General features: G+C 41.5%; 1 protein-coding gene across 4 annotated transcripts; it reads left to right on the forward strand.

The window, feature by feature from the left end:
* The first annotated feature begins 551 nt into the window (after positions 1-551).
* SMARCA1 (SWI/SNF related, matrix associated, actin dependent regulator of chromatin, subfamily a, member 1) lies at positions 552-36,876 on the forward strand. Of its 4 annotated transcripts, none has more exons than XM_055727332.1 (24): positions 552-1,026; positions 4,697-4,783; positions 7,310-7,476; positions 8,406-8,506; positions 8,629-8,729; positions 9,016-9,195; positions 11,368-11,523; positions 11,778-11,909; positions 12,658-12,726; positions 13,468-13,577; positions 14,280-14,506; positions 15,069-15,190; positions 15,582-15,734; positions 17,152-17,284; positions 18,269-18,417; positions 19,034-19,153; positions 20,277-20,387; positions 20,589-20,702; positions 23,111-23,233; positions 24,794-24,926; positions 25,845-25,963; positions 26,162-26,374; positions 31,597-31,707; positions 32,389-36,876. In XM_055727332.1, the coding sequence occupies exons 1-24, from the start codon at positions 904-906 to the stop codon at positions 32,458-32,460; spliced, it is 3,126 nt and encodes a 1,041-aa protein (XP_055583307.1). In that variant the 5' UTR covers positions 552-903; the 3' UTR covers positions 32,461-36,876. The 4 variants fall into 4 exon arrangements, with proteins under 4 accessions (XP_055583307.1, XP_055583306.1, XP_055583305.1 ...); XM_055727330.1 differs by having other exon boundaries at positions 823-993; XM_055727331.1 differs by lacking the exon at positions 31,597-31,707 and having other exon boundaries at positions 822-1,026.
* The last annotated feature ends 34,541 nt before the right edge of the window (positions 36,877-71,417 follow it).

Raw genomic sequence — 71,417 nt, forward strand, 5'->3', positions numbered from 1 at the left:
TTAGCACAATTTTCAGCATGGAACACACAAACGCTGCTGAATTCGAAATGGCTTAAGAAAAAGATTAACTTTTCCCGTAAGCTACTCTTGCTTTGGGAGCTCCACTGGTACCTCTTAGCCCTGCAGACGTTAAGGGATGATTTTCTCTAATGCAGCCTGGGGCATTTAGGAAAACACACTTGCTATGTGCAACAGGGTTTGGAACGAATGAAGAAAAATTAACTGCTAGTAAGTTTTCTGCCCCATACCATTCTGTTTTACTGTTTCGCTCCTGAAGCACCTTATCCTTTTGTCAGCACCCATGGTTTTACACAACAGGTCTGGAGTCCATGCTCTCTACATGGCTGTGCCGGGGCCGCAGGGACTCCTCGCTGGGAAGAGGTGGGAAGGAGAGCACAGCTACTCCTTGCACTGGAGGTACAGGCTGGCAGCCCTCTGGAGATCGTAAAGGTGGCAGGTACAACACGGCAAGGGCCTCAGCCACGGCTGCACCAGTTCATGCCGCTCCAAGCCCACGTTGTCCTGAACGGCGAGTGCGTGTGAGGCCCTGAGGCAGCGCTTCGCCACAGCGCCCTTGGGCTTAGGGATGTGGCAGCCCTGCCTGCCGCCTTCACCGTGAGCTGGGGTGTCACCCAAGCGGACTTGGGTCCGGAATTGGTCCCGGGAAGCTCCTCAGAGGCCCCACCGGCTCGACCCGGGAGACATCGCTCCACTGCCCGGCCTAAGCCGGCCCAGCGCTGCCCCGCTTCAGCCCGCGCCCCGCCACCGCTCGGCGGGAAACGCGCGGCCGCGGCCCTCCCCGCGGAAATATCGCGAGATCGGCGCGGGGCGGGGCCGCGCCGTGTTTGGGGCGGTGGGGCCGCCCCTGCCCCCCCGGCGGCTCAGGCACCCGCCGCGCACAAAATGGACACTGGCGGTGCCCCCCGTGCGGATGGCGAGCTGCCCTCCACCTCCGCCGCGGCCGCCTCCGCGCAGGAGCCTGGTGCTGAGGAGGTACCGCTCCGGGGGCGGGACGGGCAGGGCAGGGTGAGAGGGGGTCCTCTGGGGACGAGCGCGCCTAGCTCTACTACCCCTCAGGCCGCGCCGCCCGGGCCCGAGGCCGCTGGCAGCACTGGTCCCTTGGTCGTGGGCCGTGAGGGCCCCGCCGGGCCAGAGCCGCGGTCTGGGCTGCGCGGCGGCCCTGCAGACTTCCCCCCCGGCCCCGCCGTACAGGCCGGCCCCCTGGTGCGTCCTTCAGCACCGCCGCGGCAGCTGCCGCCACCCGGGCGGCCCAGGGGTGCGCCGTCCCTCGCCGCGCGGGCCGGGGCAGGCCCTTCAGCTCCCGCAGCCGGCTGTGCCCCCCGCCCGCCCGTGGTGGCCCGCAGCGCCAGTGTCCGCCGCCCCGGTGTTCCCTTCCCTGCACCCGGGGCGGGGACGGGCGCTGCGCAGGGGCCCGGTGCGGTGGGGCTGCACCGCTCGCCGCCGGCCCTCCCGCGGCGGGGCTGCAGCCTTCCCGCTGCCCTCCTGTGCTGCCGCGGTGCAGAGCGAGCCCCTCAGGAGCGCACCTATGGCTGCCAGCCTCCTCCCTTCAGGTTTTTTGGAAAAAAGACTACAGACACAAGGAATGTAGAAAGTGACGTATTCGGGTATCCTTGGAAACTGAACAAGATTTAGTCTGAGGAATGAATCTTACAAAAACTTAGTAAGAATGATGTCGATGTGTTGTATATTTATGATATTCGAGAAAAACTTTAGAAACATCGATATTAGTGCAATCAATTTTGATTCCAATTCATGAAAGTCCAGTTTTGCCTGAAAAGAACGCTTGATTCTTTACATTACTTAGGTATGCAAACACCTGTGAGATGCAGTACGGTGTAATTCTGAGCTGTTCAGGAGAAAATGTTTTTGGATACAACTTTTTATGTGTGTCAATTGAGGAAAAGTTGATGCTAAATATTTATAGAGAAAGCCTGCCTGGAGAAATCATTTGAAAGCAGAGACTGGTTTTGTGTGTTACTGACATTGTGCTGCTGTGCCATGCTCATTGCTGTGTTTCTTAAAGGGAAAAAAAAATGTTGCTATTTGAGGTTTTTATTCAGACTGTGGAATTTCACTTTACATTGGCCCACGGGCCTGTTACATAGCTATACAGGTAGTTATACAATCTGCCCAATAATGGCATATAATAAAACTTACTGTGCTCTGTTCCTCTCTACTGTCTTACTTCACTATAAATAGTCTTTCTTGTAGTACCAAAATAGTGTCTTACTGCCTATTTGGAATCTATTTTCACTTTGTGCACGTGAGTTAAACACGAAGGGTGTCCTTCTAATTATTATTAATACATCTGTTAAAAGTTCTCAGTAGCAGAGGTTACAAGAGTAGGAAGTCAACTAAAGCAGCAGTAGTTCTTATTCCCAGTCATTTATTTAGATGTTCATGTGGTGTACCCAATTTAGGACTAAGTATTGCACTTACTAGATAGAAATACCTCTCAGCCTGAAGCTAGTAGTTCTGTTTAGGCTAATTAGTAGAGATTTCAAGGGGAAGTATTTTGGATCCTTGGAATGCTTGGCGTCTTCTGCTGCATGATCATATTTCTTGTAAGGTGTTTAAATGACACCAGTTTTCAGGGGACTCTCTTATCTAGGGTTTAATGGAAACCTTTTCTAGGGTAGAGGCAGACTGTTACCAGCTAGCTCCCTGACTTAAAAATGAAAGTACTTTTTTAGCTGTTTAATTAATTGTTTGCACCGAGGCTTCTGCTGATCCTGAACAAATTTGATCTGTATGCCACCATAAGTTTTCTGGGGAAATCTGAGTAACAACAGGACTCTGGCATTAGAACCATCTGCCTTGGGGCTTAGAAAGATAATACTGCTTATGCGCCTTACTTGGAAAGCTTGCAGTTGAAAGGGATTCTTGTAATATTTAGTTCTTCTGCTTTGTCCAGAAGAAACTTAGCAGGGGTAGATGGACAACTTTTTTCCAGTAACATGTATCTATGTAATACATTTCTAGAAGTGAGGAAGACATCTGAAATGGCCCCCTGTCAATTTTTTGTTTTCCTTTAAGGAGTATTCTGTCACTTTAGTACAAAGAATAACCCTGATATTGGCACTGTCAGCCTCTTACTGGAGGGTATGTTATATGGTAATATAATGGAGGTGTGAATATATACACATATATACAACCTGCTCTTTGGCGTACTGGTGTAACAGTCGTCTCCTAATGTTGCTTTCTGAGATGAACTGATTACCTATGTGACTGAGAAAGCTGTAAGTGAATAGAACATTTCTAATGTTCTAATTTGCAACATAATCATTTGGTCTTTTCAAGTGGAACTCATGCGTTTATTAAATCATTAAATTGTCAAACAACTTCATTATACACTTAGTAGTGTTCGCCTCTGCAGAGAATGATGCCTTTGGGCCAAAACTTGAAAAGATAATCTCTGACTTCAGAAAATTCTGCTGCCCTTTGCATGATCGTGCTTAAAGTTAGAAGAGTAAGTTGGCATATATGTTTATCAGTAACGTTTTTGAAATTTAGGTGTAATGTTGCTTGACAGACTTCTACATATTTAGTCCCATTTTGGTCTAGTTTTGCTACTTGACCTTGCATAGTTTAGGATAACTATTACTTAATTTTAATGTATTTGTAGTATGCTGATACTTAAAGTGCTTGTCAGATTAAGACTGCTTTGTTACATTTTATAGAGACATACAGTTTGGTGTAAGACTGCTTTATTACATTTTATACAGACGTACAGTTTGGTAGTTCCTTTTGGATTATTCGGTGCTTTTCAAAAACATTTTTATAATTGAATGCATCTCAAATATTTAATATTTTTTTATTTGCAGGAGGTATATAAAAAGTTATATTTCAAAGACTGAATTAGGGTGAAAAAAAATCCACTAAACATTTCTCCCATGATTCTCTTTTTAAAAAAGATATTTTGCCAATATCATGGTTTTTGCAAGGTTATTTTTTTTTTTTAAACATAGCAATGTGGCAGTTGAAGTTGTGGAAACCTGCTTTGAGCTTCCCAATTGAAGGCAGAAATGAGTCTCATAAACTACAAAAGTCAGCAGTTTCTTAAATTTCTTTTGTTTATAGTAAATAAGATAGTTCTTTGTTAAACTAAGCACATACCATGCAGTGATTGCAGCATGGATTGATTTGGTCATTTGTTGTCTGTTCCAAGGTATATGGCTAAATAAGCCCGTATTTCCAAAGGAACTCATGACTGTTAATCTGGAAGTGAAAACAAACAAAACTCAAGACGCAAGTGCTAGAAACTTAGGGTTAGGAATTAAACGTTTAGAAATCACATTTAATTTTTTAAATACCTTTTCAAGATACTAAATGTAATTACGCATTTAAAGCTAGATCTCTGTGAAAGATTAAACTTCATCCTCTTTCAGTATGTTCCTTTGATGCTTTCAACTTGGATCAGATTTGTAGAGATAAGCATGAGGATGAGACAGATCTTCAACTTTTGTTTTATTTCTTCATATCTCTGCTTTGGTTTCATCATGGATATCAGGTTCTGCTTTAAGTGAAATAATGTGATTAATGCAGTCACTTAATTTTGAAATAATTATTTTTTTAAAATAGCATGCTTATAGTGTATAGGTTTGTTCATATTGATCTTTTTTTGCTAAAAAAAAAAAAGCTGATAATTACAAAGTGTTTAAAATTTGCATTCCAGAAAAATGATCCCCCGTTTCAACTCAAACTTCCTCCAAAGGCAGCTAGACCTGAAAAGGAAGTTGACCCAGAATATGAAGAGAAGATGGTAAGTGTTTTCATGACAAAACATACTGCAGGTTTTTGACATTTGTTTGATTGAACTAGATCAACACAGTTACAAGGAGTTATTGCAGACTGGATGTGTCAGAAAAGAAAACCAAATCAAGATTAATTTAAGTGCCCAGTTCAATGTGGTTCCTCACAGTGGGCAACAGAGGATATTTAGTGAAGAGTATGAGAACGGAGGAAGGAGATAGTGATAGTTCTGTTAAATACTGTCCCACTCTTCTAAGTATCTTTGTCTGCATGACTTCTGGGGTTGGAGGCTGTGGTTTTTATGCTCAGTAGTTGTCAGTGGATATTTTTTTTTCCTCCCCATGGGTTTGTCTGCTTGCTTTTTTCCGCTCATGCAGGTTTAGTTATCCACACTCCTGTGGTAAGGAGTTTCTATTAAATTGCATTTTACGTTTAGAACTTTCCCCTTTTGGTTTTGAATCTGCTAGTTTTGTTTGACCTGTTGAGTGATGTTAAAGGCATCTGTAAGCTGCTACTTAAATGAGAGAAATACCAAAGCTGCCAATTTCTCATCATATAAAAACATAAAGGCTTTAAATGTTGGTATGTCCCATAATATATGTGCCATAACAGTGCAAAAGAGGATCTGTCCATGACACAAACGAAGGGAGCTTGTAGTGCTGGAGGGGAGATAACAGGGTAACTTCTATATTACAGAGAGGCAGAAACCAGGAGGGCATTACAAGACTTATTCTTGAATGATATGTGTAGTAAGTTCTTGGTTGAAGCTGGTATCTCTACCTTACTGTGTTTTTCTTAAAAGCTTTAATGTTCCGTGGATGCCTAATAATTACAGTAAATTCTGGAAGGATTGGACACTGTAGAAGACAGGGAAGACTTTTCACTGTTGGACATAGAAAAATTGATAACCTACTGGTATGAATACTTAATTTTCAGCAGACACACAAGTAAATCTGTTGACAATGAGTAAAGAACTAAACTTGATTTCACAGTAATACATGGTGAATTTATGTCTTTCCTGTATTAGAAAGTTAGGTCAGTTGTACTAAGAGGCAAAGGGAATAGGTCTCAAAAAATCTACCTTTCATCATCAATTGTGCAGTTGTGAGCTAGACCTTTACTATTTATCAAGGCATGGTGCTTACACCCAGCCAGTAACCTTGCAGGCAAAGAAAGTATATTGTAGCATTCAATATAGAACCTTAATAGTTATGGTTAGCTTGCCAAAACTGTCATGAATGATTAGTCGAATATAAATCCTCTGAATGGATTTGTTCTTATCCTGTATGGGCATAAACATCCATGTTTTTACTCCCCCTTTTAGAATTATTTTTTCTTCCTAAAATTTCCTTGTTATATATAGTTTATTTGGTTTTCAAGTTATTTACACCAAAGGTCCAGTAATGAATGCAAGGGAAAAATAATAGTGATTTTTTTTCCAGGAGATCTTTGTAAAGATGTTTATTTGCTGGTAAGTGCTTTAAAAGAAATGCGTTGCCCTCATGTGGCAACATCATGCATTGCATGTCAGGTTCATTTTTATTGCCCTTTTCTTTGGTTTGTGTTATTGCTGTTAGAGCGCTTCTACTTGCATAGAAGTTACCTGCAGAAAAGCTTTCTGTTGTTTGTACGCTTCTTAGAAAGGTTATGGTACAGAACTATAATTTCACTTTTGTAGTTTATATCAAGACATATAAATGAGATCACTTGAAAATTGCTTGAAGTGGTATAGTGTTACATGATGCTTAGAAATAGCACAGAAACTGATAACAATTGCATTCTGTCAGATAACACTTGAATTTTATCATATTTTTCTTAAAAATATGTAGCATGTTGTCTTTTAAATATAGAGGGCGTGTTTTGCTGTGTTTATATAGTGAAGTGCGTATGCCCCATTGATATGGCAAAACTGAAATGATTGAAATTTGAAATCTGACAGCAAAGTTCACAAACTTCAGTGAAAGCAGTGTTGGGCTGGTGCATCCATTATTTTAGTCATACTTTTAAAGCAAAGCTACCACATGGTTGTCTTGGATCAAATCCTGATAGGCTTGAAGCTGATGGAAGTTTTGCTGCTGGCTTTTGTAGGCAGTCCTTCAGACCATCCCTTCACAGTTGCTGGTGTGCAACACAGACTTAAGCAATCTATAAAGTAAACTGTTTTTGGGCTGTTTTACTAATCTTTGAGTTTTGAACAGGGATGAGTTGCTGGGATGAGGTTATCAAGTCCTGACCCGTCTTCCAGGATTGTTGTGGTATTCATGAAGGATCATTTGAACTACCACACTTTACAGCTGGGTTCTGTGAAGCAATTCATGCTTAGCTGTAAGCCAAAGCAGCTCGAGCTATTTCATGATGCTTGTATCCCCCTGAGTTGGCTAACAGTAGGCAGATGGTCTTGTCAATCTTTCCTCATATAAGTTCTCAAAGAGTTTCTGAATAGTTTTTCTTAATAAAAATACATTTATTATGAAGAAAAGTTACTGGGTTTTTTGTTTGTTTTGTTTTTTATTCTTTTCCCCACTTCGGAAACTAGAAAGCAGATAGAGCAAAAAGGTTTGAATTCCTTCTGAAGCAGACAGAACTTTTTGCACACTTCATTCAGCCTGCAGCACAAAAATCACCAACATCTCCATTGAAAGTCAAGCTGGGACGGCCACGGATGAAGAAAGATGAAAAACAGAGTTTGATTTCAGCTGGGGAGTATGTTTTATTTCCAACTTTTTGTACTTTCAAACAAATTATGCATTTTAACATACCTGTTTAGTTAGTAGGATAGAGATTGTACTTTAAGTCCAGAATTTTTCCTATTAATGGTGTATTATGCTGATCCATCAACTGACCTGGGATCACTAATGTGCTTTTAAAGTAAATTCCCCTATTCTTGCCACTTACCATGCTCTTGTCCGTATGGTGGAGTGATTTTGGAGCACATGAATTGAATTCCTGTTGCATGATGCTGAACTAAAGATGCACTCCACAAATACACCTGATGTGCCCCAGCTGCTAGTGGCCATGTCAGTGGGACCAGAGTGGTGCTAGACAAAGTTACAACAGGGCAACGTGCATGTAGTGTGGACAAAGTTACAACAGGGCAACGTGCATGTAGTGTGGGTGCTGGATACTTGGCACCAGTTGTTTCTCTCTACCAATCTCTCTATATTAGTAATGCAGGTGTAGTATTCATGTTGTTTCTGATCTTGTAATAGCAAGAAACTAGTTTTTGGAACATTTACAAAATAATGTTTTCTATTTAATTTATAAAATTAAATTATTTTTAAAATTGAGAAGTGATTTTTCTCAGTGGTATAGTTTCCAAGTAATTGATTCTAAGGCTACCACTGATGTGTGTGTTGTATTTCTGTGTTGCTCATTAAAGTACCTTAGAGAATTCATGATACTTGTTAGAGTATAGTTACGGCTCTGGAGGAGAGGGCTTCATATCAGTCTTTCTAATTAAAGCTGGAATGAACCGTAAGGTATAACTTGTTAACAGGATATCATTTTGATCAGGGTGCTAGAACACATACATTGTAGATCAATGATTGTTTCTTTATAATTTGTCTCTTTTGATTTTATAGTCAGTGTTTTGAAATGACTCCATATAAACATGACTTTTTTTTTTTCTTTAGTTATCGTCACAGGCGCACAGAACAAGAAGAAGATGAAGAGCTGTTGTCAGAGAGTCGAAAAACATCTAATGTGTGTATTCGATTTGAGGAATCTCCTTCATGTAAGTATTGTGTTGACAGTTTTCAGATTGCTTTGATAAAATGAAAATCTGAGCAGATTGCAATTAAAATTTTTCTACTTAGAATTAGTATTTTTCTACTTAGAGGAATCTTACATTTACAGATGTGAAAGGAGGAACACTAAGAGATTATCAGGTTAGAGGTTTGAACTGGATGATCTCATTGTATGAAAATGGTGTTAATGGCATTCTGGCAGATGAAATGGTAAGCTGTAATCTTTTGGAATTTTTGTGGCAATTATTGAGTAAAATCAACATTAAAGTGCCTATAATATTTAATGTGGATGCAGTAATGTGCATCATTCTACAACAGTTAGATTTTTTGCAACTGGGATTGTAATGCAAGGGAAGAAATTGTATTGCAAACATTTGTAGTGTAGTCTGCTTTAAACAACTTAAGTGATAGAATGATACAGTAGGAAAATTGAAACTATTTCTGTATGGTACTTCATTTCAGCAGGTTTCTTTCCCTCCCCTCTCTGTCAATGCAGGGTCTTGGTAAGACTCTGCAAACAATAGCGTTATTAGGCTATCTGAAGCATTACCGAAACATTCCCGGACCGCACATGGTCCTGGTTCCAAAATCAACTTTGCACAATTGGATGAATGAATTCAAACGCTGGGTTCCATCGTTACGTGCTGTTTGCCTTATTGGAGATAAAGATGCGAGAGTAAGTGCTCTACATTTCAAAGATGTACATGTTATTTGCCAAAAACTAGCATTTGGGTATGTGGAATTCACCCTAACCTGCTTCCTTAATTATAGTATTTTTTGGTAATCTTTAACTATATTGGCATTGAAAAATGCAAAATATTATGGTTATAACTGAGGACAGAATGCAAATCAGTAGGTGATCAAAGTACATCTGTCTGACCTTTTTTCTGTTGTCTTCCTCTTTGATTTTTTTTTTTCTCTTCTGTATTTGCATTGTGACAGTGTTTATTCCTTTTCCTTTATTGCTCTCAGTTTGTTATCTCTTTCTTCAGCTTTTTTAGGTGACTTCTACTCTTTGTGTCTCATGTCCATGCCTTGCCTTCTAACTAGGATTCTGTTGTAGAGCTTTTAATCTTTTGTAGTGAAGGCCTTAAAATAGGTACAGGGTATTTTCCTAACTTGAAAGGGATCAGTGGGCTGGACATTTCTGTGAATTCTGTGGTTTCTTGTATGGATTGCATGGCTGCCTGTTGTTGCTTCAGGGAAGGGAGGGCTCTACAGAGGGATTTGGACAGGCTGGATCAATGGGTTGCCAAGGCCAGTTGTGTGAGGTTCAACCGGGCTCCGGCCCGTGGGGCACAACAGCCCCAGGCAGCGCTGCAGGCTGGGGCAGGGGGCTGGGAAGGTGCCCAGCGGGAAAGGGGCTGGGGGGGCTGGCTGGGCCGGCTGGGCAGGAGCCAGCCCTGTGCCCAGGTGGCCAAGGGGACCAACAGCAGTCTGGCTGGTATCTGAAATAGTGTGGCCAGCAGGACCAGGGCAGCGATTGTCCTCCTGTCCTCAGCACCAGTGAGGCTGCACCTTGAATCCTGTGTTCTGTTTTGAGCCCCTCGCCACAAGAGGGATGTGGCGATGCTGGAGTGTGTTGGGATGGGCAATGGAGCTGGTGATGGGTCTGGAGCACAAGTCATAAGGAGGAGTGGCTGGGATAACTGGGAGTGTTTTCACAGGTGATATAGGATAAGAGAAAATGGCCTCAAGTTGTGCCAGGGGAGGTTTAGATTGGATACTAGGAAAAAATCCTTCACTGGAAGGATTGTTGAGCATTGGAACAGGCTGCCCAGGAAAGTGGTTGAGTCACTGTCCTTGGAGGTATTCGAAAGATGTGTAGACACGGTGCATAGGGACATGGTTTAGTGGTGGACTTGGCAGTGTTATGTTAATGGTTGGACTTGATCTTGAGGGTCTTTTCCAGCCGAAATGGCTCTGTGATTCTGAGACAAACTGCTGCTTCTGCCAGCGAGTTGACAGTTCCTTCCAGTGCTGTAGTGTTGGATTCTACCGTACAGCTCTTTGCAGATTCTTTTCATTTAAAGTCTGATAGTATTTATACCCCAATGTGTTTATTGCTAGCTCAATGAAATGAAATTAAGATTGTGATGAAAGGAAGCATGCACCTTCACTTTGTACTTTCTTGGCTGTCAGAGTCTTAGGTTTGTATTATCATAACTTCATTTCCTCATTTTCTAATTAATCTCTCCATTCTGTGGTGGCTAAAGCGCCTCTGAGCTTACAATTGCATTTGTGAATCAGTATTGTACAGAAGGCTCCTTTATTAGGTAGCTCTTCTATCAGTTCTAGTGTTGGGGTGATCTGTGTACCCTACTAAGTCAGTTCTTGGAGATCTGCATGTGCAGCTTTTCCATGTGGTGATATGCTTTCATGTGAAAGGTTTTATAAATGTAGATATATATCACTTACAAAATAGAGATGGGACAGAGGAGCAAGATCTTCAGGAAAGAGAGAAGATGGGAGTGGACTATGTGAGTTGTTTTGAAACACTTTTTTGTGGATTGTGTCTTGGTATTAGTTTGGAGAGTTTTTTGCCCTATTGGTAGTATGTACTGTATCTAAATTACAGAAAATCTATGCTGAAGAATAAGTAGTTAAGTTTGAACAGGAGAAAATTTGTGTTTTGCTTAACTGCAGCTGATAATCTGCCTGTGCCTAAAGAAAAAAGGAATGAAGGCTTTTGTTACAGTAACTTTCAGTTATGGAAAAGATGTTTGAGTCATCTTTTGTGTGTGCAAGCTTAGTGCATCACTAATGTTGGTGGAAATAGGTTTCACTGAATTCCATGTAAATTTTTCATACTTAACAAATGTTTATTAACTCAGTTGTTCTGCTTTAGGCTGCTTTTATCCGTGATGTTATGATGCCTGGTGAATGGGATGTTTGTGTTACTTCATATGAAATGGTAATCAAAGAGAAATCAGTCTTCAAAAAATTTAACTGGAGGTACCTGGTAATTGATGAAGCCCACAGAATAAAGAATGAGAAGTCTAAGGTAAACTCAAAATTACTTGATACTTTGAAGGTAGTTTGACACAAAAGATTCCATCTGATTTTTAGCAGATTTTAAGTGTTAGGTGTGGTGTTTTTATTAAATATAAGCCATAAGCTTTTGGGTGGTAAATACAAATTTCATAAGTAGCTCACTGTCTTGAAATTTAGCTAACATTGTTTGAAGTTTCAGAAACAGATGAAAATTCATTATGTTTAAATGTACATGATGATGATAACTCTTTGTTGTATTTCTAGCTGTCAGAGATTGTACGTGAGTTCAAGACAACAAATCGATTGCTGCTTACGGGAACTCCTTTACAGAATAACCTCCATGAACTGTGGGCATTACTCAATTTTCTTTTACCAGATGTCTTCAATTCTGCGGATGTAAGTTGAGGTTTGGAGGTACAGTTTTGTTCTTCTTACTTTGATTTCCAGGCTTCTATCTGCAGAAGAGAAGAATGATGAGCCTAATAAATGTATGATGTGGAAGACCTGGATTCAGTAGAAGCTCTTTGGCTTACCTAACTGTAGACTACTTTTTTTGCTCTACTTAGCTAAAACTGTGCATTCTTTTAGTGCAGATAAAGCCTCAGGCCAGTAATAGCAAATGTAATACTTTAAATGGTTCGAGAATTATGCAAAGAGGAACAAAATTTGGAAAGCAGTGCTGAATGAGACTTCTAAATAGGTGTAAACCTTTTTTCATTTAGAATTTGAGTCATCTTTCTCCTCTTGCACTGTTAATGTTTCCTTGTACTTGTGTTGCTTTCTTCTGTTGTTTTTGTTCTGTTGTGCCTGTCAATTACTTAAGGATTTGGGTTTCTTTTTTTACCTTCTTGCCCTATCATTACACAAACACTAAGGGGAAGAACTTGGATACTGCAGTGATGAGCATGAAAAAACATTGTGAATTAAGCAGAGTAATAGTATTTTGTCTGTGCAATTAGTGACTTGAATCTTATAATGTGGTGGGAAGCTGGCACAGAATTGCAGGAAGATTTTTCTTTCACTTGTAAGAGTAATTTGTCTCGAGATTTATGCCACTCTCAGCTGGAGTGAAACAGTCAATATGTGTCTGTTAAAACTACAGATGATAAACTGTTTGTACCAATTGTGCTGTTTCTCACCACAGGATTTTGACTCATGGTTCGACACTAAAAATTGTCTTGGTGATCAGAAACTTGTAGAAAGACTTCATGCTGTAAGTAATTAAATCTGTAATCACGTATCATCGTTAGCATACACAGTGTAAAAAGGGAAAACAGATTATTTCCCCGTTCATCTCATAGCTGAGAAGATGAATGTGAAGGTATTTAGTTACAGAAAGGCTTAGCAGAATTTTCATGAATTATATATTGGAACTTACTGTTACAGATAATGCTTTTTATAACACTACTGTTGGAAGTGGACAAAATATTTACCTAAAATGTGAAAATGAAGAGTTGGGAAATCTTTTTGAAACAATCTGTTACCGTGAATGGTATACTGATAGACTGGTCATGCTAATCTGAATGAAGTTGTGCCTTTACCTTTGCTTTAGTGTTCATGAGATAGAAGCCATTTTTCATCATACACTTAACAAAACAAATCAGAAGGAAGCACAGCATACATTGCTTAATCTATGAAATGGTGGTGTGTTTTGTACATGCTACTAGTGGAAATGAAATGGACTTTATGTTAAAAGACAATAAATAGATTTATAAGCTTATGGGTTTGCCCTTTGCTTAGGATGACAACTGGGATGAATATGGAAATATTTATGTAGTATTTATGTGTGAACTTAGCCTGTTAGTGGACAACTTAATTTGTCCTGACGAGTCACCATGACAGCAGTAGATATTGATTAGTTCTGAATAAATAATTGATAATTTAATCAGTTAATTTTGGATTTGAGGGAATCAATTCTATAAATTTATCTGTGGAAAAACTTACATTTGTTTAGGTTTTGAAGCCATTTTTATTACGTCGCATAAAAGCTGAAGTAGAAAAGAGTTTGCCTCCAAAGAAGGAAGTAAAAATTTATCTTGGGCTCAGCAAAATGCAGAGGGAATGGTGAGTTCTTTACATCAAAGTAAGATTCTTTTCTGATAAAGAACACCTCAGCTCTTCACACTGATTTTTCTTAAGCCCCCACCCCAGGCCTCGGTAGTTGCATGTTAAGACAGTCAGATGGAGAAACCTGTTAGCCTATTTATAGCTGTCTTTGGGGCTTTTTTAAAGATACGCAAGTTAGAGCTCAGCCAGGGTCATGGAAAGGGTTGAGAGGAAGAAAGCAGAAACTTCTTTTCCTTCCTTAATTCTATCTGAAAGAACAAATGTCTGCGAAGTTTCCTCCTTTGATCCAAGTATGTATGCATCAGTAAAAGTCTGAGCCGAAATTTAGAATAAAACCTTCAGGAGCCACATGCCCAGAAGAGATGTGAGAAAGGGAGCCAGGCCAGTGTAGCAGATTCAGTAAAATAAATGATATCTTTAATCCACTTTGTAGTCTTAAAATGGCAGTGTAAGATAACTCAGTAAATGATAGATCATTGTTACTCACGGGCAAATTGTCTTCCATGTTCTGGAATAGATTTGTAAATCCTTATTAACAGTCAGACATTTTTGCCAAATTTCGGAGTAATATAGTTTATTATTATGTAAACAAAGCAAACTCCTACATCCAGAAATAAGTAATAAGGATGTTGCAGGTTTTCATTCACGTTAAGTATAAAATAAAACCAGAGTTGTTCAAAATTGCCTGTAAAACTTCAGGTATACAAGGATCCTGATGAAAGATATCGATATCCTGAATTCAGCTGGGAAAATGGATAAGATGCGTCTGCTGAATATTCTGATGCAGCTTCGGAAATGCTGTAACCATCCGTACTTATTTGATGGTGCTGAGCCAGGCCCTCCCTACACCACTGACACGCATCTCATCACTAACAGTGGTAAAATGTTAGTTCTGGATAAACTGCTAGCAAAGCTCAGAGAGCAAGGTGAGTACCCTTGACGAACAGTAGTGATCTGAATGCCCGTTACCAGTAAAACTACCTTTCAAATGTTGCATAGATTCATTCTTGTCTTTCCTCCAGTAGTGAATGCGTTCGTTGCTTTGAGCGAGGCTTTTCTTGAAAATCATTTTTCTGTAGATCTGAACACATGGAGGGAAGGAAGTCTTACAGGAATGATGAGGAAGACTAGTAATATGGAGAAGTAGAAAGAAAGGAAGAGCAGAGCCTCCCTTCCTACTGTCCTTAAGAAAATTTCTAATGAGAGGATTAGTTTGTCTGTGCACATCAGTCATCAGCTAATTAACTTACTATGGTTTTAAGTGTCCTGTTTTTACAGCTGTTTTTCTTCTGTATAAATTGTCGAATAACTTGTCTTGAGGAATAAATTAATACTAGAAAAGCCACTTCAGAAGACTTATCTGAGCAAGTTAGGCATAGTACAGGATATTTCACATGAATTCTTACTCATGCTCTATGGTAGGTTCTGTGATAAGATTAATGTGAAAACATAAAGCCAACGACAAAACCTTCTGTGCTGATCTATCAGGTTCCAGAGTTCTACTTTTTAGTCAGATGACTCGCTTACTGGATATTTTGGAAGACTATTGCATGTGGCGTGGATATGAGTACTGCCGACTTGATGGACAGACACCACATGAAGAAAGAGAGGTGAGAAAGTTGTGTATAAACAAGAAACGTCTTTGTTTTACATACTAGATTAAGTTATTATTTACACGTATACAAAAGCAGTTACATAATTGTATAGAGTAAAGCAAAAATGTCACACGTTAGAAAGGCTGCTATGGGTATATGCTTTTCTTAACCAAAGTCCACGGTGAAGTAGGTTTCATTTGTTCCTCAACTAAATGAAAAATTAATATTTTTGTGGACTCGGAATGAGTGTTCACACCTGTGCAAACCTACAGTTTCTTACTTGTATAGGAAAATAGGTTTTGGTATAAAAATTCTGTAAACTACAAAGAAATTTTGTTGAAAAGCCACCAACATATTGGAAGCTTGTTGAAAATTCTGATACTTTAATGACACTTTTTTCTCTTAGGAAGCAATAGACACATTTAATGCTCCTAATAGCAGTAAATTCATTTTCATGCTGAGTACCAGAGCTGGAGGTCTTGGAATTAATTTGGCAACTGCCGATGTGGTTATTCTCTATGATTCAGATTGGAATCCTCAAGTAGATCTGCAAGCCATGGTGAGCTAACTCCCTAATACACATTAGTTTGTTATAGTTGTCGTTGTATAAGTGTTTGCAGAACTTGCATTTTTGTTGGTTGTCTTTACTTTTTGTATTAAATACCAAGAAACTAAGGAATTGAATAAAAAGAACATGAATGAAGTTGTGGGAGAAATTGTAGATTTTTCTCTGTGAATATCTGTTTTAATTATATTCGCAGTTGACTAAAATTGCTTCTGCCAAAATACTGTATCAATGTTGTTTATCCATATAATTATTGTCAATTCTGTCCTTTCTGGAATAACTGTAAAGGAATAACAGAGGGTTGTTTCCAAAATAATAGCAAAGAATTAAAAGCATACAGTTTGTGTTCCTCCCATTTGGGGAACTTATTTTGCAGCCCACCTTGTTTCTGCTTTATTTGGTGCTGTCGTGTGGATGGGAAAAAACCCTTATCTTGGGTTAAACATATTAAAATCTTTGAGTGCTGAATATCACAAAATTAAGTCTATAATTTATTTCATATGGAATAGAAATCGCATGATCCTTCTTGCATGATTGGGCGGTTGGGTCTTTGTTCTGTGGGTTGTGGTGTTTTTTGTTGGTGTTTTTTCATGTACTTAAACACATCAGGTATTTACTGCGAATATTTACCTTTCAATATGCATGCTGACTACCAATGGTAGATTGAGTTCCTGGAAACTGATGTGTGATTTGTGAGCTTTAGTAGGATTTTTCAGGAAGAAACTAGGATTATGCAGGAGAGAAAAAGATTTATTGACACGTGTTTAAAGGACAGTCAGAAAATCCTGGTACCAACAGTTTGAAGGCTAGTTGTTTAAACTTTTTTTATTTAAGAGGACAAATTAAGAGTGTTACTCATGCTTTCCAGAGAGAATAAAGGCAAGTTTTATTACAGATAAGTGTAGTATGTTAGTCATGTAACCTTATTTGCTGTGTATTGTGCCTGTACTGTGTGTGCTGCGTGTTGATGCTTTAATATAGCTAGCGTGGGACAACTACAGCATTGAAGTTGTGGCTGCATGGACTTTGCCCATGGAATTAGTATGCTCAAGCCAGGGATGCCAGAGTTTCAATACTTACGTCAAAAGACAGAATTATTTTGAAAGCAGTGCAGATGTGTCTATGTATGTACTGGTGTATCTCCACTTCCCAGTTGCAGTCTAGACAGACATTGATATCTTCATTTACAATGAGGTAGATGCATTTATTACTGTAGAACGACCCAAACTTAAAAAGGTGTAATAGCCAGATAGAAGTAAATATTACCATAACAGTTGAACATCTTTGTATACTCTTGAATAAGCGAGGAACCAAGAAATATATGCTAGTTTCGGTCTGCTGTTTCTACAAGCTAACTGTCTATTGCTTGTGAGTTTTTGTTGCTGAACACTCATTGATTTATGTTTGTTAGGATCGTGCGCATCGTATTGGTCAAAAGAAACCAGTACGGGTGTTTCGACTAATCACTGATAATACTGTTGAAGAGAGGATTGTAGAAAGAGCTGAAATAAAACTGAGACTGGACTCTATAGTTATACAACAAGGTATCAACTGCTATATATGTTTGTCTGCAACAGAATTGTTCAGTCCCTTAAACTATGGGTTAAATAACTTTACAAATGTCCAGTATGAGAGAAAGCAGGCCTTGTATGTAATAGCAGTACACTAAATCAGCCTAAGAAACTATAATGTATAAGTTATTCACTTGTTCAGCTGAAAATCTTTGAAAAATTTTTGATTTCCTAAATAATGTGGGCATGGACTTATACTAAGACTTTAAATGAGGAAAGAAAACTATAGCTGAATAGATGTTACTTGGGTTTTGTGATATGTTAGAAAGGGAAAAAATAAAAAATACATGTTCCATGACAGATTAAAAACAATAATATAGATGTGCTTCTTACTGTATATGAATTTACTCAACATTAAAACTGCTTTGTGTGTCTTTCTGTAGAAGCTCTTGGAAGAATAGTTAGTCCAAACCTAAGGCTCTCAAGCCAAGTTTTGAGGGTTGTTTGTATTTCCAAAAGGGTGGGCTACTGAAAGGTCAGTGGTCAAAATTTTGATGATCTGTGAAGAGATAAGATAGGACAAGTGAAATTTTGGGACAGAAATTAGAATTTTGGGAAAAATATCCAGAGATTTGGGTTGGAATTAGTGGTGAGTGTTAAAAATCTTAAGTACTTCTTGATGGTTATTATAGAACACTTTGTCATTTTTCATCTTGAAATAAGATTTTGATCTTGAAAAGTTCAACTAACTGTAAGAATAAGATGTTAAACATAAAATTTGGATTTGAAGCATTTGAATGTGAAACATTCTTTGTTTATGGCTTGACCCAAAGCTTTTTTTATTTTCCCTGAAGTTCCTGATTTCTGTTTATTTTCAGCTCAAGTGAAAAGTAATTTTTTTTGTATGGTTCTGTTTTTCTTTTCATGTTCTGCCAGTGAACTAAAAAAATCCACTGTTTGCATGTCCCTGCTAGAACTCTTGTATTATAACTTTCAGTGTGTTTTTTCTAATTTTAGGAAGGCTCATAGACCAGCAGTCTAATAAACTGGCAAAAGATGAAATGCTGCAGATGATCCGGCATGGAGCCACACATGTTTTTGCTTCCAAAGATAGTGAGCTGACAGAAGAAGATATAACCACTATTTTAGAAAGAGGCGAAAAGAAGGTTAGAGAAAGTTTCATATGGAATTCGAAGTGTCAAACGTTAAACATGTATGCACAGAATAGAAATTAAATCTGATTATGTAAATATTTTTATGCCCAATTATTACTTAACTATTTGTAAATATTTCAAAACTTTCATAAGTTTTGAAGGGGTAGAATTAGTGAATTATATTTATTTTCAAAGTTCAGACTGTGTGCACAATATCTTAGGCATTGTTTATTTTGTGGGCTTTTAAAAAGATGTAATTTTTATGCTAATAAGTCTAATAGATACAAAACTTTTATGGAACTTCATTAGGGAATAGGTAGCTCTGAAAAATGAACTACCATTTCAGCTTTAAAGAGTTGGGCATAAATTTAATTTAAATTTAAAAGATAAATCATACAGTTGTCGGGCTACATCCCAACGTAATAACTTTAGTTTAATGAAAAGTTATGGATTCGGACTGTTCAAAATTGGAAAGCACTGTGGGCATCTTTTCTTACAAGAAAAATATAAGTAAAGGTTTAAAGCAGAAAGAGACATTGAGAGTGCTTTAATACTGAGGACAGCTGATTTTTTTCAGAAAAGATAAAACAGATTGAGTGAGCCTGAAAGTATCTTCCTGTTTTTTTAGACAGCTGAAATGAATGAACGATTGCAGAAAATGGGGGAGAGCTCCTTAAGAAATTTCACTATGGACACAGAGATGAGCTTATACAACTTTGAAGGTGAAGATTATAGAGAAAAACAAAAGGTAATTTTTCTTGGTCTTTAAGACTTTAGTTTAGAGGTGCAAGCATAAAGGCCATTCTAAAAGTTGTGGCTGTCAAGGTTGGTCTACAGAAGTAAGGAGCTACTGAAAAACTCACGTAGAACTGCAGAAGCATAAATACTCTGAATTTTTTTAAAATTAGCTTTCAGTCCCACCATCAGTATTATTTTACTGCCGCATAACTGGCAGGAAAAAACAGGCCTGATAATGATTTTATATATGGAACTTGGACTTAAGTCTTTAATCCTCACGACTAGAACTTCCACTGCAAAAATGTGAACTGTTGGTAGATTGACTTACCTAATTACAGAAGGATCATCCAAGCAAAGAGGTATTACTCAGGGTCTTTACACAGAAGTAACATTGTATCTGGTGTGTATGGGACTATAGTCAAGATATCCCTAAGATCTTACCCAGAATCAGATATGTAAACTCTTTGTTAACTGAATGCCCTTCTAACCCAGGTCTCTTATCATTTTTGTAGAAACATTTTGAAAAATAAAATACTTAATGAGAATAGTGGGGTATGTGCATATATGCATAAGATTATTTTTCCATGCTGATAATTTCTTTACAAGAAGCCAGCTAAATACCCCATAGTCTTGAAATATGCTCTAGTAACTTCTTAATTCCAGTAGTTTAGCTAAGATTAATTTGCTACTAATGGATTGTTTTTTGCCAGTGTTTTAGCCTCTTTAGAGGTTATTCATTGTGATATTTAGAGGAGAACAATTCGTTACGTATCACAAGATATTAGAGAATTCAGAATCCAAGTTCGCAGTCCTTCCATTGTGTTTTGGTAGATGGAATCGTAACCTTACTCAGGTGTCTGAAGTAAGTAGAATACGGTAAAAGGATCTGTCTGTACCACTGCGCTGCTTTACTTATGTATTATCTTTTATGTGTTTAAATACATGTTATAATCAGCTATAATTTATAGCTTGTTTTTGAGCTCTGTTGGAGTATTCATATTGTTGAACAGAACCATTCAATCTGCTCTGCAAAAATACATTCCTGTTCTGCAGTGCCACATTAGTCATTATTTTTGCAACTTTAGGAAAGCATACAGTTCCTTTAATATCTCTTTATCCTGTTGTGCGTGTAGTTGAGCATGATGGAATGGATAGAGCCTCCGAAACGAGAACGCAAAGCTAATTATGCAGTTGATGCTTATTTCAGAGAAGCCCTACGTGTCAGTGAACCAAAAGTCCCAAAGGTAAGAAAGAAGCTGGCAAATATGGAGGGTCTCTTATGTTCTTTTGCTCTTCTCTCCCATGTTGCAACCCCTGCTCTCACCCTATACTGGTAATGAAATTTATTTATACAGTGATAGTTTGCCACCGCTGCTGAATTATGGCAGTTTAATGGCACAGAAATCAAGCTTACACAATGTTAATATACCTTTGTGTTTTTGAAGGCTCCAAGACCTCCAAAACAGCCAAATATTCAGGATTTCCAGTTTTTCCCACCACGGTTATTTGAACTTCTGGAAAAAGAAATTCTGTATTATCGTAAGACTATTGGATATAAGGTAATGGTTTTTATTTCCCCTCTGCAGATTTACCGCAACCTTGACAATAATAGCTAAATGAAGTAAATGAGAAGGCAACTAAAAAACTTACCATTCTGGTCTTAGTTTTTTTGCAAAGTGCTTCTCATTGTGAAGGAAATGGCTTACAGTCTCTATTCCCCTGTTTCTGTTCCACTGTGGAACAGAAAAAGTAGTTGTAATACCTTCCTTCATTTTAAAATTTCCTATCTGTGTAGCTTTGTGTTTTGTGGGGGATTCCTAGCAATAAAATAAGAGTGTAAAAAAGAAAGGCAGTTCTGATACCTTAGACCACACACCACACTTTCATTTTTGGGTATTACATGAAGTGAGAAAATAATTTTTAGTTAATATTAGATCACCTTCCAGGGAATGATTTTTTTTTTTTTGTTACAGCTTTTTTTCTATCTTGTGCAGAAAGTAACTTAAGGTAATATTGTAGTTGACTTTGTGTTGATATGAAGGTAAGTAAAGTGACATCAATTTTCCTTGCATTTTGCTGGGATATAAAATTTTTAAAGGTGTGAAGAAGTCTGAATGTATTACTACTACAAAAAGAAAACCAGACAACAGACTTTTTTTTTTTTTTTTTTTTTTTTTTCCCCCCCTGCTATGCCTTAGCTGAATTTCTCCCTCCTCCCTGCTGACGCTACTGGACAAGTGGTGAACACTGATACTGTTTTGATGTTGTTTTTCATTACTTGTGCCAGTATTGGCTGAGTAAATCAAACTGATTCCCTACTTCCAGACATGTAACTAACTTCAAAAAGCCCCATGTTTCATGGCAGGTTGCAGCAAGGAAACCACGTATAAAATGTGTTGGAGAATGTAAACTTGCCGTACAAAGCAATGGGTAGGAAATTTGTGTTGCAAAAGAGCAAAATACATTTTTGAGAAAAAACAGAAGGTGTCTTAGAATCTACTTTGAAGCAGAAAGAAATTTGTGGATGACAGGATAGAATTAAGAGAAGAATTAAAGGAAACGTAATTAGTTTAGGAGGAAAAAATTATTCAGTTAATACTCCAACAAATGAGGATGAGAGGATTGCTAATGTTGAAGGTATGCATGTTAAGAGAGGTGTTTCAGTCCTGTTAATGAAGTGTGTCAGACTGGATAGGTCGAACACGAATACTTGTTATACTAAAAACTTAGTATGACTGTTTACTGGTAATGAAAGTGATAAATGTGATGGTTCTGCTTTGAAATGAAAGTGTAACTTTCCATCTGAAGAGAGTTTATTTATCAAACTACAGTCTCATAAACAATATGAAAAGGTATCATATAGGTAGAGACCAAGCTTGGTGTCAGTTCTTCAGCCACCAAAGCCAAGGACATTTCTTAGTCAGGTGTTAAAAACAGCTCTTAACTTCCTTCCCCTCTTGCTGCAGAAATATATAAGGTCTACACAGTCTTTACTGGATACTGGTTTCTGACTTGTTTGCTGTTGTGATATGGTATTGCCATAAGCAGTTTAAAGGTCACAAATTGGTGTTAATGTGGAGAGGGACAGACAAAATGTTGTTAGGCCTTTTTACATGATGTTGTCTGTCTCATCCTTACTTTGGCAGTGTGCAGGTTTGAAGGTCACAAGTGCAGGTTTTATAGTAAACCTGGCAAAGCTTAGTGTTTTGCTGTAATTATGAAACATAAACCATTGGATGTAAGAGAAAATGAAAAATGCCACTGAAATCGGTGAACTGCGACAGCTTACGTTACGTGTGAGGCTCTGCCTCTCACGATATCCCTAAGTCGTTGTGTGTAGAAGTCGTGGGTACAGGGCATAACAAAATTACGTTTGACAAAGTCTGGTCCTATTTTGGAGAGGAAGGGTTTAAGCAGTAAGATTCAGATCTAGGTAAAACACATTTGTTAACTTGTGCAGATCACTGCTTTAATATTAGTTGGAAAAAATGTGTTTTACCATTTATTCTACTGTGTTTCTCACTGAAGTTTCGTAAAGAAACAGTGAATAGGACCCTTTTGGTACTTATAAGTGAAGATAAACTTTACATTCAGAGCTTGTGAAACAAGAAGGAATGAGCATAGTTAAATGACAGTGTTTGATACATCACCTTGTCTTGGAAGATAATATTTTCAATTTTGCAACAGTTTTGTAGATACTGATGAAAATGTTCTGGTAGTTATCTTTAAAATATTTTTATTGTGGTTGGTTTCTTCAGGGTAGCCAATGTGTGGTGGTGTGGGTTTTTTGTTTGGGCTTTTTTTTTTTTTTACTTCTGTGACAACAAATGATTAGTGGGTGTGGACTGCATCAGTCCTGTGAGATCTAACATGCTTATAAATTGTAAACCAAGGTTGATAGAAAAGTGTACAGTCTTTTTTTAATAACACTGCTGTACTGCTGCTTATTGATACCCCTGATTTTTAGGTCCCCAGGAATCCTGAGCTCCCAAATGCAGCTCAGGTACAAAAAGAAGAACAAAAGAAGATAGACGAGTCTATGCCTCTGAATAGTGAGGAAACTGAAGAGAAAGAAAAGCTTCTAACACAGGTAAAATGAAAACAGCTGAAGTATTTAATCACACTTTTTTTGTTATTAGTATGAGATATAAATACTAATAATGATAAACATGCACAGGAAAGCTGCACTGATCTTACAGGAAGAAGAAAGCACAATATATGTGATGATTTTGCTTGGTTTGCTTTGAGGGACCTTTCCTGTCCTTGAACAAGTTGATATCTTAGTCACCTACTATTCCCTTGAATGTCTGCAATGTTTCTGAGGCGAGGACTTGTGTAGTAGATGCAATACGTGCAGAATCCAGTCAGTAGGTTTCTTGTATATGCATCTGCCTTGCATGTTTTATCAGTAAGGCTTTGTATATAGAGAGGACAAGCCTCTATTAACATATATGCTATTGACACAGTGTAAGACCTGTCGCATCCCTTCATTTTGTCCTAGTTGGGTTCTTAGGCATGTTCCTTTATACTGGGACTGAATCCCTGTCACTGGCTAGTTTCTTGACTTTTTGGACTATTATCCTGCTGAGTAGGCTTATTGGAAGCTAATTGTTTAAGAGGGATATGCCTCAAAAATGAACAGGATTCAGAAATTTTTGTGTAAAATAATTGGGTGTGGTGTACTTTGAGAAGGAATTTGCAAGGTCACAATGTGACTTAATTTCACCTGTTTGTAGCAGAGGAAGTACTCAAGCTGGTGCTGATATGCATGTTAGTCTGTTGTTAATGATTAAAAAGAAATATTTGTATTGTGTATATTAGACTTCTTGGAAGATGCTATCTAATTGTGGAATTGAGCTTAGCTGGAGAACTGACAAGAGTGCCTTTTAAATTTATGTCTGTGATGAAAGAAACTCAATGCACTAAATTGCTGTTCAGGCATATGATTTTTTTTCTTGTGTGTTCTTGATGTTTTCTTCTTTCCTTCTCTTTAAACTGTAATGTCTCATTCTTGGATGATTTTTTTGTGCATTGTATCTCACTTAACTGTTGTTCAGTTTGGATTAATTTCTTTGGTACATAACAACAAATTTTGTTTGACAGCACTATAGAGTTTCCATTTGATTGCATCTTTTTGGACTAGAGATCGTTTCTTGACATACTTACTTACGCTTCCATCCGGTGTCTGGTTCAAGGTTTGTAAATGTCTGAAGTAGGAGCTCTTGCTTTAGATACTGGTCCTACTCTAAGAACATGTAATGACACTTGCATTGGTGCACCCTCTACTCTTAAGACTTCTGTTGCTTGTATCTGCTGAGGGGTGGCTTACATGAAATTGCAGTGACTTACCATTGAGCTTGTTTCTTTGGAGAAACACCACATAAAGTTTTAAGAAGAAAGAAGAGTAAAAAGTTCTTACTAATGCATGTGGAGTCATGCACAAAAATAACTCATTAGACTTTTAATGATTCAGTAATAAAGCCTGGATAATACAAGCTTACGGAAATCCTGAAAGACCGTTAACCGCTGTAATTATGTGACATTGTCTTGTGTATGTATCATTTGCTCCAATTGGCAATGCCTCTGCAAAGTTTAGCAAAATGTTTTCCTTCTACCTAGTAATGCCTTCTTGATCTCTTGCTACTTACAGGGTTTTACGAACTGGAATAAAAGAGATTTTAATCAGTTTATTAAAGCTAATGAGAAATATGGTCGTGACGATATAGACAATATTGCTCGTGAGGTGGAGGGAAAGTCACCTGAGGAGGTCATTGAGTATTCAGGTTTGTGGTATTTTGAAGCATATTTCTTAATCACGTGGTATCACCGTAATTTTTGCTAAGTGTTCTTTTAAAATTACAAGATACAGAATTTGGATGTGTATAAGAATAATTTTTTAAAAAAGCACATGATGGTTCTTTTCAGAAGACTTCTTTTAAAAAGGTTGAATTTGCAGCATATAAATACACTTTCAGCTGCCTTTATAAAAAAAATTTACAACTTGGCAGAGTTAATTTACGTTGAACACATGGTCTTGTGGAATCGTGAAGCTGCCTTACAGTGGCAACATGATTCTTTATGCTGTAAGTATATGTGCTATTTTGGCTAGTATGCCGTATCTTTGTGTCTTGTATTTTCTCATTGCATCTTAATTTGCACGGAATTCTTCCTCTTTCATCCTTGAATTTAATTTTACTAAACACCTTCATAAAATTTAACTTTGCAGTGTGCTTTCTGTAGCTTAAAAGGAAAAGCTCCACAAGAGTTTCCTTCAAAATGTTGAACTAACTTTGGGATGACTAAAAGATGTCACTGGAGGAGCCACACATTACTAGCTTTTTTAACAGACCAAGTAGTCTCTGACCTTAGAGATAGCTGCTGAAATATGAATGTTTCGCTGCTAGACTAGCACTTCTGACCTGTTTCACCATTGTTACAAAAGTAATTTTTTCAGAGTTTTACATAACTACAGTTGTTATTAAACCTTTGTTTATAGTTAACTTTTAAAAACATTGAATAAAGGTTCTATGCAAGTTTATTTCTTGGCTAGCATAGTAGAAGGAAGAGTATTAGCAAATCTTTTAAGACTTAATGGAACCACAAACTGCAGTTTTTTTTCTTTGCTGGGGTTCCTCAGCTGAGTGAAGTAGTAAGAGTAGAGGAAAAGGCTTGACTTTACAAATTATGTTTTTTGGTTTTAGCTGTTTTCTGGGAACGTTGTAATGAACTACAGGACATTGAGAGGATTATGGCTCAAATTGAACGAGGAGAGGCAAGAATTCAGCGGAGGATCAGTATCAAGAAAGCCCTCGATGCCAAAGTAATTATTGCCGAGTTTTTGTTTTCTTCAGCAGACTTCTTCCAAATTCCTTCAGAAAAGAAATAGTTGGGGATGGGAGTTCTAGCTTTTTATATAGCATATGTAGGATATCATGTATCAGTAATCTACACTAATATGTAATAAGTCCTTGATGTAAGATTGTATGTTTAATAGCCCTTATTTTTGTTCTGCATTCAGATTGCAAGGTATAAAGCACCTTTTCACCAGTTGCGTATTCAGTATGGAACAAACAAAGGAAAGAATTACACAGAAGAGGAAGACAGGTTTTTGATATGCATGTTGCACAAGATGGGCTTTGACAAAGAAAATGTGTATGAGGAACTAAGGCAGTGTGTGCGCAATGCTCCTCAGTTCAGATTTGACTGGTTTATCAAATCTAGAACTGCAATGGTAGGTATCAGTTACATGGACTAAGTCATTGTGAAGTATCTTGTTCTGCCTTTTTAAGCACCGCCACATAAAATTTGGATTTGTGCCAGAATACTGGAATCTAAGAAACAAGTGCTGAAAAAATAACTTTAGTTTTTATTCTCATTTCTCATTCATAAAATAACCTTTTTCCTTAGTACAGCAAATAACGTAATAAATTGAAACAGATTAGAAAACCTGCCAAGCGGAAGTCCCATGTTACCCAAAGGGATTAATGTAGAGGTAGACTATCCTTACAAATACCCTTGTTACTTTTTATTGCAAATTGAAAGTTTTACCAAAAAAAGTCTCTTAAGATACAACTGCTTTTCAGAATTATTGGGCAATATAAAGACTGAAAACATCTGAGTTGTATACTAGAAAAAAAGATCTTTTCTTAATATTGGAACTTAATTTCTAAATGCACGAAGAGATGTAGTGATCCATGTAAGAATCATTAAAGCAGTTGGTTTAAAATGCACGTTGTAGTTGTGAATATTGTCACATGGAAGTACTTAATTTTTTTAATTATACTTTTCTGAAGCTTTTATTCATACCTGGAGAATATAATACAAGTTTGATAGCAAGTAAACTAGTACTCTGAGTTTTAGCTGTATTTTTTTTCTCTCCTTTGTTTGAAAAGCAGAGGCATTCTTTTTTTAATCATTAAGTGGGAAGTCATAACACTAACAGAAGCTTTGGCAGTTACAAATAATAAGCTGTGTAGGTACCGATCTCTGAATATGGGACTCTCTTGATGGTAAAAAGCTGTTAGCTCTGCCCTGGAATTTTTGCTGATATCTCCCCTGATTCAGTTCCTTTTCCTTAGGAGTAAAATTTGTAAGTTCTAAAAAAACCCAGGTGTGCATTTCCATGTGAACATACTTACATAGTGAAAATGTACTTCCAGACTTTTTCATAATACCGGAAATAACTTCATCTTACTCGCTTGCAATGAGTGAGAGCTGGAACGTGTTGGTTGTTTTTTTTTTTTTGTCTGGTTGGATACAAAACCATGTTGGTCATGGCTGATACGAGAGTAGAGCACAGTGTCCTTTATACAGGTGTCATAGATTCTCCCTGTTGTCTTCAAAGAAAATTTCTAATTAAATGTTATGCTGCAGTCTTGTAACTTAAATGTCATTTCATATACAAATCTGGATTTTTTTAGTAGATTAGCCTAGCAATTGTGGAACCACTGTGTGTTATTGTTTACTGCCTTCATTTCCTGGCCTCAGCATTTGTTTATAAAATGTTCTTTCAGAGTTCTGGGTACCGTACTAAGAACAAATAAAACATAAGATTAAATATTTAAAATGTGTATTTGAACAGGTGGGGATATTTGCTTTTCCTAGTGCTACTTATAACTATGCAATACAATTTCTACTTGATATTTTAGCGATTAAAGTGTTTGTGAATAGTGCAGCTGTTAACCCTTAATTGAAAAGAATTACAAGCTTTTCTTTTTAAAATGTCTGTTTGAAGAAATACTGGACTTAAAAATTATGTCCATAAAAGAGAAACCTCCAATATTTAGTCTATTGTGAAGTTTCTTTAAAGTTTTCTCTGGAGGAATCCGTTTAAGTAAATCATAGAAGTGGGTACTAGAAATTAAAAATGTAGCTCAACATTTACTATTCGTTGTCATATAGTTAAGTCAGGGGTAGAGTTAAATACTCAGTTGAAATCTTAGTGCAAATCCTTATGTTCAGCATAATTTTCTTTTCAAAGAGGATAGGAATCATTTGCTAAAATGTGAAAATACGTTCTGTGGTGTCTAATGCTGAAATTGAGGCACTGGGAATACAGTCAATCTTCTGGCCTACATTCTAAAAAAATCTATCTGTTTATTTCTTGGTTTTCTGCTATTACACAATTGAAAAAGAATAGTATGAAAATACAAAGCTAAAGTAATCTTTCACTTTCAATGTGCATTTAATTTTCTTAAATGTGTTAAACTGTCATGATATGTATGGTTTAATAGTTTATAGTGACCAGTCACTGATATATTTTAGGTATTCAGATATCCTGACGTTTGTGGAAGTGTTAATTTCTATGGGTCCATTTTGCACCAGCTTGGTAGTTTTTATGGAGAAATGTGCTGGAAAGTCACTTGACACCAAGAGTAATGAACCAAGTATAAATCAAAATGTTTAATAAGGGGTAAACAGTAAGTTCAGTGAAAGTGGATAAAACTTAGAATAGTGAAATGCGCATGTGATCATTCAAACTGATGTGGAACAAGATAGAAAGGGCAGCATAATTCTGGAAAGGACTAGGCTCTTTGAGAAGACTTTGTGTTCTGCTAACCACTAGATGTCTCTCGAATTCCATATAAATAGCTGATTTAGCTTCCATCTTCTTGTTTCGGTTTCTTCTTCTTGAAGGATTTCTCTTTGGAAAACAATAATTCTGCTTCACTTATTTATTCCAAAACCAGATGGTTTATCCAAAATGTAAGTTTTCAAAGAGATTGAGAGTGCCTAAAATTGTAGCTTTTTTTTTTTTTAACTAGGCACAGAGGCTTACATTTTTTAAGCTTAGTTGTTACTGTTCTTTTAGTTCTGTCCATGCAGGGAGAATGCAAAATATCATGGCAGTAGTGAATCATGTATCTCTCTTCTGAAGTCATAAATTGTGCATATTCTCTTTTACCTTTCTACACACCCTAGCTAGTATAAGACAAATGGCTCCTTTGTAAATACAGGAATATACAGGCCTGTTGACAAATCTTAGGACTAGTTTCATTCCCAAGTCAGCATCTCTGCCTTCAGTCATGCAGAAGGTGATGGTTCAGTGCTCCCATCTTATTTATTGCAATACGGGTCTTTATAGCTATGAAGGGGTGAGCAAAGCACATCTTATCTCTTTCCATCCTAAAGAGAAAAGTATCAGGCCACACTGAATAAAATCTCATCTCTAAAGTGCAAGGCATTTTAAACTCTAACTGTATTTTTCTAGTATAAAATGGAATGGATCAGTCCATATTGAAATTTCAGTAGCAGGATTTATCGTGCAGATTCTTTCTGATGGTAGGTGTAGAAGAAACCTGTGTGCATGTCACATCTTACTGTCAACTGCTTCTGTGATTCTCCGGAGAAAATTGGTTTTGAGTCCATCCTCTGTCCACAGCAGATGTTCAGGGGTAGTAGTCCATCTGGGAAGTCTAACCATGAACCTGTACCCTTTAATAAATGTATGTATTTATGCAAACATCTTTCTCCAGGAAGGCAGAGGATTTTTCTCAGTGCCTTAGGCAAATGGATCAAGGTTATTTCTTAGTCCTTTCTGCTTAACTGCTTGTCTTGGATTCAACAGAACCCAGCTTCTCTCAGTAAAAAAGATCTGTCTGATTATTGTTACGGAGCAGCTTGGCATTGGTCTTCACCTACAGTTCCTAAGAGTTTGAGTGCAATGCACACAAATGCAAATCATGTAAAATGCTTCTGACGTTGACAATTATCTTGCCACTTCTGTCTTTTACTTTTTATCTGCTCTTGTTTGTTGATTGTGTAGGTTTTTGGGGCAGACACTTTTTTGTTCTGTGTTTAGGGACACAGTATGTGGTTGGGATGGCTTGCACTGGAGTTTTCTCAGACTTACTACCTGTTTATCTAAAAATTGTGTGAGTGGAATTTGGTTTTTTTAATTGGTTTAAGTGAAAGTATTTTAGGTCCAGCAGGACTATTGCATTCCAGGGTGCAAGCATGGCGCCCTAATTTATGGTTGAATCAGAGTGTGTGGGGTTACTTTTACATGGTTGTGGTAGAAATGACTGATAATACTCTGCAAAACTACACGCATGAGATTGGAACACTTCCAGTAGAGAGCTGTCAAGAAAAATGTACTGATTTTTTTTCTTTTTGGTTTAAAAAAAAAGACCCATTTCACATGGTGGGCAGGATTCTCTATGTTTATTCTGAATTACGCTACCTTCACGCAAGGCCATGGAGCACCCTTTGTAGAGGAAGCTGTGGAAACTATAGAACTTAAGGAATGTGGTTAAACTTGAGGGTATTAACGTCTCAAAGATGAGTCATATACTTGAATGTTTCAGAACGTTCAGGATCAAGAAAGTGTGTAGGCTGCATCGTTATCCATCATGTGACATGATGGCTGAGGCAATATACAGGCTACAGATGCTCAGAAAATAGAGACTAATTCCTGGGCAAAAAGGTCACCTGTTCACTGCATTGCAAATAGACTAGTTGTAAAGATTTATGTTACTATGTAATACTAGGATAGCTTGTGGTTCAAAACTTGCTTCATCGAGTTTAATAGAGATAAGACATATTTTCATGTCTCTCTCTCTTTTTTTTTTTTTTTTTTTTTTTCCCCTCAAAAGAAAATTTCTTGCTTTCAGTTAGAAAAACTCATGGAATGGCTGTTCTCAAAGTACATAGAACATATGGAACAAGTATGATGAAAATGAGTAGTTGTATATTTGGTCAGAGATTTTTTTTTTTTTTTGAGGTGGGGTACAAGAAACTGGCCAAGTCAAATGAGTTCTATTAACCAAGCCAACTGTTATTAACAGCCATTTAGATACTTTGAGTTGTACTGGAAATATTTTTTTAATGTATACATGACATTATGGCCTTGAATCTTGATCACTTTCAGATGGCTTGAAAGTTGTCTTGATGCTAAAAGCATTTAGGGCCTCCTAGCTTTTTGGTGCTGTTTAACTAAAAATACAACAGTGAGTTCATGATTTAAGGCTGGATAGATTTTAACCAGCTTAAAGCTCTGCAGTGTCTTGTCACAAAAAAACCAGCCTGTGTGCCACAGGACAGTATTGCTGAAGATAGCTTTGATTATTTTTTTCTCTGATTTAAAGGTATACTTGAAGAACTCTTTTCCTAAAATCTGGCATGGTATGTTGGCAGGCTATAACTTGCTGAATCTGAAAAAGATAGAAGATCAGATTAGTCTTTTGGAGTGTCCATTTGGAAGATACAGACAATCCTGAAAACTCCTTGTTAGGAATTTGACTATTTCAGTAAATCTCCCTTTCTTTATAAAAAAAGGTAGCACAAAAGTAAAGACAGATGAACAATAACTAAGCTAATTTTACTAGTTCAGGAATAGTGAATGTTTTAGGAAAATATTAAGTATTTTGGAATTCAAGAATTTTGAACAGGTTTATGTAAATGAGAGAATATATATAATTTATTTAGCAGATTTGATGTTTTCTGTTCCCTTAGGAGTTTCAGAGACGCTGCAATACTCTCATATCATTAATAGAAAAAGAAAATATGGAAATTGAGGAAAAAGAGCGAGCTGAAAAGAAGAAAAGAGGAGCAAAAGTGACAGCAGTATGTTTAACAGCACTTCTAGTGGGACAGATTCAATTATATTGTTATAAAGTGAAAAAGATAATTGTAGCTTCTGATTGTTTTAGTATAAACCATTAGTTGAGAGATTAAACTGTAATATTTCTCTGTTCACAGCTCTCCTAGTTTTTAAGTAGGTGTTCCCAATTCATAATATTTTGGGGCTCTTTTTGAGTCTTCTGTTTAAGTAGCAGAGGAAAACTTTTTAAGAAAACATAGCACTGCCCTCTTTGTACCTACATATCTGCATCATATGCTTGCTTTAATTTAATCTCATATTGTTATTCCTCCCCTACACAGTAGTTCCTGGAAGAATGATAAGAAGTACTCCTTTTCTTTTGAAGAATTGTCGTCTTTAGAACAGAATTGTGTAAAAGTCAAGGTCTTGATCTTTTAATCCAATTCATAGTATGTGTGGTACCTGTAGCATTGAGCCTGTGTAATGATTTCAAGACGATAGAAAGGGTAGCAGGATTAAGTGTCTAAATCTAGGATTTTTGTTTGCCCTTCCATTAGATCCTAAAAAGCTGAATTTAAATATATAACACATTAAGGTCGCTTACTTTCTTTTTAAATAGTCAGCCATGTATTAATTTTTTTTTCTTTAGAATGCTACCATTTCCTAGAATTTGTAAAATTATTTTTTTCCCCCCCCCTTTCTAGTCCCAGAAGAGAAAAGCAGATTTGGCTACTGAGAGCTCTGGAAAAAAAGATGCTAAGAAAGTGAAGTCGTGAACCTGAAAACTGAATGCTAAATGTAAAACTGCCACTTTCATCTCTCCATATACAAGTATTAATTGCCAACTTCTTTGTATTCATGGTACTCTCCCCCAAATCCCATGGTTTAATTTTGCAAATTTTGTATACTTTACAATGTCTTTCTTTACCTAAAATGTGTAGCTTTATATCTTTGCATTCCAGTATTTTTGTGTACTGTGTTTTGTGAGTTTCATGTCTTCAGCAAAATTCACTCAGTCCTTGTTTTTTTGAAGCTTGTGCTGAGGTTTTAGCTTTTATATGTTTTATATGCTGCTGCTTTGAAAGAAAACCTAGATTCTATAGCTGTATTATTGTTGTTTCATATTTTAAATTTATATGGCTGTTGGAAAATAAACGGACTTAATTATTTGAAGAGAAATATACTTCACCTTTGTTTTCCCTACCCTTTCTCCCTTTTTTGCATAGCTACATTTAGAGTGAATGTGTTAAGGTTTGTATAATTGTGCCTTCATCATTGATCAGAACTTTTTTTTCCAGAGGAGTACTTAAACAGAATCAGGAGCATGACAGAACAAAAAAAAAAAAAAATCTAATTAGACTGACATCCTTCTTTGCTGTCAGCATTAAATTGAAGTTTTTTTCTGAAATATTTGGAAGGAAAGCCAGCAAATACTTTTTTTTTTTTTTATCACTCGTTTCTGCTGGGCTTCATACATGCTTAAACACTGGGTGATGTGTTTTTCAGACTAACTTCTAGATGAAAACTTTTCTATGCCCAATAAATGGAAGTAGTCGCCTAACAGCTTCTTTAAGTAACAAACAATTCATCTCCTGGTTGGAGGCTGCTCAGCTATGCTGCCTTGTGCTAAAAGATCTTTGTTGCTCTAATTATCTCTGCTAAATTTCTGCTTTTGCCTTTGATTCAACATGTCAGTCAGAAGCAATGGGGATATGTTATGGAGTGCTCCTTTTTAGTATTTCTATTTTAGTGAAGGGATGAAAGTATTGGATGTATGATTTTTTTGACTTTGCAAGAATGGCCTTTATTAGGCAGGTTCATAGTTTCTGCTCACCTTAGAGTCTCTGCAGTAGAGGTGGATCAGTAGAACAGTGACTGTGGCATCTCATGTTTTACTTTAATCTTCTGTCTCTGATCTGGTGTTTAGTATGGACCTTGCTACAGTGAGACATGCCCTCATAATGTCAAGTCTAAATTAATGCAGTGTGCTTTACATGGTACTTCCCTTGAAGACTACTTGTAAATTTCTTCTAGTGCAGTTTGCTTCCTTCTGTGGTTTTTGAGGTGTTTTGAGATGAAAAAACCTCTTTAAACTCTTTGTATTTCATGCTTTGCACTGTCTACCTTCTTCTGTAGTTGTAAAATTCAGGCCTTTTTATAAAGTTCCTGACTCTTAGGTGAGAGTTCTGCCCATGTTCTTTTATGTCATTTAAAATATATTGGAATGTCTTTGTAGCTTTCTGGGATTAATCTCTGTAAGCTTGATGAAAAATTTCCAGCCTTTCATAACAGTCTGTGTTCAAGATTTGGGGCAAAATGGTTGTGATGGCAAGTGATGGCTTGGGTTGAGCATTTTGAAAGATTAATAATTTGGTTTCGTATTTTGGAATGGAGATTTTTTTTGGGGGGGGGGTGACCAAGTTATTAATTACTTCACTGGGCTTTTATTTGTAAGATTTGTAGTGTAAAAAAGGGTATTCATCTGTTGAGATTCATCTGAGTTGAGAGTTACATCTAATAACGATGGGGCACAACTTTCAGACAGGAAGTTAGTCATTGGTGCCAATGCAGGCTTTTAAATGAGTATGCAACCCAGATGGGATAGGTCTGCTCAGAAAAGAAGGATGTCTTTTCAAAGAATATTTTTATTTATCCCGTTTTATCCTTGGGAGAAGGGCATTCTGTGTAATTATGGGCTGGAAAAAGGCTGTGCAGCTACATACATATATAATCACAAATCCCTGGAGCATCGCTATTAATAGAGAGGGGAAGATGCCTTATTTACATTTGCTTTTTGACTCCCATGTCACTCACTAAGTTTATGGCCCAAAATTATAAAACCAAGTAAAAGCAAGAGGAAAATAAAGGCTGGAAGAGCCAATTGAATTTTTATTGAATAACGTGGCTAAGTATAGACCTTATTCCATTGCTCCTGTTTAGCATTGGGTGAATATTTTAATGTTTTAAGTCTTGAAATAAGTGTATTCTGGTTTTGTTTATTGTAGATTAGCTTTGTTTGACTTGCATGTTTTTGTGTATCTGGTTTCTCTGCTGCAAAGTGTATAGAAAGTCTTAAAATAATAATATCTCAACATGTTCTTTTATGCAGATTTCTTGGGTTTGAGTTACCACTTGAGTTAATGTTCACTTTTCTCCTCCTTCAACACCATGATATACTAGCTATATAGCAAAAGATCATGCAGTTGTTCTTCCAGGTATTATCCTCTTGATCAGACAGCTTCTCTGAAGAATGATAGATGCTCCCAGGAACTATCTGTTATCTCTTACAGTCTGTAGTTCCTAGTTAAACTAAATGTGCTGTTGAACAACAGTCCTTGAGAGGACTTGTACACTCTATACTAGTTCCTCAGCATATTGAGTCTTCCCATCCATCATGTCCCACAGTGATAACTAAAGAAAATTGCTAACAGCTGCTGGTCAGGATTAAAGTAAAATGGATCTTTCTTCTCCTTTTTCCGTTCTTGTAGTTGTGGATACACACAGAGAATGTGCCTAGCAGTATCTAAATGATACGCTGCTGTGACTCAAAATTAGATGGACTAAAATAAAGAAATCTTCCTACTTATAACTACTGTTTTCTTAGGTGAGGAATACTTTTTGTAAATTTGTAAACACTGAATGTAACATAATACAAAACTTCTGAAAAGTCTGGGCGTTTAGGCAATTTGATAGTTGCCAAAAAATTTATATATGATACAACATTTTGAAAATAATTTATTGCCGCCTTTTGAGTAGGCAACAAAAGTTTGATTGTGTTAGCATTAGGCTTGAAGAAAGAAAAAGTAGTCACCTAGCACCTTTCACACATCAGGCAGCGCATGTGACACCCTGGGAGAGGTCACAAAAGTTGTGTCCTTTTTCATCGCTTTCAAATTATCAGTCCTTTTATTTTTGAGTTATGTTAATGCTGACAATGAAAAAGTCACGCAGCTGACCATCTGAATTATATTTAACTTCAGTTTATTATAATGACATAGAGCAGGAATGATGCTTTCTCCCTGCTGGTAATACTGGCCCATCTTTAGATACTGTTTGCACAAGTAGCATTCCTATACTAAAATATTAAGTAAGAATTTTTTCTTGGTAGGCTAGCATTGCTTGTTTGATTCAGTGCTAATGATGGTTATGGTTTGAGAAAAATCCAGCTTTCACTCTTTGAGACCGTAAGCAAGGGGTGGTCAGAATCTTTCTAAATGCCTGATGGAAGCAACTTCCATTGCGCAGCACCTGCAGTGCACTGCTACAGTACAGGCACTCCCTGCACGTGCTCCTCCCCAGGTTCAGTGGAGGGATTAGGTCCTTTCAGTGGTCACAAACTGATGCCAAAGCTGAAAAATGTGGGCCTTACAGGTTGAAAAAGCATATGGAATTCTGCAGTCGGCAGCGGTTTATGCGAATGTAAAGTGCCACGCTTGGTGCAGACATGGGCAGTTACGGCGTTGGAAGGGGCTGGTCGCTGCCTGTGGTTTTGATCTGGGTAAGATAGCTAGAGTTGTTACGTTTTACTTAAGTTTAGTCCATGTACTTAGCTTTAAGCATGTATGTAAATGCTTTGGTGGGTTGCAGTTAAAATGTTTGATATGTTCTTTTTCTGAAAGAGTCAAAGTTGAACTTGTTTTGCATATTTTGAAATGTAATGTACTCTTTAATTGCATTTGCATGATATCCATCCTTTCGTAAGAGCCTTAACAGGAGTAGTAATTGCTGCCTCAAAGGTATGTCTACATTGTGTTGTTGAACGATAACTTTGAACTTTTTCAAATTGAGATTAATTTCTTAAGTTGTACACATACAAAAATAAAAATTAATATGAGCCTGATGTCTTCTGGTAGTTATCCTTCTGGTACAGGTGGCCCCAGCAGTTGGATACTGTTCAAAATAGTTTGATTTGTTTTCATTGCTCTTGTACCTCTCATAACCTTCAGGCTGCAGTAGCTGAATGTAAGGGGTGTGGGTGTGTGGCTGTTCCACATCTGCTTTCAGACTTTCTAATTTTCTGTGAAATAAAATACTATTAGTGCCTGTATTTTTGTGACAGCCTTGCCTGTGTTGTCTCTTAGTATGGTATGATACAATGTATGTTGATAATGTATTAAAGTATATTACTGTTTTTCTGTTATTCCGTACCTCTGGTGTGTTACTAAAATAAAATAATTTGGAGTTCAAGTCGATGGTAAGGGTGGTAAGGACCAGTAATTTTGTCATTGCAGCTGTTGATCACTAGTAGACATGCTAGATATTCTGCTTGTAGAGGTGTGTGCCCTAAGTGAATGCTCATTTGCCCCTTTTTTTTTTCTCAGGATGACTCCCTAGAAAAAAGGGAGAGACAGTAAGGAGCTCTGGAAGACCAGTTTATCCTGGCGTTGGCTGGTAGCAATTCTGTCTGCTTCATAATGACTTTTGATAGACCTCATTCTTCGAGGTGGGGCACCTAGACCAGGAATAAGGAGCTGGGAATAGAGAGGTGGATCACCTCACCTTGTCCGCAGTAGCAGGCTAAACCATTGTTGGGTTCACCACAAGAACTATAGTTCTTCCAGGCAGCTTTGCTTAGTGCCAGGCTGAGCATGATCTATAGCTAGTTCCTGCTTCCATCATCTGTGGTGGTCTAGCAGCACTAAGGTCCACTTTTCCAAGATTTTCTTGGAAGGAGCACCTGCCAACTCTTCTGGAGAAGATGATGTTCAAACATCAGAACTCATGGGAACAGTGCTTCTGTCTGCAGAGCTGCCCAGTAGCTGTGGAGTTTGCACTGGGGTTTGGTGGTGTCACGTGGTGATGGCTCTCCCTGCAGGAGTTCAGTGTTTTGGGAAGGCTGGGCTATAGACACCTTTTTCAGGGAACCGACCTTCTAATTTCTACGGGGCAGTTTGTTGTCATAAGTAAACAGGCTGAAAAGGCATCTTTATGTTCTTGTTCGTTAATAAGGTGGGTGCTGCTGAGGGCCACAAAATCTTGAATTGCACTCAGCTGTTTGGTAAAGGGCAGTTATTATGTGTCTCTTTCTCCAGCCTAACAGGTAGATATTCCTCAGGAGACCACTTCACAGGAGGGTTTAGAGTCCAGTAAGGCTTCTGTTATTTCTTTTTCCTTAGAACTATTGCTTTCGTGCTTTCTCAAGAAGGCCTTCTGAATTTCTAGATGCTTTGATTCTCATGCCTTTATTCCTTCAGGGGGTTTTTTTGTGGTTTTTATTTGGTTTTTTTTGGGGGGGGTTTGTTTGTGTTTTGCCTTTTATATTGTTATTTCTGCTTAGGAAAAGAAAATAGTGCATTGACTTCTAGGTATTTCAAATTATTAAAATAATCCCGAGGTTGGTAGTCCTCAGACTCATAAAAGTGTAGCTGAGATTTTGTGAAGATATTGCAAACTGTGTTGCACGCTGGTGGTTTATGAATTTCATGGAACTTTTACAAAATTCTGAGGATAGATCCATGCTGTTAGCAGTCAGTCCTCACTTCTAAATGGATAAAATATCGCATTTTGTTCAAGTACTAACTCATGACGTTTTAAGGTTCTTGAAGAAATTGACTTACAAATTTTTAATCATCGTTCACCTTGAGGAACTGCCTATAAAAAATACTGTCATCTTCTAGTGCCGTGGTTTAACCCTGGCCGGCAGCTAAGCCCTGTGCAGCTGCTTGCTTGCTCCCTCCGGTTGGGATGGGGACCGTCCCCAGGACAGCGGGGCTCCATCACACGTGATGGGTACTCTGGGAGACAAACGCCATCGCTCTGAACATCCCCCTTCCTCCTCCTTCCCCCAGGTTTATTGCTGAGCAGGGTCCATACGGTGTGGGACATCCCCTGGGCCAGTGGGCTCGGCTGTCCCGGCTGTGCCCCCTCCCAGCTCCTCGTGCCCCCCCAGCCCACTCGCGGGTGGAGGGGTGAGGAGCAGCAGAGGCCGTGGTGCCCGCAAGCCCTGCTCAGCAATAAGGAGACATCCCTGGGTGAGCAGTGCTGTTCCCAGCACCGATCCAACCCGCAGCCCCGCACCAGCTGCTGTGAAGGAAATTAACTCTATCCCAGCTGAAACCAGCACATACAGTAAAGTCAACAATATAGTAAACAGCCATATTTGTAAACTGTAGACTTCCTTTTCCTATTCATCTGTATCAATAATTTTCCTTTATGTACATATGGATAAAATGTTGACAGCTTTGCTAATTACTTTTTTCCTTCCCCCCTCCCCCCGCCTGAAATATGTTTTCATTGAGTAATGCTTTGTTAAATGAACTCATATTCCATGGTAGTAAGCGTGATAACAGCATATAAAAATAGACATTGATTTTCAGCTCTTCACTGATACTGAGTCTTAGCTTTTATTTTTTTTCAAAATACCTGAATAGATACTATGAGTGAAATGCTCTTGTCCTCTTCTGAAAAGAATAGCTGCTCATTAGAGATTTTGAGACACCTTTTGTAGGCGAGCACTTTCCTAGTTGAGTAATTTAGTATCAATTAATTTGAAGCCTAACTCGATGCGCTGGTAAATGTATTCATGTTTTGATTCAGCAGTATCAAACCACAGCACTGATGACCTGATCTAAGGCGATGCCACTGCGCAGTTAGGTATTTCCAGCTGGTTTCCGAGTGTTTGTGTTTGACTGGGAGGGCTGTTCCAGCTGGGCCTGGGGTAACCTGAGCGCGGGCTATGAGCATGTGTATTTTCCCCTGCCTGCTCTGCACCAGCTCCCCTCTCTTTCAGCCGGCGGCTCCGCTCAAAAAGCCCAACCTGACGTGGCTTGTGCCTGCCCAGTTTCAGCTCTGGGTGGTAGGAGAAGCCCTTGGAGCGGGTGGCTGCCTCCTCCCTCTTGAGGTGACACTTGTGCCTGGTCCTGGGGCTGGACAAGGCCATTCGTGGTCTTGGAAACCTTGAGTGCCCTGTAGGATTTCAAGTATGTAGATTAGTATTTTCATTGGGTACCTTGTACCCTGGCCTGAAGGAGGTTGTCTCTGGACACACTCGGGACAGTCCTGGGAGCCCAATGCCGAGCCGTGCTGTGGCACGCTGACCTGTGCTTATGAGGCTGGAAAATGGAGAAGCAGCGAGAAGTTGCAAGTTACTGCTGTGACTTGCTTTAAACATGGGTTGGTGTTTGGATCGAGGGGTCGGCAAGTCCCTGTAAGGAGGGTGAGGATGCACAGGTGTCTGTGAGGTGCTTGGTGTGAGAGGAAGCCTTTGCTTCTGGGCTTTATTTCAGGTCCTGCTGGGTCAGTTGACATCATGGATATTTTCATGAGGAGGCTCCTTGGAAACCTGTCCAAACTAACAGATTGGGTGACTTGGCGCAGTTCCCAGTTGCTGTGCAAGCCCTGCTCTCGCAGCGGCTCCGCTTCTGACTTTGGAAATGCAGGAGGAGGTTGAATCTTGGAAACTATTGTCCGTGCCAGGCTGGGGTGAGAGCTGGGTTGCGAAACTCTGTGTGTAATTAACTGGAGACTGATGGCTAAATCTTACCTATTTTTATTAGTAGTAAAGCAAAACTTAAAGCAAATGCACGGTGGCGTGCTGCCGAGTGAGTGGAGTTTGCAGCAAAGGAGCGGTGCGTGTGCCTCGGGACAGCACAGGGCAGCAGCGGGATGCTCTTTGCCTCCTGCTTACCCTGTCTGCATCGTGCTCCTGCTCTCGCTGCTCAGACCCCAGGTGTCCATGCTGGGTCTGGATGGAGCACATCTGAGGGTGGAGCTGCTCCCTTTGCATGTGGATGGGGGCAGTGCTGTGCTGAGTCTTAGATTTTTGTCGGGATGGGGCGGTAGTCCAGCTGCCTCCTCGGGGTTTGCCGCTCCTTTCCCAGCACACTGCCCGGCGCTTGGCTGGCTGGCTAGTTACCATGCGAGAGGTGATGGAGCAGATCTTCCTGTCCAAAAATTGCTTAGTGTTCAATTTGAAAGGCCTCCAGCAAAGCTGAAGCTGCACTGGGTGCAGGCTGGAGGGCAGCTCGGGGCCAGGCTGCCCGGGCTGCAGGTGCACCCGTGTCCAGCTGCCCCGTGAAGGTGGGCACCTCCGCTCCCCAGGGAGCAGCATCCCTCTGTGCCGCAGGGGTTTCTTTAGTGGCTTACTGTTAAAATCACATTGCTGGAGTTTAAAATAAATGAATACCACCCTTTCAAAACAAAATGTTTTGGCATCGCTTTATAGCTTCTACAGGTACATATCTCTGAAATAATTTTACTTACTTAACGTTACAAAGTGCTTTTAGTAAGCGCTGAAATACACCTTTCTGTGAGTCATGTTGCTTGAATGCACATGTGGAAGAGGTACAAGAAATTTTTTTTGCTTAAACATCAGCCCTGGAGACTCAACATTTTTTTTTTTTTCCCGTATTCAAAAAGAAATTTAATTTTAGCTTTTTGTGATACTCATTAATAATTAGCTGCTCTATACCCTGCAAAGTCTTATTCAACAGGCCTGAAGATTTCCTGTTGGAAACAAAAGGAAAATCAATTTCAACAAATTCAGTTGTTGCCACCTTATTAGGTTACAGTACTCAATGTAAATTAATGTTTTGAATTTATGTCATCGATCAATAGGTGTAATTATTGATTTGGGATGTATGAGGTAAAAGGCAGATAAATAAGTTTTTGTCTTTGTTTTTATAACATGAAAACATGTCAAAGTTTATTGAGCTGCAGGTTACTTTGAAGTGAACCTGAGGAGAACTCGGAAACAGAAGAATAATGTTTGGCTGCCTGTTTCTTGGATGCTAATGGGATTTTCTGAAAATGCTGGCAGGCAGGCATCCCATTTCAGAAGCTGATGGAGATGCCTGGGGCGTAAGGGTATGCTGGCCGACCGCTGGTTGTGATGCCCATCCGATCTTCTGCGGGACTGGTTGAAAAGCGGGAGGCTGCCTTGGTGCAGGCCTTTCATTGTGGTTTTGTGCCTTGTGGTTGCAGGTGCCAGTAGAGCTGTGCCCATGCTGTGCCCGTTCAGTAGTTCTGGGCCAGTTTCAGGCTCTTGCTCGCTCTATGGACAATGGTGCCGTGCCTTGGGACTGCCTGAAGGAGATGGTGATTTCCACAATCCCTCAAAATGCTGTAGATTGAGACTGGGAAAGTCAATAGTGGTGGAGACTGTTGGAGGTAAGGCTCTGAGCTCACTCCGAAGCACAGATACCTCCCTGCCCGTGGGGCTGGTGAGCAGTCAGCTGCCCGTCAGGAGGGGGCGAGGGCATCCTTCCTTCCCGGGGAGGGCAAGGGCATCCTTCCCATCACCCAGGGCTCCTGCCAGGCATAGCGTTGACCTTCATGTGCTGACAGGTGAGCATGGCTATTTTTTTCCATGCATCCTTACACACTGTGGCTTGATGGTTGAGTTAAGACATCAGCTAAAACCAACTGAAGACCAGAACGTGGCTGCATAATGATTTTTTCTGATATTAAAAACACTAAGTCCTGCATGCTGTGGCAGAGCTTTTTCTCTTCAGGTGGTGTTTCATTTAAATAACGGAGCTGGCTGGTGTTGGAAAGGCAAGTATAATGGTTTTATGAGGAGACAGAATCTCCGGCAGGAGATGGAACACACACAATGTGATTGCTATAAGGTGGTTTATGGTATTCTGTGCAAGGGTTATTTTTTTATTTTCCTGCTGCAGAGCTACCTCCCACCCTAATGGTCTTTCTGTGTTGACCCATTGCCACAGTCGCTTTGTGTTTAAAACTAACGATGTTGATTCTACTTGTCTGATAATACGTCTGCTAAATGTGTCAAAGGACTCTGTAGGGGCAAATGCTACCTGAAGGAGGGTGGTGTTGACTGTGTTCACCCTGATCCCTGTAGTTCTGCAGCATGTGCTTTGCTGCTCGTTGCCCACCGTTCCGTTTTGGCCATTTGCAGAGCCCCACGAGCAGGTGTGTGCTTTGTGTGCTGGGTAAGGAGTGCTTGAGGCTTGCCTTAGTCATAGCTGCAGAGGCACAAAACGAGGATTATGAGCAGTAATTCACCGCAAACAGGAGCACAATGCTACTGAGTTGTAGTATGTGGGGAAAAAAAAAAATTAGTAAATAATATCTTCTGTGTGGCTATTTTCTGTTCCAAAACACTTTGGAAAGTTATGTATGGTGGTATTCAAGTGGCCTAAAGTCCACCTGGCCTACCTAAGTATCTACCTTCAGTTCACTCCATATATCTACCTTTTGAATATTGAACGTAGGCAGACTGCATCAGCCTTCAGAAATCGGCATCTTTTCTGCACAAAGGTCTCGGTGCAGTGCTTAACATGGTCAGGTAGTCTTCATCAGTGGAGGAAATTAATACGGAGCTAATAACACCTATTAAAGCACCACATAAAAATTAGTCCTCTTTTTCCTGGCTTGGAATGAAACCATTGCACTCAAGTTATTTCAAGAGTTTTTTTGAGTGGCTGTGGTATTCCTTGCTCAAAGCTAGATGTTTATGGTCTAGGCTAGATGAAGCAAGGTGAGCCACTGCCAGTGTGTGCTGAGGCATGGCAGGGCTGAGCACAGTTCGAGTGGTAATTTCTGCAGCAGGACGCGTTTGTGTTAAGTACAGCTTTGCTAAGACTGTTGGTGGGTTACCTACCTGTTTCTTCTGTACTGTGTTTGGATGAAGGAGGGTGCCTACAACCTGAGATCAGCAGCAGCATTGCCAGATTGTCTGCATGCATACCTTATTTTTGATGTAAGGAGCTTTAAGACTTTCATTTGAGGGTTGCTGTAGAAATTGTTCTTGTTTGGGAATTAGCTATAGTAAATAAAAGTTGAGAAAATGCAATATTTTTACTGCTTTCATGGATTTGGGGCACTGCTTTTAAAAAGGGAGGGGGAAAAGCACCAAAACAAAACCAGAGAGAAGAGTTTTGATTGAGGACATAGTGCACTTGATCAAGTGGAGGCAGAGCCCAGCTGGCAGGAAACCTATTAAAATAAATGACAAAATAAGATAGTCAGTTTTGTCAGATGGGGACCACGTTCCTGTTGGAGACGAGAGGATTCACATCAGTCACAGCAGCAGTAACTGCAGGTTGTACTTATCAGGGCCTGCACAAAGACTGTAGTTTGTGTCTCTATCTTAGATAGATAGAAATAGATACAGATATCTTGTCAAGGAGTCAGTGCTATAAGAAGAAAAAGTGTATGTGAACTGATCTATAAAAGCTTGGCAGATGTGTTAGCTGTTGAAGCAAAGCTGAGGAGGTATCTCTAAGGTTTGCTGTATTTTTCAAATGGAAAAGTGAAGACAACATCCTCTTCCAGTTTACTAGCCACCTGATAGCCATCAAAAGGAAAAGACCACACTTAACGTTTCTCGCACATTTTTTTTCCCCTGCAGTTTGGCTGCAGCGCAGCTGGCGTTTATGTGCTCTCTCAGAGCCATTTGATGCTCACTCTGAAGGGACTGCTGGCCTTCTCTGGAAGGCTTTTGGTACTGCGTGACCTCCTTCACCTCCTACACTGGACTCTTTTGTGGCTGGAATTGTCTTGCTCCTGCTGTGCAGTGCCTACTGCCCTTGGCCAGGGACTGGGGTGGTTCCTTGACAGTATTTCAGAAACCCCCAAGAGCTAAACAGCTCTTACGTATTGCAGGTGCAGCTGCTTTAATGACAAGTTCTGTCTGTCACTTGTATTTGTTGAATGCAGAATTTAGTACTCCGGGTACCACTCTACCTCAACAATTTTTTCACTGTCAAAGGCAGAAATGTTGATAAAATTAAGCAGAGTTTGTCAAGGGGCTTCGCAGGTGTTCCCAGGATGCCTTTGTTTTGCATATTCATATAACTCTTGACTATGCAAAGAAGCTAATGTTTATGCCTGTGTAGCTCTTTGATATGTGTGTTTTGCAGAATCTCCTCACAGAAGTTGAATTATTGTAGCCCACAGCACAAAGCTGCGGCTTTCTCATCTCAAACGGTAGCTGCTTATGTTCCTGGTTACAGGGCAGTCAGCTTTCTGCTCGCATTCTCCGTGCCGTGCAAAAAGTGGGTATCACCTCTGCTCCTCGGTAGTAACGACTGTCAATCACTTCTTGTTCATTTCATCAGAATGAAATTAAAATCGGTGTTTTGGAATTAAAGTGGTTCTTAAAAGCCAAGCCCCCTGGGGAAGTCCTTGGCCACTGTGCAAGGTCTTCATTACCCCACGGCTGCCAGTGGTGGCCGTGCGCAGTCTCCTGCTGCTGGAAATACTCTGGACGGACTCAAGAGGCTTGAGTAGATATCTGCAGTAAACCCAAGACTTAAATTTACTTTGAAATATGATGATAGTCAAATCTACTTTGCCTATGCTCTCTGCTGATGGACTTGTATCTCTGTTCTCTGAAAGCGTGGATACAGCCAGATACCAACAGTGGGCTGGATTTTTGGTTCTTTCCAATAGTTCCTTTGACTGAATTCAGCAGTATGTCTGTGGTGGTGGCTGTAGGGATTTGAGCTTGTTGTGTGTAGGTATTATCTCAACATTGATGTCAAACTGGTAGCTCCTTTTCCACCTGTGAAGTCTCACGTACACCCGAGTTGGGTAAAACCCCATAGAAACGGCTGAGAACATCTGTGTTCACACATGATGGGCTGGTTCGGTCATGGCAATGGCAAGAAACTCGGTAAGAGCGGAGTTGGTGTCGTGGCAGCTTGTCAAGTGCTTGCGGGGTCCCTGGCGGTGCCAGCAGGACTGGTGGCTCTGGGTGCCCCAGGCTGGAGCGCAGCGGTGTGGCCCTTGGAGCGCTGCCCCAGTGGTGGCTGGGACAGGGTTAATTTTCTTCTTAGTAGCCGGTGCAGGGCTGTGTTTTGGATTTGGTGTGAGAACAGTGTTGACAGCACAGTGATGGTTTTAGTTGTTGCTGGGTTTGTTTACACTAGATCAAGGACCCTTTGGTTCCTTGTGCCCTGCCAGCCAGAGGGCTGGGGGGGCACAGGGAATTGGGAGGGGACACAGCCAGGACAGGTGACCCAAGCTAGCCAAAGAGGTATTCCATACCGTATGGCGTCACGCTGAGTATATAAACCGGGGGAAGAAGGAGGAAGGGGGGACACTTGGCATGATGGCGTTTGTCTTCCCGAGTAGCCGTTACGCGTGATGGAGCCCGGCTGCCCTGGGGATGGCTGAGCCCCCGCCTGCCCGTGGGAAGTGGGGAATGAACACCTTGCTTTGCTTTGCTTTGCTTGTGTGCGCAGCTTTTGCTTTACTTATTAAACTGTTCTTATTTAAACCCTTGAGTTTTACATTCCTTTCCAATCCTCCTCCCCATCCCTCTGGGTGAGGGGCAGTGAGCAAGCAGCTGCGTGGGGCTGGGTTGCTGGCCAGGACACTGCATCTGGCTCACCCCTGGGACCACAGCAAGTGCCTGCCTTCGTGGGCTCTCTGCTCCTCCTCTCCTCTACTACCACCTGGTTACATGTGTGCTTCCTTTAAGGTTGGCGTGGCTACTCCTCTCTGTTACGGTAGCGCCAAGCAAAGTGGGCTACCGTCCTGGCTGGGGTCTCTAGGTGCTGCTGTAATATTAATAAGAGCCTTGTAATAAGACGCAGTGTTTACAGTTCATTCCAATTCATGTCTGTTCTGAGTAGTTCTGAGTAGTATCATGGCCTCAGCTACATATAAAAATAAGTAATTGATTTGCTTCCTATTGAATAAACGACATGCCAGTGCGATGATTAATGAATAAGAAATCACAAGTGTCACCGGCACACAAATGGGAATCATCATTCCCTTAACAAATTTTTTTCTAGTTGGGTTTAACTTTCCATTGGGAATTAGTTTCTCTAATTTAACAAAACCACCCCATAAATAACTCATCATTTTTTATAAACGTTGGTTAAAGAAATCTGTATTGAAGTACTAAGAAATGACACTTGTGGAAGAAACACTGCTGCAAATAATGGGAAAATTGCAGATGTATTTTATGCCTCTTCTGAAAATCAAAAGGTCTCATAAATACAGTCTGTAAAAATGTCTGTGGAAGAGTTAACATAACTGTACAAGCAATAAGCCTGACCTTTCAGTGTAATTTATTTTAGATTTGTGCAATCCTTTTTTATTAAAACTAGCACATCTGAAGCAGAATTAAATCCTATTATACCAGCTCTGTGATTGTATCAATTTTTCTCTGCCATGGCACACTTTATTAAAAATTACTTTGTTTCATATTGGCTAATGCAATCAGGGGAGTAAATGAGGTTTTGTGGTCTTTGATAAAGGAAGAAGCATGTGGTTCCTATCCTTGAAAGCAGTGTAAATTACCACAAGGCACAGCTGAGTTTCAGCCCTACAAAAACCAGCGGAGGGGTTCCCTCTGTGGGGGTAGACACAGCTCCCCACCCTGTCCCAGTGTCTGCACTGGACCACGGACTGGGTTACACAGGGGCAGCTGTATTATGCGTTTATACCTTCCTGTTAGCAAAAATATTCCTGTGAACTAGATACCAAATCCTTAGAGAAGCTATTTATATCAGACAGGGAGCCCTGCAATGAAAAATTTACTTCTTGGTTCCATGTGGCAGATCTGCCGTACATCCCAACGTCACAAAACCACAAGTGTGTTCAAGTCAGGCTAAAATGGCATGGAGGGTAAGATGTCTCGGTTGCTCAGCCGGAGGTCACACTCCTAGGCTGGGGCCAAAACCAATTAGGCGACTTAAACCCCAGGTAAACTAACTGTTCACTGGTTATGCAGGAGTTAAAAGCAGTGCGTGCATCTAGAAAGTCTTAGATTCTCCAGTGTCCCTGTTAGTATGAGCCTGGTGTTGATGGGAAGAGTTGGTTTTGGTCTGGCAACAGCGGTACTTGCACCAGCACCGGTGGCCCAGGATGCCGCGGCGGTGCCGGCTGCGTGCTGGTGCGGGGCTGCGCAGTGGTACAGCTTTCCCTGCTCCGAGCATCCCTGCCTGCTGGGCTTGATTTGATGGGCTGTCAAGGCCTCTGGACTCGCTTCGATGTTGCTTCTGTGATAGTGAAAGAATTGTTCTAAAGAAAGAAACTGTAAGGCAATGTGGCTTTTCTGGGACTGGAAAACACATGGGGTTAATGAAGAGGAGGAAGAGCCTGAGTGTATCAGCTCTTAATAGAGTCACGTAAAGCTAAATGTAGGTCTGAAGCACTTGGCGTAATGTGGGGTGCAGGTATGTCCTGATTGAAGATTCCTATCTATTTTTTGACGGCGCTTTGTGTGGCTGTGCTGGCTGTTTGGAGGTCCGAATCCGGAGCTGGCGGCCGGCGCCCTTGCTGGCGCTGCCCACACGTACGGGGGGGGGGGGGGGGGGATGGGCTGCGCTGTTTACATTCACAGCTGGGCTCCAGCTTTGTCTCGCACCTTTCCTGAGCACAGCACCTCTGAGACAGGAGCAAGCTTCTTACTCCTTTTGATAGCCAAAGAAATCCAGGTTTTATGGGTTTATATCCATTGAAATGGGAAAGGGGTGTTGGGAGGAGGAAGGCAGAGTTTTGGAGAGCTGCGCTGAGGGTCCTCCTGACAGCCCAGCTCTCCAAAAGCTCTGCCTCTCTTTCTGACCCTGTGCTCAGGGCCATCTGATGATATTGCTGTGTATGCTGGGCTTTCTTCCTCTTTTCTCACCATCTCACTGGCTTGTCTGTGTTTCTGCCTCTTATATAGTCCTGTGCTCCAATGCAAAATCACCAGTTACCATCAGTGGACCCTCCTGTTTGGTGTCTACTCCTGGAACCGGCCTGGATGCATCCTTGTTCTGAACCAGGACGTGTGCTCGTAGCTACCCCCTGCCTGTGCTTCATCCTGCTGTTGTCCCACCGTGGAGCCTGTTTCCAGGCTGTGGGTGTTCCCTCCAAAGCCAGCAGCACTGAAGCGCTGGGGCACTTGCTGCCCGTCTGTGGATGGTACCCAGGGTTTTTTTTCCCCTCGATTTCTTGCAGTGCAGTTAGGTGGGATTGCAAGGGGATTTAGATGGAGCCGAGTATTTTTTCAAGTTTAAAGCCTGTCTAGTGCTTTTTAACTGACCAAGATCTATAGTGCTTTGGAGTATTTACTGCTTCTATTTAATGGGCTGTTTACAATTTCAGTACCAGCCTCAGGAGCCTTGTTGAGCATATTTCCATGCTTATGACATGCTTATGGTGAATAATAAGAACTGACACGTTTCACCTGTACAGGTTAATGCCCCCAAATCAGCTGCCATAAATTGTTATGGGTAGGTAGCTGGGGCAAGAACCTTTTCCCCATCTGCTGTTTGTTTTCTATAGTGTTATGGCAAGAGCTGCCTTTTTTTTTTTTGTTTTTGCTTCTTCTGCTCATTGTAGGCAAAGTGCAACATTGCCTTTTTCGTCCCCTCTCTCACGTGGTGTGTGTGCACTGGGGGAAGAGGTATGGCTGGAGACATCTGAAAGGCTGCGCTTTGGAGAAGATGCTCTCCCTCTCCAGCACCTTCCCTTCCCCGCAGCTCGGCACAGCACCTCTCACTGTCTGCCTCCAGTGCTTTTATTGCTGCTGTGATTTTGCGAAGGTCCTCGGAACAGCCTGTGCAAGAGCGCTGGTCTTCTCCCAAAGACGAAGTGTCTCAAGTTCTCAAGGCATTAAAAGCAGTTTTCCAATTTGGAAAATCTCAAGTAGCCTTCTGCCTTTAAAATACAGCAAGTGTGTTATCTCGTAGGAGTGAAAGGAACTTAATATGCATATCAGGTACGGAATGAGGCCTCTGGGCAGTGTTATTGGTGGTGTGGGACTACATAAAGGGAAAATGGCTTATTGCTTATTTCCATCTGCCCACAGCTGACCTTTCCAGGTGCAAAGTGTTTCGTCTGGTGCATCTGGGAATGCTCCAGACCTGCAGGCTCCCAGGCTGCGGGACTGTACGTATTTCTGTAGAGAACCCCAAATATCTGCAAATAAGAAAAAAGGAGAAACTTTGAGAGGGGAATAACCTATTCACCACCAAACCAGACCTCAGTTTTTAGATGGTGCTGTTGGGTTATAACTGCTGCCTTGAATGTTCACTTAGAGCAAATTCAATTCTGGCGACAAGTAATGAGCTGATAAGCCCCAATGCCATGAAATCCTCTGTTTTGTTACTGACCAGCTGCATTACAGCCAGTGCAAGAGCAGCTTTTCCCTTATGGAAAAGCAGCTCTCGGGAGGCTTGAGGGTTTGCTGCTCACTACACATGCCCAGTCCTTGGCCTCGCTGTGAAGACACTCAGTATTGTTACTTAGAGTGAAGGCAGGACTGCAAAGCTCATTTCGCATGGACCACTGAACAACCATTAGACAATAAAAAAAATTCCAGCCCCTACCCCCAGGCAGAATTTGAACCAGCGACCTGGAGGTAGAATGTGCTGCTGCAATCCTCTGGAGCCCGCAGAGTGTTTGTGCTCACCCTGCTGAGTGCTTTTGCTGTATCAAAAAGCAAATTAATCTGTTACTGAGACTAATCCTGTTTGTCTTTAGAAGTAAACACAATTTTCAAATGTAGAGGGGCTATTTGAGACTATTTTTACATTCTAAGTTTCAAATGTTGGAAAAAGATTTTTGCATCTATTTGGTTATGCTTTTCTCTATGAGAAGTCAAGCGGGTGCCTTTGACCTAGGTGGCTTTTCTAAGAGTGGAAAGGTGGGCAACAGTAATTCCCTCTGATAACGCAGGTGCCTTTAGCTTCCAATAAGCAACTTTTTTTTTTTTTTCTTTTCTTTTTTTCCTAATTTAGAGGTGGAACAGACTGAAAACAGTGGTGCCCATACATGCCACATACCCCTTTACGTTTCTGAAGTTTCTGGTAGTTATGCCAGCAGCTGCCATCCCATTCACTGTGGGTTTTGCTGATCTTTCAGGATGGAGTATCCCTTTTCAGGCCAGGGAAGACTTGGAGAGGTGGACACTTAGAGAGGCAGCTGCAAAACTGCGAGTCTTTTTATTATGCCAGAAAGCCTGACAGGTTCCAGCTTTTTTGAATTGTTGGCACTTCAGTAAGGTAAATGTAGATGTGTTGGTTTATTACTTCAGTAGATTTGGGTTTATATTGGTAAGCATCCACAAATGATCTGCTTGGACATGTTGTGTGGTACAGGGGCTGTGGCTGAGGAACCTGATGCTGGGAGCACAGCCCAGTTTCAACGCATGTTTCTGACCGGAATATTAGACAGTGGCTCGCTGCTAAGGGAGCCCGTGTTCTGGTGTCTCTGGGCACTGTAGGAGGGTGAAGCTGTTTGTATTCCTGTAGTTTGTATCAAATGCCAGTGATGACGTGCATAAAAATAATTAGTTAAATACTCAGGTGTTGATGCTCTGGCAGGAGGTAGCCAAGGGAATTATCTGTATGCTAAAGGATATTTTAAGTTGAAAGCATCTACAGGGATAATCAATGCCAAATCTACCATTACCATTGATTTGAGTGTAATTAGTTTGGATGAAAACAGAAGACCATCATAAAAAATAATAAATTGAAGCATAGCAGCTAATTCAACAGGCAGAAGACTCCATCAAAGATGTTTGAGAAAGGTGTTTTGACACTCCTGCACTGATGATGTGACTTATGTGTTGGCTCCGGCTGGTTTGCACCACGTCTGGGTACAGCCACTGCTACAAGAAAACTGTCCTGACTCTTCCAGGACAGCATTTACCAGCTTGTTTGGTGTGTTATATTTGGAGAGCTCTACGCTGACACAATCCTTCTGACCTGTTACTATGTTGGGGATTTCATGTGTTTCCTTTACAACTGACATTAAGACTGGCTTCGATTTTTGGATCTGCTACTGGTTTTTTAAAGCCTCATATAGCTGCTCCTTGTTTCGAGCTTGCAGCTGGCTCAGAACTAACCTCAATTTCTTGGTATTGCCCTCTTGTCGGTATGTAGTTTGAAACTTTCCCCTTACCCAATGGGCCAGGCTTTCTCTGAACTCTGTTCCCTGCTTGCCCTGCAGCTTGTTTGCCATCTGTAAAGTGAAGCCTGATGCAGTCATGTGGTCCCCTAATCCTCTGGAGAACGTGTGGGATGGGGTGGGGTTCACAGATGATGTGCGCTGTAGACTCGGCGACAGTGAAACCCCAGACTTGATTCTTTCTCGTGCTATAGCAGCTTATGTATTTAGTAACGGAGATCTCCATAACTCCTGCATTAGCTACAGTGTGGGTTGCCCCACTAATGTTTTGCTTGCCTGTTGAGCATCCCATGCGGGTACCCCACGGCACCTGAATCTGTCAGGGGCCAAGCAGCCTTACAGCTGGTAAATCAGCACCTACTCTCTCATTTTGCGGGGTGGCAGATAAAATCACCATAGCTAAAGTGTAGGAGTGTTGACTGTAGACCGATGCCCTTGGTTTATCAGGAGCTCCGGTGTGGCGAGGAGGTGCAGCCCCCCACGTGCTGCCTCTCTGGAGGGATGCTGTGGTGAGTTGGTGCCACTTGCGCAGCATCGTGTTGTGTCGGTCTCACCCGCCTCCTGATGGACATTGCTGCCAGGAGTGAGCGGCCTGGGGGGGAAACTTAAAGGAGTTACACCTCTGTGAAATTTGGGTGCAAGGCGTGTGTTTGCAGGGGAGGAAGGAACTAATGATATGCTGGAGAACAGGGTGGGAGAAAAAAGGATTTGACAGTTGGAGGGAAGAAGCGGTTGAAAACGAATCCGTTCCAAGGCGAGCGTGATCTTCCACTCTAACCACCTTCATTCTGCTTCAGGCTGCTTTTACCTCAGTTTACCAGCATTTTCTGTGCTTTTCCACAACGCGTTGCTGACCCTACGCTTCATAGCAAACATACTGAGCAATTGGCCCCCCGCCTTCTGCTGAGCTGTATCGGCTCTTGTTGGCTGAAGGCCTGTCCCTGGTGTTGGTGTTGGTCGGTTCAGGGGACAAGTCAAGTACCTGCTTGCCGGCTGGCTCGGGGTGCTCAGGACCCCCGCTCTAGGGGCTGATCCACCATCCAAGCAATGACCGGGGATGGGGATGCACTCTGGCGGTGCTCTGCACTTGTACTACCAGCCTATAAACGTGTCAGATGAATAACGACGTATTGAAAAAGTGTCCTTGAATACGCTGGCAGGATTACTTTCTGTTAGTCCCCTGGGAACAGCGTGGTGGGCTGCCAAATCCAATGCAGGCGCTGTGGAAAATGGTAGGTGGGGATGTGAAGTGGCCAGGGGTGGGAGCAGCCCCAGCCCAGCTCCTTGCACGGAGCTTCCAGCCTTTCTGCTGAGGTTGGTTTTTGGCATAATAGAAGGTCACCAGTTGATTTCTGGCTGCTCAGCAGAGCTGCTTCCAGGCTGCATAAATTTAACATGGCCTTTTATTCTTTTGTGTGGCTATTTCTTCCAAGGGGCACCTTTTCCTTGCTGGGAAATGCCATGGAGACAGCGCTGCTCCAAGCAAGGGGAGGAGTAGCACATGCACAGATAATCTGCCTGGGTATTAGATAGCAGGAGACCAGAGAAGGTTGCTTAGATCCTGGCTAACCTCTATAAACTCTCGATTGGGCACTGGTTCTTCAGATGCCAAGTTTCAGTGTAATTCACTGGTTCCAGGATGGATTTATGCTGATAGGGGAGCTGGCTGACATGTATTTCCTTTTTAATTTCCATTTTGCCGTTTTGTATCTCCAGGAGACGAATGAAGCAAACTGAGGCTACTTAGGGAAGGTGTCTGTATGAGGCTGGGGGAAAAATCTGCCTGGCCAAGCCCACTAGTTCAAATCCATAGCGGTACTGAATTTGAACGGGGTCTTGGAAATGCCTCGGTTCAAACGAGCTGTTCAAACTGTGGACCGGAGGAGGAGAGCCAGGGGAACCTGGCTTGGTCTGCTCTGCTGCCGTCCCCGTTTGTATTGTGCGTGTGGCCACAGCCAGGCACTGGATGGTGGTGCTAGCTTTGCTGGGAGATCATCTATTCCGGGTGAAAGGGAAAAAAGGGTTAATGCCACCCTCACATACAGGTCAAGGTTTTCTAAATCTGTATTAAAAGACAATACGTGAGCGTGAGTTTGCTTCCCGAGGTCTGGAAGGCGTGATTCCTGGAAGGCTGCACATGGGGCTGCTGCGCTGCCTTTCCCTTATGCACTGTGGCTGGCTCCAGGTTCCCGTAAAGCCATTATTCTGAGCGGGACTAAGAGTTAAAGATTTAAAAGGCAAAGATTCTAGGAAATGCAAACAATGTGGTTTATAATAAGAAAGTATAAATTAACTAAAGAGAAGAAAATAACATGCTGAAAACAGATTAGTAAGGAGCGTGCCTGCGGATGCCTGGATAGCTTTACCAACTAGTCAATTAGAGCCAATTATCATCCTTAAACTCCTAGCACCGTGTTTAGTATGCTTGCAGTGTGTCCAATTTAGCTTGCACTGTTTCATAGGCTTACAACTTTCACTCTGTGTCTGAAATATTCTAGCTGGAGACACCAGGAAAGTGCCAAGCATTAAGTATATAACAATTGTAATTCTTTTGACTGAAACCTGATTTGATTCAGTTGAAAATGACTTTCGTGTATTGGATTTACGGTTCATTTAACAAGTGCTGTAGATGTCAATACATTAGTGTAAACCTGATGCAGGTAGTAATTTGGTTTCTAATGAGGTTCCCCAGCAGTATCCAGCTATGAAAAATGGGATGTTCTTCAAGGGGAGCACAGGGTGCACCTGCCTGGTGGCAGATGTTGTCTGAGACCCCACCACCGAGCTGCCTGTGAACGGTGTGGCGGTAGGGCTTGCAATGGGCTCTAAAAATGCCTCCAACTGATGAAAAGTTTGAAGCACAGATTGGGAAGAATAAAAATTGCCTTTTAGAAGTTTTGCTGTAATTATAGATTTAAATTACGGCTTTATCTCTCGTACTCTTAATTGTGCGGTTGTTGCAGATGCAAAATTCCAGCTGGATTTAATGGAGCTGTGGCAGCTGAGATCAAGAGAAAACTTGTATCTTTATGGAGATGTGTGATCAGACCTTCTCCTTACCTCCCCACTGGCTTCAAAGTGTTTCACTGATTGATCTTTCCGGTGAAGGATCAGTTTTGTTGTACACTCACAGGCTGTGATGGAAACAGGAGCGGTGCGGAGAGACCAGGGCAGAGGAGACAGTGATGAGACCAGGGCAGAGGAGGCAGTGATGTTCCCCCTGTCCCCTGACCCACCTCTTCCCTCTCTGGACATGGGACAAGGTCCAGAAAAGCAGCTGTGGAAGGTGTTAGAGAGGGGGGATGCAACACTACTGGGAGGACAATATGGTCTACAGGACAAAGTACCCATGTGGGTGTTTGCTTCAGCAGAGAAGCGAGGTGTGGTTTTGGAGGGGTGCTTGCCCCTGATGCGTGTGTTTGCTTAGGCTTTAGCTCTCGCCCTGGGCTGTGAGCTCCTTCCTCAGGACCTCCTTGACCTTGCTGCCGTGCCCAGAGAGTTTCCAGAGATCTGAGGCTCTTGGAAGGATGCCCATCCTTCCAAGTCTATGTCCCTTTTCAAGGCAACGTGTGCTGCCGAAAGCGCGTCGGGTCCCACCATAGCTCTCGGTGGCCCTTTGCCTGTGGGAAGGGCCGTTCCAAGCTGCTGGGCCACCCACCACCCTTCAGCACAGCTTTTGTGCTCACAAAATATTTTAAAAAAACTTATATGCTGCAGCCCAGCTTTTGTTCCAGCCTTCAACTGATTTCCACGGGTTGAGACGTTACTGATCAATATGAAGGGGTATGGGAGCCTGACCCCAGCAGACTGTGTCAGTGTGATTAAGGGTACAGAAGATATGTTCAATCCTACATAAAGCAGCCTTCCACTGTCTCGATTCACTTCACGTCTCAGCTGGAAATACAACTCCTTTTGCTCCTCTATACTTCTTAATTTCCTTCCTTTGCTGTTATTTAGCTGCTAAGTGCTACCTGCTGCAGTAGATAATGGAAGAAGCTGTTCAGAATGAAATGGCGTGGCATTTTATGCCCTTTTGTAAACTATATAAAATAAAGATGAACTTCTCTGCTTGTTCCAGACAAGGCACACCTTGCTGTGGGGTGTCGGCTCTGGTATTTTCCGCTGGATCATGGCTGGCTTTGGACGGCAGTGAGTTAGGAGCAGCATCTCTGCATAGAGATCAAGGTCTGTGGGGCTGCTTGTCTGTGGTCACCCTTAAAAGTGTCTCCTTGGGGTCTGTCATCTCCAGAGGAAGGTAAAAAACACAGTAAAATGAATTCACTTAGTGCCCAGAGGTGGCTCTGGGGTAATGTGAGTGCTCAGTGCTGCAGTCCCTGTAAAGACACCGCAGTCTGCAAATGCTGCTCTGGATGGGAGCCCTTAAGAAAATTATTTCAAACTAGTTTTTAAACTGAATGACCATAGTAGACTTGTTTCTCCAGGATTTAAGTGACTAAAATTTTGGTAAGCTTCGTTTTGCCTTGGAAATTAATAAACCTCAGTTGAATTAAGGTTACTTTAATTCTGAGTGGGAGCGTACATACAAGGACTCCATGCAGCTTAACGGAACCTTTCAATTTGTGTTTTTTCAATCTGATTAGCTTCCTTAAGAGTCCAGGCGAGTCCCCATTTTGATGTTCCTCCATTTTAGGAAAATTTTTCTTCTCCACTGCGGCAGGGATTTGGCAGGAGGCAGCCGCACTGTTCACCCCAGCAGCCGCCTGTCGCTTGGGCTCAGCCTTGGTTTGCTGGAGAGGGTAAGATGCCTGGCAATGTTGAAGCAGTTGTTCAGTCTTAAATATAGAATACCCAAAAGCGCAGAACTGCTTTGATGGTATAGTACATGTGAAGTTTAACATATCAGAACTACTTAACACACGTAGCTGCTATGAAATAGTGTACGTATTTATAGATCTCCCAAGCCAGCTGAAGCCAGCAGCCTGTTTTCACTCTGTCTCGGTTGAACAATTGCACTAGCTAGATCTACTTCCAAATAAATCAATTAAAAGCTCCTGCAAAAATCACTGGGAGACAATCATGATTATAGGGAGGGGGATGCACCGTATATTAACCCCTATGCAAATTTCTTTTCCTGTGCCTAATGCCATTAACAGCTACCAGTGACATTTAATGCCAGAACGTGATTTATTTCAGTTAAGCCAGGAGCTCGGTCTATGTGGGATTGATTGTTTTAGCTGGTGGAAACCGTTGCAAGCTGCTAGGAAGGACTTCTCACCCTGCTATCTTTGTCTTGAGTGGGGAGAAGGTGTGGGGCAGGTTCTGACCTGCAGCGTGCTGGTGCCAGTGCAGGTCACCCGGCACTCACGTCGCTGCAGGAGGCTGCCAAGGCTGCCCTTCAGTGGCTGCTGGGCAGGGCTTGCTAGTGGATTTCACCGATTCATGGGTTTTCATTTTGGATTAACTTCTGTTTCTAACAAATGTTTTATTGTCTTTCCTTCAAAAGGTGGCTTAGACTTCTGGGTTTTCAATCCTCTTTTTTTTTTTTTTTTTTTTTTTTTTTTTTTTCCTCCCAGTCTTTGGAAACGACAGGCAAATTTAAATTTTAATGATTGTACTTGATTGCTTTTCCTATGGCACCCTGGATGCAATTTCAGAAAGGACTTGGGTAGTTCTGTGCATTCTCTTTTCTCCAGCAACAAGTCCGTTCTGTCCCCGCCACCCCCAAATTCAGACAGGTTGTGTGTGTTAGTAGTGTTATCTCATCTTGTATGTTGATGTTTAAGGAATCCAGATGTAGCTAATACTATGGACATGCCCCACTGCTGAACTTAAATAAGAAACACTTTCCTGTTGGAGGCTCAGAAGATGGAGTTCACATCTCAGCACCTTTCTCAGCTCACCGCTCCTGCCTGGGATGGAAGGAGCCAACAACCCTGCTGTTGAAGACTATTCTGCCTGCCTAAGTAATGCTTTCCATCAGGATTTGCAGCAAATGGCACCTTTCTGCCATCACTGTGTGGTATTGGTATGGCCACCAGATACCAGTAACACCTGCACGATGTCTCGTAGTGGCCAGGACCCCTGCCCTTGGCCATTTTGTACCTTTTTTCTAGGTCTGAGCTTGCAGTACTGTGAAGATGTGACAGAGCAGGAGTACCAGCATGGTTATCTCCTAATGATCTCAAAGCAAGAGGGAGGTCAAAACAGTCACAGAATTACAACATGCGAATTCAGGTGAAGTTGTTTTTCTTGTCTTCAGCTTTCTGCGGTCAGAATTCCTGCGTTCTAGGCTTTTAGGAAGCTACAAATGAGTGGAATTTTTGGGGTCCTTCTGCTGTAATGACAGTGTGGCTCTGACAAAGCCTCAGGTTTCCCAGTACTGGAAATTGGGAATAAAGAGCCTTGTTGTTCATATCTGAGAGCTGGCAATACTGCTGCTTCCCTCCTGGTCCCTTTTATCCTGCAGCTTGACAGAAATATTTTGTTTGTTGTTTAAAAAAAAAAAAGTATTTCTTAAAAGTTAGTATTTTTTTTCTTGTAAAGGCTCATTCATTCTGGTATTACATTAGCAATTCTACTTTGTTCTTCTGTGAAGCTAGTTTCAGTTTACAGGTACATCTGCTTTCCATTCCACAGCTTAAAGAAAGTCGTCAGGAAAATCTTAAAACCTACTTAATGAAGCCTTTTAAATGCTCATCCTGCACTTTTGAGTGAAGTGCAATTTATATTTCATAAAAGTAGAAGCTGAGCTGCAAGCTGTAAGTAATTATCATGTAATTAAATGTCTACTATGAAAGAAATGAAAACTCAGGCTTCTTGGGAGGCTTCCGTGACTGGTTTATGCAATCGCAAATTAAATTACATTTCTTTACCTTATGAATGTTCTGGAGGTACATTAACCCAGTTTGGAGACGCGCCTCTGAGACTGATAAGCTGCTTTGAAAGGGGAAGGGAGCTGATGAAAGCAGTAAATTCCATGGGCCAAGAAGAAGAACACATAAATATCTGTGGTGGGCTCTGCAAATATGGCTGTGCTTTCCTCTTCTGGAAACATTTGCAGCTAATAACGAAGAACGAAGAGATCAACCCCCGTGTGCGCGGTATTGTACGTGAGCTGCCATGGTATTAGACTGCTGACTGATGCGTGGGTTCTGGTGGGCAGCATTTTTCTCTGCAGGAGAGCAAAGTATCGTCCCTTTGTTGGTAGTGGGGCGGGGGATGTTGGCTATCAGAATCAGGACAGAGGAGTAATTCCTCATATTTAGACTTCCTGCATGTTTAGCTGGGGTTCCCCTTCCCAAAGGAGGGCAGAGAAGGTGTGAGTGGCCCATCTGCTCGAGTTTCCAGGGAGGAATGGGAGCTGTGGGTGTGAGCACCTCCTTTTGTTTCGCAGGGGACCGACTCTTACCTCTGTGCAGTGGGGTGACCTTGGCTGGTCACCAGGTGCCCACCAAGCTGCTCTGTCACTCCCCTCCGTAGCAGAACAGGCAGGGAGAAAATAAGATGGAAAAAACAAACTTGTGGGCCAAGTTAAAGGTGGTTTAATGAAACAAATTGTGTGTGCGGAAGCAAAAGAAAACAAGAGATTTGATTCTCTACTTCCCATCAGCAGGTGGTGTTCGGCCACCTCCCAGAAGCAGGGCTTTGGTATGTGTGGCGGTTGCTCTGAAAGACAAATGTCATAATGAGGAATGCTCTCCCCCTGCTCCTTTTTCTTAGCTTTTATTGCTGAGCAGACATCATATGGTATGGAATATCCCTTTGGTCACCTTAGGTCAACTGTCCTGGCTGTGTCCCCTCCCGAGATCTCGCCCACCCCAGCCCAGGGGTGAGGGGGGGAGGCTGGAGAGATGCCTTGATGCTGTGGAGCACTGCTCAGCAGCAGCCAAAACACTGCTGTGTTGTCAACACCTCTGTAGCTACCAATGCACAGGCTGTGAGGGCTGCCAGGGGGCTCAGCCAGACCCCATACATTCTGTTAATAACTATTCAAATGATGGCATTCAATGGTGAAAATTTCATGGCAAGAAAGGGGGGGGATGATGTAGTAGCATATCAACGTATGCACTTTATATTCTTGATACTCATGTTGTTGGCATTTTAGGACAGGAGGGCTGTACTGGGTTCAGTTTTACCTCAATGTGGGAAAAGGTGAATAATTCAAAGTCCGGAAGCCCCAGCTTGGAGCTGCTCTGATGGAAGGAGCTGCTGCAGGAACAGTCTGTTATGGCTTTATGCAAATGAGGAATGAAATATTTTCATGCGCTGATGGAATTACAGAGCAGTTTCTGTATGACTTATCTTAAAGAACAGGAAGAATGAATACTCTGTCATATTTTTGCAGTGTATCGAGCTTGCATGAGGCTACTACAAAAAGGACGGTTTTAGTGATGGCTCTTTGAGAAGCTCTGGTACTGCGCTGCTAAAGGGGCTTCTCTTAGGTCAAGTGTTTCTAGAGCACAAGAGGTTCATTTTTATCTCCTCTAATGAAGATAAACCTCCTGGTGCCTCCAGTGCACCGTACAGTGTTGGTTAAAAATCTCAATTCACAGCTTGGTTAAAAATCTCAATTCACAGCTGTATGCAATGGGGTGCTGACAATGTGATGGCATCCTTCATGGCATGGCCAGGGGACGTACAATTGGTATCAGCTTTTCTTCTCCCTCTCACTTTTTTCCTAAGGTTAACTACTTAACCTTGACTTCAGGCTGTATTTTTTTCTCATTGCATTTCTCCATTATACATTATTTGGTTTGGTTACAGTCACTAGACTTTAACTGCTCTGACATATTAATTTTAAGGGCATAAATGACTTCATTAAAATAATGTCCTTCAGATAAGTGCACTTGGCACTGTGATTGGAAGTGGACAAAAAGAAATATGAAGCATCAGCTCCTTTACATTAATAATGTATTACAGGAACTGAAAACAGTACGATATGTATTTTAAAAGCTTCTTAGTTAACTTTTAGGATTTCAGTCTGTAGCCTACATTCTTGAATTGGTTATGTTCAATCATTTATACAACTGTCAAGATTTTCTTTTGTAATGCTCTTTCAGCCAGAGCTTTGTTTTATGTTTGGGGTCTTCCTTCTTTTATATGCAACACTGATTTCCTAGTACCCGTACTTATTCTGTATTATTTCTTTGCAATAAATACCTGCTTGTTACGAATTTGAAACAGAGGAGCACTGTCTGTTGGATCCTGATATGAAATGTTTATTGGAAGTATCTTAGAGTAGGTGACTGGGAATGACAGCTGCTCTGCTGTTCCCGCTCCTGGGCTCCTTTCTTCTCTGCTTCTAGCACAGAGCAAGCCACGTTCAATACGGTCTGCTAAAAGGTGGACATAGTCTCTGCTGGGGTATTGCGCTAAGAGGAGCGGGGACGGTGGGTAGCTACTCCAAATCGAGCGTTATTCCGCCTGTAATGGTCCCGTTACACCCGTTGCCAAGCAGTGTGTTGTAAATACTAACACGTCTTGCAGCCAACCTTTGAAGTAAGGTGATGGGCTGAGCTGTGCAGTAGTTACAGTGACTCAAAACTGCAGCCCAGACCTCTTTTAAGCTTTCCTTTCTGGTTTCCCTTCTGCCAGAGCCTTCTCTTCGCCCTGTGCTGCCTGTGAGGGCTGGCAGAGCCCCCATGTCACCTCGCCTGTGGCTGGAGGATGTAGAGGTGCCTGGCTGGCTCCCCGCTCCCCCGAACCTGCTGCGGCATCTCATCAGCTTGTTTCGAGGTGACCTGAACCGAACGAGCTATTTCAGATGTGTGCGAGTGCGACTGAAAGCTTTTAGCTGAGTGATGATTTCTGCTTCCCCTTCTCCGGGGCTGTCCTTAGCTCCTGGAAGGGCTTTTAGCTTTCTTCATTCATCAGCAAGTTTGTATCAGTAAAATGCTCTGCGATAGGAACTGGTGCGATGGGCTCGTGGCCGTGCTGGAGAGCACATCCCAAAATCCTGGTTACCAAGTGGTATTTTTACCTCATGCTGCAGGCTGAGGACGACCTGAGCTGAAATTACAGCCTATTTGCCCTGTCACCCCCCCCAGATCCTCACAGTGCATTCAGTGAATGTAGCAGGATGCTCTGGGGTGATGGAGCCTCAGCCACTTGCCTTCATTTCTTCAAGAGCAGCACTGTAAAATGAGGTATATAAATGCTGGGCTGCTGCAGATTAAAAACATTTCCTAAAAAATAAAGTTAAAATTGAAGCTGACCCAAGTTAAAAAGCAATTTTCTGAGAATGTAAAGGCATAAAGGAAAGTGCCTGAACATGATTTTAAGTGGGCCTGTGAATGTGGAAGATAGGTGGCAGGAATAAAAGGACACACACATCAGTGGGGTGCTGCAGATGGAGAGAGCCCTAGAGTCACATGCTAGGAGCAAATTTCAATTAAATGAGCATACTTCATGTAACTATTGAATTCTGTCTGGATAAATGGATTTTAGAAGAATATATGTATTTTTTGAAAACCATGAAGTCACTTGATAAGGTAGTAATAAATCTGTCAGAATTTCTACTTTGACCAAAGCTGAGCTGTAATACAGGATTCATTTCAATACCTAAAGCCATTTTTTGGGGGGTGGGAAGAGACTTTCCCAGCTTTGGAATTAGATTTCTCTGCAATGGGTATTATGTTCTTGACCCCATATCATTGCCTTTGAGGAGCAGCAGTATTTAAAACCCACTGTAATGCAATAAGCCTGAGCTCCAGCTAAGTGTGCGCTGTGCTGGTGTAATGCGGCGCTGGGGGTGGCTGTTAAGGCGCTGAGAACATATGTGAGGTAAACACAGGGCTTTCTTCAGGAGTAATTAATAATTTAAACCCTGTGAAGTAGAGGTTTGCACTTCATTTATCCCGACTATTCTTTGATTTGTCTCTTCAACCTGTTTTAGCTGGCACCTCTCCTTTTCTCCCCTCCTTGCCCACACAGGTTGCCTTTATAATAAGCTCTTTCAGCAAAGACCAGCTTTATTTCTTTCAGATTGCACTAAGCTTTTTATTTCTTTTAAAAAAAATAATTGCAACTTACTGTAAAAGACATTCTCTGAATGAGCAGACCACCTTTAAGAAAACGGCATGATGAAGAGCTGCAGTCCCTGCGGTGGCTGCTGCGATGTGGTACCTGCTTTGCTATAACCACCCTTCCCAGGCCAGGCTGTGGGGACCTGGGCGGCTGTGTCAGGATGTCTGTGCATGCGTGTGAAGCTGCAAAGAGTCACAGAGAATTAACCTGCTCTTTGCTTCTGCTCCCTGCTTTCCAGCCTGCCACAAAGCCTGGGACCTGGCTTGGCACTGGAAGGCACTTGCCTGTGCCCCCATGTGTGCTGACCCATTGCAGTACATCAATGTCCTGATGCTGGGCAAAGTCTCTCTGGTGGCATAGCTTGCCTAGTTCTGCACCAAACCATGATAAAACACATCAGAAAAGCACTTGGGGATTTTTTAAACTGAGTCTAAAAGGGGCTTTCAGTGCCATAACCTGTATTTCCCATAAAGAGCAGTGTTCATGAAGCCTTGTTTTCTGTGAATTTGTGTTTTGTGGTTGAGTTTCTTCTGTATATATGTAATTTTGAAGACTTTTTTTCCTGCAGTTTGGGTATCTCTAATGCCTCCCTTGTATGAGTTTTCTGGTGTCTGAGAGGCAAAGTCCATGGGTACCCCCTTTTTCTTGATGAATCTGTCAGAGCCTGGCTCTTCCCAGCCACTTGGGCTCAAACCCTTTGCGTTATTTGAATGAAACTGGACAGCGGGGGTCAAAACTTAGTAGAGAATAAACAGGAAGACATACAGAATGATTAAATAGGACTAATCGTTCAGAATGTTCATATGATTATAAAGTAATCATAAAGAAATCTCATTCCAAAGTACTGAAAAAGTGTATCTACAAAGAAAATCCCTTCCTCCCTTCTGCAGGTGTTTTTTGATCAGAGCAATTGTAGGCAATCTTAAAACCGTTTGGATCACTGGTTTTTGGCGGTCACTTTTCTGGATTTCCACCGCTGCTGGTTTTGGCAGCGGAGGACGGGGTTTATGAAAATCTTGTTGTGACAAGAGCAGCCCTGTGGACCCTTTCAGGCTCTTGGTGCAGGAGAGCCGTGATGGCTGGTGGCCGATGGCTCCCAAATTGCACCCATGGCCTTTGGGTCTCTTCTGTTCCCTGCGTGGAAGCGGTGGGAATGTTGAAGGTTTTACTGCTGTCAGCGGCCAAAAGCAGGGAATAATACGGAGTGCCTGGCAGTTCGCTGCTGCCCTTTCTGATGTGAGCAGCTGGTCAAATACGGGGTTGTGTGGGTTGTTTCCATTAGGAGAATTTAATGAAAGGACTTATTTTTGGTGCCCCCTTTTTTATTTAAAAAGAACGCATAAAGTTCCATTTTATTAGGCATGGCAGGAGATGAACAGTGGGAAACAGACATTTTCTCTCTCGCCTTTTCATTTTTTAAGTGCTTTTTAGCAAATCCGAAAAAAACCTCTAAGCAGCTGTTGGTGTTCGTTCAGGATGGATCCAGGTTTCCTTGTGCTTTCCCCTCACTACCGTGGTCTCTGTGCTCTCTGTCTTGGGCACACAAGTCATTATAAGCCATAGCTAACAAAATCCTCTCTGGCTACACGGGCTTTGTGTGTGACTTTCGGTTCCTCTCTGGAGCATTACTGTTGTTTCGGGTGCCTAAATCTGTACATAATAATTTCTGAAGAATGACCCAGCACCCCAGAGTTAAGAAACGTTCCTTGTCACAGAATTCTCTCTCTAATACATGCCCCAAATGTGTTGTAATACATCTATTTCCAGCTAATATAATGGTAAAGGTTATTTAAGTTTGGGGTTTTTTTTAGCATTTTCTGTAACGCTCACTCATTAGTAACCAAGAAATGTGTTTTCAATGCTAAGCGTTGCTGACATTTCAAAGGGTCTGAGTGGTGTTTTGCTAATGGCTCGGGGTGTGTCCTTTAGCTGTGCCTGCTGCAGCACCATGGGAAAAAGAGGTGTCCTGGAGGTCTGTGATCCCCCTGCAGTTTCCCTCCAGAGCCGGTTGTGTTTACACCTGGGGGAAGTGCCAGCTGGATGTATCTCATAGGGACAGGAGGCTGGGATGGCTCTCTGACTGAGGAACAGGGCTGAGCTGTGCTTGTGCTGGCTCAGCGGGGTCCTCAGTACGGTCACCCCATCAACCTTCCCCTGGCTGGTGTGAGGATGTTGGTGTGTTGGGGAAGGATTTTTTCCGTCGATGAGACACTGTTTAGGAGGTACATGGGTGCCTTGTTTCAGCTGTGGTGAACCAGAAGCTGCCATGGCTGGCGACGGGCTGTTTTCCCCAAATCCAGGGAGTGATCGCAGCCGAGCTGGGCACCGTGAAAGGGGGGTGGCTGCCATGGGCATGGGTTGGGGTTTGAGGGTGAGACCTCGTACTCAGGTGTGGCTTCTGGTGAGTTGTGTCCCTTGTCGGTGCCCGAGGAAATGGAGGTTTCAGGCCCATTTTACTCTACTGCGTAAACTGAAGGTAAATGCAGTAACACTGGTAGAGTACGGCAGGGTGCCAGCAAGGGAAGTTCTGAGAGCCGTGAGCTGTAACACTGTGAGTTACAGGGGTTGTAGGTCTCAGACTTAATATTTCTAAAATGTTTCTAAAATGTTTCTAAAAAACATTCCCCCTTCCCAGGCCCCTTATGCTAAGCGTGCTTTTGGTCCGTCCTGGCACAGGAGTGAGCAGATCTCCAGTAGTTTCTGGTTCGGGCCCAAGATATCAAAAGGTGCAGAAAAGAGAGAGGAGGGGAGCCAGATGTGCCCGGGGAGAGCACAAAGCATGGCAGGAGGGATGGGGAAGCAAGCGGAGATTTGCCCCAGCACAGTGTAAGCGCTAACTGTGATGGTCAGAGAGATGAAATGCAAGGGGATGTTGGGTTCTGGTCATTTTTACTGACTTTTTTTTTTTTTTTTTTCTTTAATTCATCCGTAGGGATGACCGTCAGTGGGGGCTGCTGGTTGTGCTGCTGCTGAGCTCCCCAGCCCCGTGGACCTCACTGCTCCAGCAGCATCTACCAAGAGAGCGAGTGGGGGTCCGTGTTGGGTGCCCTTGCACTGCATGCTGTGTGCCCAGGCCCTGGGGGGGGGGGGGGGGGGGGGGGGGGCAGCTGGCCCCCGGTGCACCCAGGGGCATCGCTGGGGCTTAGTCCTGAGGCCACCGGTGACGGTAATTCAGCGTAGTGCTGGGGAGCCAAGGTAGGGAGATACGTCCCTGGTTTATTTATATCCTGTAACATGCAAACAATTTAACAGTTCCAGGGAGCTCTGATTTTAGAGCAACCCACAAGTATTTTCAAACTATGTTTTCAAAGTATTTTCTTCCCCAGATTTAACTTGAGCTGAAGATTCTTTAAGCACTCCAAACCAGATCAGCTGTGGCACCCTCAGTTGGCTTGAAGTATTGCCATCCCCTTACCTGGTACCCAGAACAGTTGTATTTTTGTTTTGCCATTAATATTTTGAAGAAAACTTGTCAGGCACTGTAGGCATAAATATTTAATATCTTCCCTCCTTGTTTCTTTATTGCTGAGCTTGGTGATAAGTTAAGAATAATAAGTTAATAAGTTAAATAAGTCAAGAATAAGGCAATTCAGACTGAAATGCAGATAAAACAGTAACGTGAACAGTTTAAATCTGCATTTTTCCAAAGCTCCTGTGGTCAAGATGACTGTGTTCTCGCAAGAGGATTGCTATTTAAAATTGTTTACCTCTACACTTCAGCTGAATGCTGCTGTACATGATAAATGAGGTAAATAAAGGTGCATTTCAGGTCCCAATAACTGCAAAAGAAACCTAATCATTCTCACTAACATAAAATAATTTAACAAATGGAACAGTGCCATAGCAGTCTAAGAAGAAATTTCTGAATACTGCACCACATATGGCCAAAGCATCTTCAGGCATAATTCAAGCTTTTTTTCCTTTCCTGTTTATAGTAGGTTTGTTTCACGTTTAATGTGAAAATAAAACTTTGTGTGGAATAGAACTTTGCATGCAGCATCAAATAGTTTGCTTTTTCAGAGTTCATTTAATTTTGGATTTGGGCATGAAACATTGGTTTTTACCTTTCTTGTATGATAGCTGGTACCCTATGGAAAAAAAAATTGGAATTTGTTTCACTGTTCCTCAGGAGAAGGCAGACTGCTGACATTAGGTTCAGATTTTCATCTCTTTAGAGACACAACTGTCACTTCAGCTGGACAGAACAATGCCTTTAAAGGCAGATCCTAAATCCTCTTTCCCACTCTCTCTTCCTCCTCCTCCTTTCCTTCCTTCTCTGGCTCCCCCAGAAGACAATAATTTCTGAGTGGACAGAGATACTCCTACTTAATAAGACTAATCTTTGCACAACACCTGTGGGCTTTTGTTAGCCAAGACAAAGTCATTTGGCTTTGTGTTTTTAAATGCTGTTATTCCTAACCATATTGTCATTTGAGGAAAAAATAAGCTAATCCAGCGCTTTGTTTTAGCATAATCTGGGTTATCTCCTGTGGAGATGCACTTGTGAGACTTTGATCTGAAAGAATTTTTCTGGAATGCAACTACCTTTGCTGCTTGCTTAAATGGGATAAAAATCATGGGTTTCTGTCTAGAATACACGCTGGCAGAGAGCACCAAACAGATTTAATAAAATTTCAAATTCCTCTCCAAAGCACAGTTAAGTTGCAGGTTTTGTATATTTATCTGCAGAGTCAACTTGTGCCCTAATCCTACGCTTTGATCCACTTTGTAAGCCTTGCTGGTCTTGTCTTGCAGATGCCACGGTACCTCATGTAGCAATGCAAGTAAAAATAGAGCTGAGGGGGGATGCAACTTTATTAGAGCCCTGGGATCCTGAAGAAATGTTTATTCCGAAGTCTGCTGGTTAAAACAAACATCGGAACCATCTGTGAAAGTGCGTCTCGATTCCAACTGTTTGAAGCCAACCATTACTTGAAATCTATGGATACTAAAATCTCCTTCGCCTCATTACGTCTTAATTGTAAAAGAGGCTGGCTGTCGCCGGTGCGTTTTGCACAGCCTCCTCGGGAAAGCTGCCGGCAGCTGTGGAGCCAAGCTGTGCCCCGCGGAAGGTGCCGGTTGGATACGCCATCGCCTCGTGCTACTCCAGCTTCCCTGAGCCAACGTTCGCTTGCAGCGGTGACTGCTGGGCTTGGCGTCCTGGCTACGGGTGCGTTTAAAATTGCTCTCGTGCTTTCAAAAAACCAAGAGCGGCATTTCATTAACGAATCATGGTGGAAACACAGATGGTGCGTTTTAAAAACAAACCAGGAAATGCTTTAAAATAAATGAGGAACCGTTATTTTCTCCTTTGGTGCCTATTGTGACCAAATGTTGATGGGGTTGGGCAGAGGCTGGGTGCAGGCAAGACGTTCCTGCCTTTGGTGCGATGGAGCCAGCACAGACAAAGGGGGAATTAGTCCCCTTCTGTCGGTCCATCCCAAGCACAAATCCTCCCATCCCTGTAGAGGAGCCAGAGCTTTCCCGATGGGCAGCTAAGCATCGCCGACAGACAGGCTGTGCTGCTGGGAAAGGGTCCCTGGGTGGGTGGGCACCACAGCCACCTTCTGGGAGGCCTTGTCATTAGGGGGCCCCACAGTTTGGGATGGAATTGATGGGCATGTTTTACACTGGTGTTTTTCATCAAGGCCAAGCCTGTTGCTGGGAAGATAGTTAGTTTCAATTTCCCATTATGAAAAGGTATTTTAAAATGTATTTTCAGTTCAAAGTGCCTTTATGACTTGACATTGAAGTTATAATACAAGCCAAACCTTCAGATTTTACTGAAAATAAAAAGGCCAAAGTCATTCTAAGGTAGTTTTAAAACCATTGAAGTAACTTTTTTCCATAAAAACATTTCTTTCTTTTTTTCTTATTCAGCAGCATATTTTAGACTTTGGACCTCTGGTCTAATTGAGCATTGATTTTTCTGTAAATTTACTTTTTAATTCTCAAAATTTCTTTTGAAATGGCAGAGTGGTTTCTTTGCATACAGCTGCTCTTGTCGCAGCAGGGTTGGATGGGCAGCGCGCCCCATCCTGCCGGCACTGCTGGGTCCCTCCAAGCGGCAGGCACAGGACCCTGCTGCCACTGTGCAGGATGGGGACAGCACTTGGATCTTGCCTGGGCTCTCCTCTCTTAAAAATAGCTTTGGGATAGGCACGCTTCCCTGCAGAGTGACCGCAGGTAAGCTTTCCCAAACTGAAACCCCTGACTGCTTGTTGAGATCCTATTGCACCTACCGCACAGCCTGCCTGCTGTCCAGCTGGGCAGTTTATGGCAAAAATAACAAGCATATCTGTGTGAAGTTTTGGGTTTGTATTCTTTTGCAATTCCCAGATTAAAAGAAAAGGTGTTTGGAAGTAGTGTGAGTCTGAGTCTGGCTCTGTGTGCAATCATGTGGCTCCAAATGAGATGGTGGCTGATTTCTGTCGGTGCAGAGAAGCGTGGGTCAAGGTGGGTTCACCTAATGGCTCACTGTGCACACATAGCCTTGGTGGGTGGACATCCAGGATGGACCTTGTGCCCTTCAAGAGACTTGGAGACCAAGTCTGAGCTCTGAGTTGAGGAGTCAGTGGAAGGGAGAAGGTGGGGAGCTTACTTTGCGTGGTGTCCAAGAGCTGTTAAGTGCTAACTCTATGAAAACGTGCCGTCTGCATTAGAGTCCATGCCTGAGCATCCTAAGAAAGGTGGGAGCATGCCACCATAACAAGAAATTATCTTCTGATGGCTATTTTTGTGGCTGTATGCTTTTTTCCTGCCCTTCTGCACGAGATCTTGACTTAGAGGTATTTGCTTTTCATATGGCTCTCTTGCCGCTCCTCAGCACATTGTCATCCTGCCTTCTGTGTGCTCCTTTCCCCAAGAAGTCCCGTATAACCTGCTGAAGTTTAACTGGTGGGATTTCCCCCAGACTGTAAACAGTTTCTTTTATTAGTTTGTTTGGAAAGTTAAAAAGCTGGAGTAATCAAAAATAATCATTGGTGTCAAAACTATTATGAATTATTAAAAGGAGCACAGCAACGGGAGCCAACGATAATTCCTCATTCTGAAAATGAGCACGTCTTGTGTTATTGCTGCAGTAATTACCTAAAAATACCTAATCCTTAATTACTTCCAAGGTGTCAATCTTCATAACAGTTTATTAGAAAATTCTAATGGATGGAGCAGCTGCTACCAGAAGCAAATCTATTTGTGTCTGAACCTGACATTCTGCTCTAAATATTATTCCACCTTGATCAACATTATTTTTCCACGTATATCTTGTTACAGCTGTAACAGATTGGGAAGGGAGGGTTCACCCAGCTGCAGTGGGAATTGCTCTGCTCTGTTCTGACTTCCAACTCGTACTGCTAGAGCTAGTAGAAACGTTTGCAGCTGATTTATAATAAGAAATAAGTTGGAAAGCTTGGTTCGTGACCCCGGTCTTGGCTTCTCGGTATTTCAGCCATACAAACGCCTGGTTGATAATTCAAAGGCTCCTCTTTTGGGAATTGTCACTCGTGTGAGGGGACAATCCTCACCTGTCTCTACCGCAGCCATAGGGAAAGGGGATGGCTGGGCTGCTCTGTGGCATTACCGGTGGCAGGGCTGTTCCTTCGGGGTCCCGGGCAGAAGGATGCAAGTTAGAAGTACATAACATCTTTTAGTTACAAATGCAGAGTCCTTGGTGTGTTGTTAATGGTCCTGTTTGCCAAGAGCACGCTTGGCATTTTGTGCAGACAGCTTCGGTCTGGAGCGCTCCCAAGTTTAGCTTACATGCAGCTCAGTGGAAATAGTGGGTAAAGTAGGACGGAGTATAGTCCAAAATCTAAAATCAATCTCTTGTTTTGTACAGAAGTTTCAAAACCCCCCAAATAATAAGTACACCAACAGAAGCAACTTGAAAGCGATAGTCTCTAATAGCAAGCTCTACCTTAACTTGATTAATATTGAATTCTATAAAGCTGCAACTTCAAACCCTGTTGTGTTTCTGCATCACTATTTTCTGTGCTTTTCTGGCTTTTGAAAAATCTGCTGGATCAGATGTTACTAAGAACTCCAGGACTTTCCCTTCTTCGTTCAGCAGCAGGAGTTTCATGCCTTTGAGGCACGAGGGTTTGAGTTTTATTCTCCTACTTATGCAATTTCTTTAGAGACCAAGACTGTTACCATTTCCTTCTGTAGACCTCACACTGCCCTACTTAGTGTCACATCAGTGACTGAGACACTTAATGTCCTTTATCGTCTCCCGAGCTGTCTTTCAAGCATCCCTACAAGTGGACAAGTTAAGATTGGATCCGCTTTTGCTGTGCTGCCACATTTTCTCCCTGTCTGAATCTGGGACAGCAACAGTCCTAGCACAGCCAGAGTGCTCTGCTTTGCCGATGGCACAAAGCAGAGTAATAAATTAAAAACAACCTAATGAGAATGCCTATTCTTATTTCTGGCAAACCAGTTATTCTGGTAAGTAACAGGTGTCTTGAGACATAAGGTTTGTATTTGGAAAACCTTTATTTTTTTCATTCAACACTATGGATGCTTATCTGTATCATCTTACTAAAAATCTTCCGAGCTGCTACACTGTATTATGCATGTGTTGCATTGTAGTTAGCAGCTACTAATTTAACTGAGTGTTTTTTCTTCTAAAAAATGCATTGCAAATCATGTTATAACAGCTTCCTTGCAAGAACAAAATCTGAGTTGTGTCAGAAAACCGAGCTGACTTTGTGCAAGTGTTTCTGGCTTAGCTAGCCCTTGTGTCTGCAGAATGCAACTTAACCAGCACACCCATATCTTGCTGGAGGGAAGCTGAGTTTTTGTTAAATAGATGTATAAAGTCCAAACTGGGTCACCCTGAGAAAGAAGCTGATGTCAAATGGTGGTAAAGAGTCAGCTGTAGTCCAGCCATAGCAGGTGAGGATCAGTCCCACTGAATTTCATGAGATGA

Source organism: Falco cherrug, chromosome 15 (genome assembly GCF_023634085.1).
Source record: "Falco cherrug isolate bFalChe1 chromosome 15, bFalChe1.pri, whole genome shotgun sequence".
NCBI classification, from domain to species: Eukaryota; Metazoa; Chordata; class Aves; order Falconiformes; family Falconidae; genus Falco; species Falco cherrug.

Coding starts and splice junctions, on each gene's coding strand:
- SMARCA1 (XM_055727332.1), top strand. CDS start 904: ATGGACACTGGCGGTGCCCCCCGTGCGGATGGCGAGCTGCCCTCCACC. Junction 24,927..25,844: donor GGAGGTCATTGAGTATTCAG/GTTTGTGGTATT, acceptor TTTTGGTTTTAG/CTGTTTTCTGGGAACGTTGT. Junction 25,964..26,161: donor AGAAAGCCCTCGATGCCAAA/GTAATTATTGCC, acceptor TTCTGCATTCAG/ATTGCAAGGTATAAAGCACC.